The following is a 72,089-nucleotide window of genomic DNA, read 5'->3' as shown; positions in this document are numbered from 1 at the left end:
TGCTTAGAGGTCCTGGAATGTACACAACAAGCTTTGGGTCACACAGTGAGGTCATGAGGGGAGAGAAAAAGAAAGGGAGAGAGAGAGGGAGAGGGAGACAGAAAGGAAAGAAGGGAATGAAGGAGGGAGGGAAGTGTGTGGGAAGCAGGGAGGGAGGAAAAGTGAAAGGTGGGGGAAGAGAGAGGGAGAAAGAAAATGGGTCTGTAGTTCTGCTTTTATTGAAGTCAATGGTGGGTTGTCTATTATTTCACAGTTTCACTCTTTACTAGCAAATTTAAACCATAGGAACAGGAGTTAAAGCACAGGAAGGGAAAAACAAGCAAACATTCAGCTGTTATCTAAGTCAATCAGAGATCTATAACACAAAGAAAATGTCAGGGGTAGGGCTACCTGGCTCTTTATCTGGTCTTGTGGCTGGCAACATGTCTATTTAGGACAGCTGTCTTTAGAATGGATGCCTCTGCAATCAAAAACTAAATGTCATGAATTTGCACTACCATGAAAAATGTCAACTGTCAGACACACCACACATACACAAATCAATAAATGTGATATATCACATTAACAGAATGAAAAAAATCATATGATCACCTCAATGGGTACAGAAAAAGCATTTGAAAAAATTTAACATTCATTCATGATAAAAATTCTCAACAAGTAAGGTAAAGAAGAAATATACCTCAAAATAATAAAAACTGTGTATGACAAGCCCACCACTAACATCGTACTCAATGGCGAAAGAGTGAAAACTTTCCTCTAAGATCAGGGACAAGACAAGGCTCCCACCCTCACCACTACTATTCAGCATAATACTGGAAGTCCTAGCCACAGCCATTTGGCAAGAAAAAGAAATAAAAGGCATCATAATTGGAAAAGAAGTGGAATTTTCTCTATCTGCACATGACATGATTTTTTTTAAGATTTTATTTATTTATTTTTAGAGAGGGAAGGGAGGGAGAAAGAGAGAGAGAGAGAAACATCAATGTGCCGTAGCTGGGGGCCGTGGCCTGCAACACAGGCATGTGCCCTGACTAGGAATCGAACCTGCGACACTTTGGTTCACAGCCCGCGCTAAATCCACTGAGCTATGCCAGTCAGGGCATGACATGATTTTTATATACAGAAAATCCTAAAGATTCCACTGGAAACTTTTCCTACTAAATAATAAAGCTTTCAAAATTTCAGTGAAAGATCATTCCTGCACTGTTTAATATGTGCCAGGTCATAAGAAATAACAGAAAGTTACTTGGTGATTTATTTCACCAAGTTCTACTTATTCTCTCTGACATCTGAGCACTTAAAAACACAGCTGAAATATCATCTCTTTGATAAAATAGACAAGAAAAATCTGAAATAAAGTAGTAGTAAATGGATCTACCAATTATCAGAAAAAATACATTTTTTTGTTAATTTTTACCCAAGGATATATTTATTGATTTGCGAGAGAGAGGGTGGAAGAGAGGGAGAAAGAAAGAGAGAGAGAAACATCAATGTGAAAAAAGAAACATCAGCAGGTTGCCTGCCATACATTCCATGACCAGGGATCCAACCACAACCTAGGTATGTGCCCTGACTGGGAATCAAACCTACAGGGTGATGTTCCAACCAACTGAGCCACCCATCCAGGACCTAAAGGATACTTTTGTAATAAAATATATTTTGTTCCAGGAAATCAAGAATTATAATAATATTTAAAATCTATTAAAAGAATGTAGACTATTAATGAGAAAACTAGAGTCTCTGACAGTGGTTTTGATTTGAGTACCCAAATAAGGCCCTTACTCTAAGAGGAAAAGAGAATGCAAAGATGTTAGATGGCATAGAATAAAATAAAAAATAGTAACCTGATAAATATCCCAGAGGGGGTATAAGGAAGAAGGTATCTTAAACATTAATAATGTACTCTCCACCTAGGTTAGGTTTGTAAGCCAGGCCCTTCATTCTTACTATTCCAATTCCATCAGTCACCACCTCCCCTACCCCATCTTTCTCCCCATACTCAAGCCAGGCTAAACTACTTGGAATGCCCTGAAAATGCCATGTTCTTTATATGACACTCTGAATTTCCCTTTTCAGAAACCCTCCTTTCCTTGGAAACTTTATGATTATCTTTACCACTCACTTGAGATATCACTTTTTCTGGGAAACCTTCCCCATCCAACCTCCAAAAGTATGACAGATGTTCTTTGTAATGGACAATTGTCTCACATGGATCCCTTAATAACTTATCATGTAAATTAGAAATGTCCATTTCCTTTCCTTCAACTCTTTTTTTTTAATTGAATCTATTGGGGTGACATTGGTTAATAAAATTATATAGGTTTCAGGTATACAATTCTACAATATATCATCTGTATGTTGTACTCCTTATTTACCATCCCAAGTCAAGTCTCCTTCCATCACCATGTGTCCCCCATTTATCCACTTCTACCTCCCCACACCCCCTTTCCCTCTGCCAGTCATCATACTACTGTCTGATTCCACTGAGTCTTTCTTTTTTGTTCTTTGCTTAATCCCTTCACCCATCTCACCCAACTCCCACTCCCCTCCCCTCTGACAACTGTCATTCTGTTCTCTGTAGCCATCAGTCTGTCTCAAATTTGTTAGTTTATTTTGTTATATAGATTCCACATACAAATGAGGGTTCTGATCAAGATGGATGCATATATAGAAATGTTTTGCTTCCTCACACAACCAAAAGAATGATAACAACAAATTTTAAAACAATAAACAACCAGAAGGGCAGAAAATCAAACTGCATGGAACTCTGACAACCAAAGAGTTAAAGAAACATTCATCCATTCTGGTAAAAGGGGTGGAGACCAGGCAGCTGAGCAGAGAGTATGTGTAGCAAGGCAGTGGACCGCATGGGCAAGGGGGAGCTGGCTGAATGAGAAACTAAAGACTCAAAACCTCTAGCTGTAAAATACTGTGAGGGTTGCAAAAGTGGGAGAAACTCCCAGTCTCACAGGAGAGTTCATTGGAAAGTGGGATTAGCACAGAGAATGAGTGGCATTGTTCCCAATCCTTTCCCCACAGACAGCACCACAATGCAGTGATGTGGTTTGCCCCATCCTGGTGAATACCCAAGGCTCCCCCACCTTACAACATAACAGGTGCACTAAGACAAAGAAATATGGCCCAAAAGAAGGAACAGATCAAAACTCCAGAAAAAAAAAAAGCCAAGTGATGAGAAGATTGACAACATTGCTGATGCAGAATTCAAACACTGATAATCAGGATGCTGACAGAATGGATTGAGCTTGGTGGCAAAATGAAGGAAGAAATGAAGACTACACAAAATGAAATAAAGCATGATATACAGGGAACCAACAATGAAGGGAAGGAAATCAGGACTCAAGTCTATAATTTGGAACAAAAAGAAGAAATAAACATTGAACCTGAACAGAATGAAGAAACAAGAATTCCAAAAAATGAGGAGAGGCTTAGGAAACTATGGAACAACTTCAAGCACTCCAGCATCCAAATCATAGGGGTGCCAGAAGGAGAAGAACAAGAGCAAGAAATTGAAAACTTATTTGAACAAATAATGAAGGACAACTTCCCCAGCCTGACAAAGGAAATAAACTTCCAGGAAGTCCAAGAAGCCCAGACAGTCCCAAAGAAATTGGATCCAAGGAGAAAATAACCAAGGCACACCATAATTGTTAAGTAAATCAAGATTAAATATAAAGAGCAAATCTTAAAAGCAGCAAGAGCAAAGAAGACATTATCTACAAAGGAGTGCCCATAAGGCTATCAGCTGATTTCTCCAAAGAAACCTTGCAGGCAAGAAGGGGCTGGAAAGAAGTATTTGAAGTCATGAAAGGCAAGGACCCACATCCAAGATTACTCTCCAGCAAAGCTATCATTTAGAATGGAAGGGCAGACAAAGTGCTTCCCAGATAAGTCATGTTAAAGGAATTCATCATTACCAAGCTCTTATTATATGAAAAGTTAAAGGGACTTATCTAAGAAATACAAGAAGATGAAAAATATGAACAGTAAAATGAAAACAAACTCATAACAATCAACAACTTAACCTAAAAAAACAAAAACGAAGCAAACAACTTAAACAGGAACAGAATAAGAGAAATGGAGATCACATGGAGGGTTATTGTTGGGAACTGCCCTGCCTGGTTTCAGAAGGTGTAATCCCTCATGGCTAAGGCTGAGTAAAGAACCCTAGGACCATAAGCCACTTAGGAGACAAAGCTTATCTTCCTTGTAGAGGAACAACCTCTGCCCCCTTTCTCTTCACCCTGCTTGACCCTGGGCAGATGACTGATTAGCCAATGATGAGTAAGGTTCCTTAAAAGAGGGATGACCTAAGACAGGCACAGTCGAGAAGGGGCCCTGAGGGAAGAACTTTGGGGAGGGGGGGTTATAGAAAAAGGGGGCGATGAATCCTCACCCCCTGGCTTTGACATAGCCTGAGTCCTCATTCTGTCTGCAGGAAGTCTCCTAATCTCTTGCCTGCCTTACTTTCCCTGCCTGACTTAAACCTGAAACAATGCCTTAAACCAGAAACAATGCTGGAGGTGGGTGTGGCCCTGTGCTGGAAAGGGTGGGTTCCCTAGGGTGATCAGGCCTAAGAAAGAATGCATAAAATCCTATGAGACATACCTTGCTAATACCCTCAATTTAAATGATAAGGGTCCCAGTAGGAAGTGAGTTTGTCCCCCAAAGTTTTATGGACCTTTAACTATCTGACCCTGACTCAGAATAAGCCCTCAGAGTTCTTTGGATGTTATCTATCATTTAATCATTTCTGCCTCACAATGATTGATGAGCTTTATGTCTACACCCTGTATTCCTGTGTAAATTGAACCCAATAAAAGTTCATCAAGGCAAGAGTCAAGGCGCTCTCCCCTTAAGAGAGTGGCCGAGGTGCTCCAAGGCTTTTTCTCCTCTTGAGAGAGAAGCTGCACCATCCCTTTTCCTCCACAGGACTTGGTAGTCTGTGTGAATTTATCTCAACTCATCCATAACACTGAGGACCCCAGGAGTCAGGATCCGCATCAGGTTATCAGTTGGAAGGGGGAGGGGGAGAATGGGGGGAATAAGAAGCATAATTGGTAGGCATAAAATAGACAGGGGGGCAGTTAAGAATAATATAGGAAACAGAGAAGCCAAAGAACTTATTTGTACAACCCATGGACATGAACTAGGGGTGGGGGGGATACTGGAGGGATGAGTGCAGGTTGGAGGGGGGGAAAAAAGGGAAACAAATATTAAAGGGGACAACTGTAATAGCGTAATCCATAAAGTATACTTAAAAATATTCCATGTATAATTGGAATCATATGGTTCTTGTCTTTCTCTAACTGACTTATTTCACTTAGCATAATAATCTCCAGGTCCATCCATGCTGTCCCAAAAGATAAGATTTCCTTATTTTTTACAGTTGAGTAGTATTCCATTGCACACAATGCTGTATGTAAATGGACCACAGCTTTTTTACCCACTCATCTATTGATGAACACTTGGACTGCTTCCAAATCTTGGATATTGTAAATAATGCTGCTGTGAATATAGGGGTGCATATATTCTTTTGAATTAGTGTTGTGGGTTTCTTCAGATGTACTCCCAGAAGTAGAATTGTAAGGTCATAAGGCAGTTCCATTTTTAATTTTTTGAGCTATCTCCATACTGTGTTCCACAGTGGCTCACCAATCTGCTTTCCCACCAAAAGTGCAAAAGTGTTCCCTTATCTCCACATCCTCGTCAGCACTTGTTTGTTAATTTACTGATGGTAGCCATTCTGACAAGTGGGAGGTGATATACAATTGTGGTTTTAAATTGCGTCTCTCTGATGATTGAACATCTTTTCATATGTCCATTGACCATCTCTGTGTCCTCTTTGGAGAAGCGTCTATTCAGGTCCTTTGCCCATTTTTTAGTTGCAGTGTTTGGGTTTTTTTTGGTGTTGAGTTATATAAGTTCTTTATAAATTTTGGATAGTAACCTCTTGTCAGATGTATCATTGGTGAATATGTTCTTCCATTCAGTGGCTTAAGGGTGGATACCTACTGACTTTCATGGTTCCCATTCAATGTAGTATCCCCGGCAGCTAGCACTGTGTATGGCATATAAGAACGTATGAAATGAATAAAGTGTTTGTGATTTCAAATAAGACAAGGACCCTTTCCTCAAAGAATTCAGTCTGGTATTTACAAAAAAAAACCAAAAAAAAAAAAAACAAAAAAAAAACATATAATCTGACAATTAGAGTGCAATATGAGAAATAAATAGACCCATAAAAAATGCCACGGCAGCCCAAGGTGTGATGCTAGATGATGGATATAAGACTTGAGACCATCCAAGATGATTGAGAATGTCCTTCTTGAGGGTCTCCTAAATAAGAGTAGAATTCCCTCCAGGTATCCTCAAACCTTGAACTGATCAGCAGGAGTCAGTGTCAGCCCACATGGGAACCTGAGAAACAAAGAGATCCACTCTGCATGGAGAAGCCCAGCACTCTACAAGCCAGACCGTGGCAGCAGCCCAGGGAGCCAGACCGTCAGCATGAGCTCCCTTGATGCATCAAGCTCCCTCTTCTCTCCCTTTTCCTCTCACTCTGTTTTTTAGTAAATCTCTTATCTTCTGAATCTGTTTCTCCTCCTTTCTTGATTTCTATCCTGGGGTGGGGGCATTAGTAAGAACCCCTTCACTGGTGACAGAGGAATAGATCAATAAATACATAGGTAAATAGCTTGGCAATTACCACTGTTAGAAAAGAAAGAGAATCAGACACTAAATAAAGTTAAACCAACTGTTGGTACTTGAAGAAAAAAGAAATAGCCATGAGGTAGCCAATAAGTCATGATTTTATTCTTATTTTAGTTGAGGTCTATAGAATAACTGTTTTCCTTTCATAGTATGTTTTCCTGCCAAAATTCTCAAGACAACATTCACTCTGAGATATTAGGTATACAAATACAAATCTTTATTTCTGGCACATATGCCTGTCATCAACTCACATAGCTACCTAACAGTTTCTCACATTTTCCACTAATAAATAAATCTCTTTTAACTTCATATTAGTCTGTGTAAACCCATGATTGTCACTGTCAAAAGCGTTCACTGTTGCTGTGGCTCTACTTAAATTTAGTTACAAAAGCATGTTAGAAAACTCACCCACAACTTTTGTGAAGTTGGGCTTTGATCTCCTGAGGCTGGTCTCATAAAGAATCCTCACAGGGGACTGTGTCCTTCACTGCCTTACTTAGAGGATGGGGATTTAGTATTTTTAAGGTAGGCAATGACTATTGTAGGCTGCAAGATAAGAGATCTTTGGTAAGTCATGAAAAAATAAATAGAACTGAATTTCCTAAAATATAAAATGATGGGGAGTTCTGGCTAAGATGGAGGCATAAGTAGAAATCCTTCACTTCCTCGCACAACCTAAAGGAGGATAACAACCAATCTAAAATCAATAAACAACCAGAAGCACCAGAAAATCAAACTTCATGGAACTCCAACAACCAAGGAATTTTTAAAAAATCAACCAGAATAACCAGACCAGTAAGGCAGACCCCTCCAACAACAGGGGACTCAGAAAAACTGTGGGGAGGCAGTGGGGTGGGGCTGACTGCCAAGCTTGGCAGAGCTGCACAGGAGGGACTGACTTAAGGGGAAAACTGAAACTCAGAGCTGACTGTGGGCTTCAGCTGGGGTTGCCACAGTGGGAGATACTTCCAGTCTGATTCAAGAGTCTGTTGGAAAGTGCACTAGAGATGAGCAGGCAAGCCGCATTTTTTCCTCCCCCACAGGCAGCGCAGCATAGAGGATCACCCTGCCTGGGTGAATACCTAAGGTCCCTCCCCCTTACAACTTATCAGGTGTGCCAAGACAAAGAAATATGGCCCAAATGAAAGAACAGAGCATAACCTCAAAACTAAGCAATGAGGAGATTACCAACCTATCTGATGGAGAATTTAAAGCCCTGGTAATCAAAATGCTCATAGAACTGATTGAGCTTGGTCAAAAAATGAAAGAACAAATGAAAGATACCCAAAATGAAATAAAGCAAAATTTTCAGGGAACCAACAGTGACAAGAAGGAAACCAGGATTCAAAACAACAATTTGGAACAAAAGGAAGAAATAAACATCCAACTGGATCAGAACAAAGAAACAAGAATCCAAAAAAATGAAGAGAGGCTGAGGACTCTCTGGGACAATCTGAATGTTCCAATATCTGAATTATAGGGGTGCCAGAAGGAGAACAGCAGTAAGAAACTGAAAACTTATTTGAACAAATAATGAAGGAAAACTTCCCCAATCTGGCAAAGGAAATAGACTTCCAGGAAGTCCAGGAAGCCCAGAGAGCCCCAAAGAAGTTAGACCCAAAGAGGAACACACCAAGGCACATCATCATTAAGTTACCCAAGTTAAAGACAAAGAGAAAATCCTAAGAGCAGTAAGAGATAAGAAGACAGTTACCTAAAAAGGAGTTCCCATAAGGCTATCAGTTGGTTTCTCCAAAGAAATCTTACAGGCAAGAAGGGGCTGGGAAAAAGTATTCCAAATCATGAAAGGCAAGGACCCACATCCAAGATTACTCTCTCCAGCAAAGCTTTCATTTAGAATGGAAGAGCAGATAAAGTGCTTCCCAGATAAGGTCAAGTTAAAGGAGTTCATCATCACCAAGCCATTATTATATGAAATGTTAAAGGGACTTATCTAAGAAAAAGAAGATAGAAATATGAACAATAAAATGACCACAAACTCATAACTATTAACAAATGAACCTAAAAGAAAAGAAAAACAATGAAAACAAAAACTAAGCAAACAGCGAGAACAGGAACAGAATCAGAGAAATGGACATCACACAGAGGGAGTTCAATGGGGAGGGGGAGGGAGGAATAGGGGGGAAAAGGTACAGAGAAGAAGAAGCATAATTATTAGGCATAAAATAGATGGGGGAAGATAAAAAATGGAATAGGAAACAGAGGACTCAAAGAACTTATATGTACAACCCATAGGCATGAACTCAGGAGGTGTGGGATGCTGGAGGGTTTGGGGACAGGGTGGAGGGGGAATGGGGAGAAAATTATAATAGCATAATAAATAAAAAACACTTTAAAAACATGTAAAATGATGATATAACCAGATTAATGTTGCCAACGCAATACTGTGAAGAGTAAAAAGGAGAATGAAATTGAGGCCCACCAAGCTCACCTGAGCACCAGGTGAGGGTGAAAGTGGGTATGGAGGGATAAAAAATGGCTTCACCAACAAAGATCCACGTACAGTCATGATAAGTTTTTATATTAATTAAATCTTTGTCAAATTAGACCTATACAAAAGGGAAATGTGGATTAACAGAAGAATGTTCCCTGCATTTTGCTATTCTTTTATTTCTCTTCTTAAGAACTGCTGTGGTCTGAATGCTTGTGTCCCCTCAAAATTCAAATATTGAAATCCTAATGTTGAAAGTGATGGTATTAGTAGGTGGGGCTTTTAGGAGATGCATAATTTCTCATGAATGGAATTAGTGCTTCATTAAAGAGGTACCAGAGAGACCTATGGCCCCTTCCATCAGGTGAGGACACAATGAGAAGGGGCTGGCTCTGAACAAGAAAGAGGGACCTTACAAGAGCATAACCATGCTGACACCTTGGTCTTGAACTTCCAAACTCCAAAGCTGTAAGAAATAAGTTTATGTTTTTAATAAGCCATCCTATCTGTGGAATTTTGTTAGAGCAGCCCAAACAGACTAGGACAAATGCTTCATGGTTTGGATTCTAAGTAAGCCTCTTCATGAACATTCAGCTGGCCCCATGTGAAGCTCCACTATTATGTTATGGTGCAGAAAACTAGGCAATGATACCATCTACAGATTCATTGTTGAATGTTGGAAGAACTTACATTCACCTTTGATCCTGCCATGGATCACACCAGCATTTTTACTAGTCTGGAGATAATGCTTTACCCCACCATTTCTCAAAGTTGCATAATGCACAAGTCCTCTGTAAAGCACAGGAGAAAGGGAACAAAATCCCAAGTGGTGAAAGGCCAAGGTGTGGGGTGGGCTGCCTGGCAATGGCTACAGATAAACATGGCCCACAGGCACATGGAGCAAAGCACTGTACCCAACTGCATCAGGATGACCCTATTCCTTCAGGGACATGAGTTATTCCAGGCCCTAAACCTTCTAGCATCCACTAAACCCTCAGGTCTGAAGTCATAAAAATGTAACAGTAACAGTAGCAATAGTTAGAGAAAATTATGTCACTGACATCATTAACATCAAAGAGAAGAAACTTGCCCCCTCAAACAATATTTCTACACCTTCAGTTCTTATACAATGGTCTACCATTATCTTTTTTATGCACCATGTTCTGTGGGGGTACAGAGGGTTCTAGAAAGCAAATTCCCACAAAGGAATGGGGTATGACACTCTAGCCCTCTTTCCTCAATATTTCCATAATGCTGACAACCAGGTTCTTACATTTCTTGGATAAATATGAAGGTGAGGAAGCCCTGGGGCCCAGACCTGGGAGGTGAGTGTGTAGGTACCTCAGTTACAATGTCTGCTCCTGAGCTGACCAGGTAGCTACAGGTAAACTCAGAGTACCTAGAAAGCCAATGGGTCCAAATCCCACTGAAAGAGTGGGAAAGAGTGTGAAGGTACATAGGCTGTTTCCCAGGGATCCATGTGAGATTACAGATAAAAGGAATACACCAGCTGTACTGCATGTATCTGGTGACCACATCACTGCTGTCCAGAAAGAAAAGTTGGAAGTCCTGGCAAGAAAACCAAATGACAGCAATCTCATCATATGAGAAATACAAAATAAAAATCACCCACAAACTCCAAGTGCCACATGAGCTAAAAAGGATTTTGTATTATTTATTCATTTTGCAAGGTGGAGTGATTACAGTATGATGAATAGCATTTGTTATTGTCTGTGGATTTCTTTTTAATTTTGCAAGTGTGATATTGCTAGATTAAAAGGGTACCATCTATATCATCACAGGAAGTTGTTAAAAATTGGTTGAAAATGAGAACCATACCTGTATTTTATCTAAAGGCTTTCTCTTTTTTAAATTTTATTCTATTGTGGTAAGAATAAATGCAATGTTTGCCCTGGCTGTGTAGCTCAGTTGGTTAGAGCATTGTCTCATGTGCCAAGGTTGTGGAGGTTGCAGGCGGGTTTGATCCCCAGTTGGGGGCATACAAGAATCAACCAATGAATGCATGAATGAGTGGAACAACACATCAATATTTCTTGCTCTATCTCTAAAATTAAATGCATAGGTAGATAGATAGGTAAATAAATAAATTAGATAGATAGATAGATAGATAGATAGATAGATAGATAGATAGATAGATAGAGAAATTAAGATCACTACATCCAGGGGTGGCAGGTGAGGAATAAATGTAATATAAGATCTACCCTCAATAAAATTTAAATTGTATAATACACTATTGTCAGCTTTAGGTATAATTCTGTTCATCAGATTGCTAGAACTTATTCAACTTGTTTAACTGAAAGTTTATGCAAGTTTTGGCAGGATATGGAGAAATCAGGACACTTGTACACTCTTAGTGTGAATGCAAAATGGTGCAGTTGCCTTTGAAAACAGTGTGAAGTTCCTCAAAACATTAAAAATTGATCCAGCAATCCTACTTCTGGGTATTTATCCAAAAGAATTGAAATCAGCATCTCAAAGAGACATTAGCAGTCCCATGCTCACTGCAACACTATTCACAATACCCAAAATGTAAAAACCATCTAAAGATTCACTGGCAGATGAATGAAGAAAGAAAATGTGGTAGATACATACAACGGAGTATTATTTAGCCAAAGGTCTTCCTATACACAAATAACTACCAATTAGAAAAAAATGTAGAAAAAAATGATCCATATGAAAAATAATACAGCAAAGATGTACCTGTATGTGAATACAATGAGAAATGTGCCACTGAACAATGCAAAAGAATGCTTAACTAAATAAAACGGCCATATGCATTCTTGAAGAGAATGACATCACAAAGATAACCCTTCTTGCTAAATTTGTAAACTCAATGAATAACAATGGAAATTTCCAACAATACAAGTTGATATGGAAAATAATCAAAAAGAACTATTACAACTGTGAAAAAGAAGGTTAGTGAGGAGGAAATACCTTTACCATATATTAAAATCCATTATAAAGTTAAAATTAAACAGTAATGTTCATATATGAACAGATAGTCTAGTGTAATAAACTAGAAAGACAAAAAATATCTTTGAGTGTTAAAATACAATAAATTATGAGTCATTTCAAGTTAGTGGTTAAAAATTAAGGAGTGTATAAATAAATGGTTTGAGGACAACCATCTTGAGGGAAAATGAAATTGGCTCTATATTTCATAGCATACATCATAAAAATAAATCTTAGATCAGAGATTAAAATCTTTAAAAATTAAAACCATAAATAGTACGAGAAAAAATATGGGAGAATTTTTTATAGTAACCTCCGAATGGAGCCAGTTCTCCTAAATATAATACCAAGTTGAGGAGTCGTAAATAACAAGACTAAGAGAAACTCTACTTCAGGCCGTGATGGTGTAACTGGTACTACATTAGTCTCTTTACCATTGCAACTGTAACATGGGACAGAATATACAAACCAATTCTTTTAAGGCCTTGGATAACGAGTAGGACAAGTCTGCAATTTCTGGGAAAAGGGAAATTCAGGAGGTAAGAAGAATCTGGCATCCCGCTGAGTTGAGACAACAGAAATCTGACTTCAGAGTGGTTGAATTGATGGATTCTACAGGGAAAGTAACAAGAGAGAATTAAAGATGCACTGAGTTGGGGGGCTGCTCCAAAAATCTGTGTTGGGTACTTCCATGAGGGCTAGGCTGTAACTGAACAAGACAATTCCATTCCGGTCTCACCAGATAGCAAGTCCTTCAGGTTTAGAGTAGAACTGAGAGTCCAGAGGCTGGGTTCTGCTGAGGTAAGAGCAGTGCCAAGGAGTTCTGACTCTGCTGGAGTGAAGAAATCTCATCAACACCCCACCATCAGGCTGCATTACCAGACCAGCTTTCCTTAAGAATAAGGATGATGCCCTAGTGTAAGACATATTCCAGACTTTCCTGGAACCAACAATGCCTTTAACCAAACCCTGGCAATATCTTTTTGGAAGAGAGACTTTGGACATTGAAATACATCTTGTTATAGGGGACTACCAAAATTTCTTGAGGCTTGGGAAATATCCACCCAATTAAAGCACAAAATCAAGATTACACAAATTCAAAACAATCAGCCGGGAATTTCACTGCCACAATAATAATAATAAAACATTCCTCAATAATCTTCAGAGAAAGATAATAGAATACAGAGTCACTACAATGTGTTATTCCAAATGTCTAATATTCAATTACAAACTATTAAGCACACAAGGAAAGAAGAAAATGTAACATATCACCAAGGAAAAAGGTAATGTGTAGAAACCAAAACCAAGATGGCCCAGATGGTATAATTAGCAGACAAAGACTAAAGAAGTTGTGACGGACTATTTTGTAAAGATGGCTGCACCAATATCTTCCTTCATAGTGACTGTACCACTCTCTCATGGTCTGAACATAGAACATTTTGACAAATAGAATGCAGCAGAAGTGACATTATGGGACTCCTTAGGCAAGACTATAAGAAGCCCTAGTAGGGGTGTCCAACCTGTGGCCTGCAAGCAACCTGCAGCCCACGATGGCCATGAATGTGGCCCAATGTAAAACTGTAATCTACTTAAAACCTTTCTTTTTCTCATCAGTTTTCATAGTGTTTCTGGATTTAATGTGTAGCCCAAGGCAACTCTTCTTCAAGTGTGGCCCAGGGATGCCAAAATGTTGGACACCCCTGTTCGCAGCTTCTGTCTTAGAATACTCACACAGTTGGCATGCTATGCAAGTTCAAGCTACACAGAGAGGCCACATGTAAGTGTATTTGACAACTTTAATCAAGCTCCATCTGGCAGCCAGCATCAACAACTAGTCATGTGAATTTGTCATCTTGAATATTTAACCTAGTTAGTCTAAAGACAGAGTATCAATAATTATTTAATCTATGGGATAGAGGGAGGAAAAGGTTGGAGAAAAAGGAACACATCTTTAGGGACCTATGGGAAAACAGAAAATGGTGTACCATGTGTAATAAGAATTTCAGGAAGAGAATAGAGCCAAATGGGGCAGAAAAATTATTTGAAGAAATAAAGGCTGAAATTTCCCAATTTGATGAAAACACTGACTTGCAAATCCAAGAAGCTCAGCAAACTCTAAGCAGGATGAATATAAAAAGAACCATTCTTATGCAACAAAGACAGTGTCTTGAAATCATTCCTAGTTAAGGAACACAGTTAAGAATGACTACTAACTTATCATTAAAAAGCAAGGAGGCCAAATTTAATGAGATGACATCTTTGAAATGCTTAATGGGAAAAAAATTATCCAGAATTTTATATCCAAAAAACATTTATCAAATATTCTATCTGTTGTTCTCCAGGGTGTTAAATAGGAAAAAAAGCATTGAACAATATATATACTATGCTGCCACATGGGGTAGGGAGAAAGGGGAGATAGCTCTAGAAGGATACACAAGACATTGATTACATCAGTTGTTTGTAGGGAGAAAGGGAGAGCTGGAAATTGAATGGGAGAGAAAGAGAAGTTTTTCACCAAATAACTCACTGTGCCTTTTACATTTTCAGTCATGTTAATGTTTTTATAAATCAAAACAAAGATGTAAAACTTGAAATTTAAAAAAAAATTCCAGATCTCTAAAATAAATAGGAAAACCAAAATCTTCCAAAAATTGTTTTTTAAAAATAGCTGACCATCAATGCAATAAAAATTAAACAGGCATCAAAATTACCACCTGCAACACAAGATGTTAAAAAGTAGTAAAAAAGCAATTGCCATGATCTATAGGAAAATGACTTTGAATAAGAGTTCTATATCTGAGCAAGCTATACTAAATGTGGAAAAATAAAGATGTTCTGGGCACATAAGAATTTAGGTAATGTACCAGAGAATCTCTCTGAAAGAATAACTTAATGACTTACTATGTTCAAAACAAACAAGCAAATTATTACGTGCCTAAAAAGAGGAAGATATGGAATATATAAATAGCAGTTACTGGAAAATCTAATAAAAACCTATAGTTAAAGCTAATAAGTATTGACCTGTAGCTTTAAAATATTAATATAAATCTGGATCTAAAATTCCAGGTGACAATTTGGGATATGATAAAATTGGAAAAAGCAAAAGATGTAGCATGCTAATTAATATTCTTTTTTAAAGCTTTTATTTATTTATTTTTACAGAAAGGGGAAGGGAAGGAGAAAGAGAGGGAGGGAAACATCAAGGTGTGGTTGCCTATTGGGGACCTGGCCTGCAATCCAAGTCATGTCCCCTGACTGGGAATCGAACTGATGACCTTTTGGTTCACAGTCTGTGCTCAATCCACTGAGCTACACCAGCCAGGCTAATTAATATTATTGAAGAAGAATATTAATGTTAGCCATCACTAGAAAAAACATGTCAAAATATGTTTAAAAATATTAGTGCCACCATTAGAAAACTAGAATTGATCTAAATAATTATTCATTTTTTAAAGGGACTTCAAAATAAAATTACAAATTAATGGGAAAAAATGATACATCTGTGTACCAGATAACTAAATTTTTGCAACGTGGCCAAAATAGCTTTCAGGGAAATATATTTAATGCATTATATAACCAGAGATTTTTCAAATAAATTAAATATCTAATCAAAAAGACTATAAAACTAACAGCAAAATAAGCATCTTCAAAGCAGAAAGAATAAATTGGTAAAGATAACAAATTAGTAATCTAGAATAAAAAACTAGAAGAATCAATAAAACAAAAAATAGTGCTTTGAAAACAATAATGAGCAAATTTTTACCAAGTCTGATTAACCAATAACAGAAAGAAGATAAAAATAAGCAATATTAAAAGCCAGCAATCCCTGGTTGGTGTGGCTCACTGGATTGAGTGTAGGCCTGCAAAGCAAAGGGTCACCAGTTCTATTCCCAATCAGGGAACATTCCTGGGTTGCAGGCCAGGTCCTCAGTAGGGGGCACATGAGAGGCAACCACATCTTGATGTTTTTCTCCCTCTCTTTCTCCTTACCTTGTCCTCTCTCTAAAATAAATAAATAACCTTTTAAAAATAAATAAAAGCTAACAGATGGTCTTAATCTTAGGCACAGGGGAAAATTTACAAATCAGAAGGTAATACAAGGGAGAAATTTATACCAACATAATGAAAATATAGATGACTAATTTTTCTAGGAAAAATAAATTGCTAATTTGCACTCAAAGTAGAAAATCCAAATAAAGCAAAAGATAAAAATATAATAAAGACGCCCTGGAGACTTCCAGCCAAGATGGAGGTGTAGGTAGACACAATGTGCCTCCACTCACAACCAAAAAAGGTCAGCAATAATTTAGAAACAAAAAAACAACCAGTACTGACAGAAAATTGAACTGTATGGAAGTCTGACAACCAAGGAGTTAAAATGACACATTCATCTAAACCGGTAGAGGGGGCAGAGTCAGGCAGCTGGGCAGAGTGGGTTCGCGGCAAAAAAAAGCGGTAGCTGGCGAACCCCGGACACCGGGTGGCAGCAGGTGGACCCAGCAAGGAGGCGGATTGTGGAATGGGGTGCAGCGAGCAAGGTGGCTGGTGGACCAGGTGGTCCCACATTTGTGTGCAGATAAACCAGGTAAAACTGGGGAGTGAGACAGACCACGCAACTCAGGGCTCCAGTGAGGGAAAATAAAGCCTCAAAACACCAATTGAAACAGCTGTGGGGGGTTGAGGTTCTAGGAGAGACTCCCAGCCTCCCATGAGAGTTCGTTGGAGAGACCCACAGGGTCCTAGAATGTACACAAACCCACCCACATGGGAACCAGCACTAGAAGGGCCCAGTTTGCTTAGGGGAAGCGGCAGAAGGGACTGAAATCCGACAGAGAGCAGAGCAAGCGCCATTGTTCCCTCTCGGACCCCTCCTGCACATACTGCTCACAACCCAGCAACTGGGCTTCCCCACCCAGGTGAACACCTAAGGCTCTGCCTCTCACAACATAACAGGCCCATCAAGACAAAAAAAAAAAAGGCCCAAATGAAAGAACAGATCAGAGCTCCACAGCAAATACAACTAAGCAACCAAGAGATAGCCAATCTATCAGATGCACAGTTCAAACCACTGGTGATCAGGATGCTCACAGAATTGGTTGAATTTGGTCACAAATTAGATGAAAAAATGAAGGCTACACTAAGTGAAATAAAGGAAAATGTATAGGAAACTAATAATGATGGGAAGGAAACTGGGACTCAAATCAATGGAGTGGACAAGAAGGAAGAAAAGAAACAATCAAACAGTAAAGAATGAGGAAACAAGAATTCAAAAAAATGAGGAGAGGCTTAGGAACCTCCAGGACATCTTTAAATGTTCCAACATCCAAACTATAGGGGTACCAGAAGGGGAAGAGGAAGACCAACAAGAGGAAAATTTATTTGAACAAATAATAAAAGAGAAGTTCCCCAATCTGGCAAAGGAAATAGAGTTCCAGGAAGTCCAGGAAGTTCAGAGAGTCCCAAAGAAGGTGGACCCAAGAAGGAACACATTGAGGCACATCATAATTATATCACCCAAGATTAGAAACAGCAAGAGAAAAGGAAACAGTTACCTACAAAGGAGTTCCCATCAGACTATCAGCTATCAGCTGATTGCTCAAAAGAGACCTTGCAGGTAAGAAGGGGCTGGACAGAAATATTCCAAGTCATGAAAGGCAAGGATCTATATCCAAGATTACTCTATCCAGCAAAGCTTTCATTTAGGATGGAAGGGCAGATAAAGTGCTTCTCAGATAAGGTCAAGTTAAAGGAGTTCATCATCACCAAGCCCTAATTATATGAAATGTTAAACAGATTTATCTAAGAAAAAGAAGATTAAAACTATGAACAGTAAAGTGACAGCAAACTCACAATTATTAACAACCACACCTAAGACAAAACCAAAAGAAACTAAGCAAACAACTAGAACAGGACAGAACCACAGAAATAGAGATCACCTGGAGGGTTATCAACAGGGGAGTGGGAGGAGGAGAGAGGGGAAAAAGGTACAGAGAATAAGTAGCACAGATGGTAGGTAGAAAATAGACAGGGGGAGGGCAAGAATAGTATGGGAAATATAGAAGCCAAAGAACTTAAATGTATGACACATGGACATGAACTAAAGGGGGGAAATATGGGTGGGAGATGGTGTGCAGGGTGGAGGGGAGTGAAGGGGGCAAAATGGGACAACTGTAATAGCATAATCAATAAAATATATTTAAAAAAAAAAAAAAAACAGAAGCCCTGGCCAGTGTGGCTTGGTTGATTGGTATGTTGTCTCATTCACTGAAAGGTTTCAGGTTTGATTCCTGGTTAGGGCACATACCTACATTTCAGGTTTGATCCCTGCTCAGGGCACATGCAGGAGGAAACCAATAGATATTTCTCTCTCACATCTATGTCTCTCTCTCTCTCTCTCCCTCCTCTCTCTCTCTCTCTCGTGCGCTCTCTCTCTCTCTCTCCACGCCCCTCTTCCTCTCTCACTAAAAATAATGAAAATACGTCCTGGGGTAAAGAGAAAAAAAAATTTTAAATAGAGGGAAAGATTCATTCTGAAAGACATAATGGTGCTCTAGAAAATAAATTGAAATGACAATTTGATTTTGCCAAATATTTTCTAATTGCTGGTGTTTTCAGCATTGGTCAGTACATGGATGAAATACTCTCACAGACTGTTCAAAGAGGTCATGTAAAAAAGGATGCTATGTCAGCCTCCATAAAATTTTATGTGCTTACCTCTGGCCCAGAAATTTCACCTTGAGAAACATTCTGCAAAAAGAGTTTGACTTCCAGCCAAGATGGAGAGGTAGGTAGATACACTTTGCCTCCTCGCACAACCAAAAGGACAACAACAAACATAAAAACAAAAAAATAACCAGAACTGCCAGAAAATCGAACTGTATGGGAGTCTGACAACTGAGGAGTTAAAGAAGAAACATTCATCCAGACTGGCACACCAAGGCAAAAACATATGGCCCTAATGAAAGAACAGATCAAAACCCCAAAAATAGAACTAAGGGATGAAGAGATAGCCAACCTATCAGGTGCAGAGTTCAAAACACTGGTAATCAAGATGCTCACAGAAATAGTTGAGTGTGGTTGCAAAATAAAGGAAGAAGGGAAGGCTATGCAAAGTGAAATAAAGGAAAATGTACAGGGAACCAACAGTGAAGGGAAGGAACTGGTACTCAAATCAATGTTTTGGAACAAAAAGAAGAAATAAACATAGAACCGGAACAGAATGAAGAGACAAGAATTCCAAAACAATGAGGAGAGGCTTAGGTACATATGGGGCAACTTTAAGCACTCCAACTTCTGAATCATAGGGTGCCAGGAGGAGAACAAGAGCAAGAAATTGAAAACTTATTTGAACAAATAATGAAGAAAAACTTCCCCAACCTGGCAAAGAAAATAGACTTCCAGGAAGTCCAGGAAGCTCAGAGAGGCCCAAAGAAGTTGGACCCAAAGAAGCACACACTAAGGCACATCATAATTACATTACCCAAGATTAAAGATAAGGACTCTTAAAATTAGCAAGAGAAAAGGAGACAGTTACTTACCAAGGAGTTCCCATAAGACTATCAGCTAATTTCTCAAAAGAAACCTTGGAAGTAAGAAGGGGCTGAAAGAAGTATTCAAAGACATGAAAGGTAAAGACCCACATCCAAGATTGCTTTATCCAGCAAAGCTATCATTTAGAATGGAAAGGCAGATGAACTGCTTCCCAGATAAGGTCAAATTAAAGGAGTTCATCATCACCAAGCTCTTATTATGTGAAATATTAAAGGAATTTATCTAAGAAAAAGAAGATCAAAACTATGAACAGTAAAATGACAACAAACACAATTATCAACAACTGAAACTGTAAAATGAAATCAAACTAAGCAAACAACTCAAACAGGAAAAGAATAAGAGAGGTGGAGATCACATGGAGGGTTATCAGTAGGAAGGGTGACAGGGGAGAATGGGGGAAAAGGTAAAAAGAAAATAAGAAGCATAAATGGTAGGTACAAAATAGACAAGGGGGATGTTAAGAATAGTATGGGAAATGGAGAAGCCAAAGAACTTATATGTATGACCCATGGACCCAAACTAAGGGGGTGGGTGGTAATACTAGTGGAAGATGTGGTGCAGGGATGAGGGGGATAAAGGGGAGAAATAAAGGGACAAGTGTAATAGCATAATCAATAAAATATATTCTAAAAAATAAATAATAATAATAATAATAAAAGAAAGGGTTAGATGTGCCCAAAAAGGCATTGAAAATGATATAGATTAGTTTGTAATATTGAAAAAATTGAAACAAGCTAAATATCCTCTCATTAGGGAATTCATTACAAATTATGGACATTAATTATATGAAACAGCTTTAAAATAATGTCCATCTCTATATAATTACATTAATGTGTTTACAAAATGTTTCTGGAGGAAAAAAAGCAAATTATGGAGTAATATGTGCAATGTAATCCCACTTAAATTTTAAAACAATGAGATCATTGTGTAGAACATTCACCAAACTATAGAAAACAATCTCTGGGATGCCAATGTGAGAAACAAAGAAGGACTTTTAATTTTTATTTTCTAATCTGGCACTCTTCAAATTTTTCACAATTGAAAATGATTATCTTATATAAAGTAATTTAATGCTTTAAAAAGAATCATTAAAACTGTTATGAATGAAGAGGTACTTTCTTTAATTGGGTATCTAAACCTGATCTATTTCTTCCTTTCCATTTTTTAATAACCAATAGAAGACCTATAAAAAAAAGAACAAAGAAATCCAGTGAAGAATTTTCTACACTGTTCTAGTGTAGAACAGAAGAGAGAACACATGAGTAGTCAATAACAGCAATGAGGTGACGTCATTGCAGATACTACAAAAGGTGAAAGGAAAGACAGAACAGCTGTGGACAACTTCATACCAATGAATGAGACAACTGAGATGAAAGGGATAAATTCCTCAGAAGACACAAAAAGTGATTGCCTGAGGACTGGACAAGGAGGGAGGGCTAGGATGCAGAGAAGCAAGGGGGATAATTACAAAGGGTCATGAGAAAACCTCCATGGTATGGGTGAGTTCTTCATCCTGATTATGGTCATGGTTAGCTATATGCCATGTAATGTAGGTCAATTATATCTCAATAAGTATGTGCACTCTATGTTCATTGCAGTGTTATTTACAATAGCCAAGATTTGGAAGAAGCCCAAGTACCCATCAGACGATGGATGGATAAAACAGCTGTGGTACATTTACACAATGGAATACTACTCAGCTGTAAAAGAGAAGAAAATTTTACCTTTGGCAATGGCATGAATGGACCTGGAGAACATTATGCCAAGTGAAATAGACAGTCAGAGAAAGACAAATACTATATGATCTCACTCATATGTGGGATCTAATGAACAAACAGAACTAACAAGTAAAATAGAGACAGACTCTTAGAGAGAAGGCTGACAGCTCTAGGGAGGGTGGGGATGGGTGGAAGAATCAGGATCAAGCAAAAAAGAAAAATAACTCATGAACATAGACAACATTGTGGTGATTGCTGTGAATTGTGTTTGGGGGGTGTGGAGGTGGAAAAGAGTATAGGACAGATAACTTATAAAAGAAAAAAATACAATAAAAATGAACTATTTTTGAGTGTGTGTAAATATTTAAAATTCCAATGTACAATTCTCAGCCCTTGCTTATGTTAATATAGTGGACATTGTGGTTGCTCAACCTACATCTATTCTTTTCTTCATCATTCCCAAAAGAACTACAGTTTTGTGCCTCAAGAGATGTTACCTCCATCCCTATTTTCTGAAATGAGCCTTATTGGGCTATTTATCTTCACCCCCTTAGCAGTAATCGTTTTAGGAAATCACACTGATGTCATTAAATGCAAGGCATTTTCCTGGTCAGAGTTTGGTTCAGGAATAAGCATGTGCCTCCAAGTCCAGGAAGCCAGGAGTGTTCCAAGGGCTCCTGTAATGTGTTTTCTCACTCTCATCAGTGAGCCAGCAGAAGAGACAAACTCTCCCTCTGGACACCAGCAGGTACAAATATGACACCAGAAGGACTACAACTACTGTGTCTCCCTAAGGGAAATAGCTAAGGGATAAAACCAACCCACAGAGGAGGGTTACACCTAAGGGAATACAGAATAATGAAAGCAGAGCCATTAGAATAAGGTGAACCTGAAGCCTTAGATGTTTCTTAAATTCTAGTTAGAAGAGTAAGTACATATCCTGTTGTTTAAAGCAAGTTTGAATCAGATTCTGTTACATCCAGCGGAAGATAGCCTACATTATACCCTTGATCTCTCAACTGCACTTACCTATTTCCTGAAACAGGTAACCCTCTTCTTCCTGAAACCCTCTCTTCCCTGCCTTATGTTGACTGCACCCTCTCATCTCTCTGGATTCACCTTTTAAATCTCCTTTGTAACCACCTCTTCCTCTACCCAACCATTTAATGTGTGATTTCCACTCTTTATCTTTAAATAATCTCAAACACTTCCATGGTTTCTACACCTGACAAGGGCCAAATTTGTAACTCCAGCTCAGATTTCCCTTCTGATGGCTAGATCCATATAACCAACCACCTACTCAAAATCTCCCATTAGACATCTTAGTATCTTGATTCAATTCAAAACAGAGGTCATCATTTTGCATTCACACACAAAAAAACCTCTCTCCCACTAGTATTCCTCAGTAAATGTCACCCCTGTCCACCCAGTTTAAGACAGAAACCCAGAAATTATCTCTGAATCTTCCCCCCCCTCCTCATTATGCACCTACCCCCAAACATTCATCACCTGGCCCTATTGACCCAACATCTTGCATGTCTCCTGGATCCATTCCTTTTTTGCCAACTGTACCGTTACTGTAGTCCAAACATCATATTATCACTCATCTGCAATTAGTGTACACTGTCTATCTTAGTTCTCAACCAGTCTATTCTTTATATTGTAGTATGAAATATGTACTTTTAAAATGTAAATCTTACAACACTTGCTTTCTTAAACCCCTTTAAGGTCTCTCATTGCCTTAGGAAAGAGTTGAAAAATCTTAACATAGACCACAAAGTCATGCTTGATCTAGCTCCATCCAACCTCTGTGGTCTCATCTAATATCACTCTTCTTTTCCCTAAGTTTCACCACATTGGACACTTTTCAGTTCCCTGGACCTATCATACTGCATTGCTGGATGGTCTTGCATGTGGCTCCTTCTTACTAGAAACCGCTCCCACTTCATACACTTCACAGCAGGGTTGAGTAACTAGAGGGCCTCAAACACAGAGCACATAGGCCATGACTGGTGATCCCTAGAGTTGTGCAACCTCACCCTCAGCCCCCACTGGCCCCACAATTGCCAGACTGACTTCTTGGCTATTGTTCAGATTTCAGCTTAAACGCCTCCTCATGTAGGAAAACTTCTCTGACCACCCTTCCAAGTTCATTCTGATCATGTCTTGAATTTTTGAATTGCAACACTTGGCATGTTGGTCACTACTTGTTTATGCTAGCCTGTAACTGCCACTCAAGCAAACTAGTGATGTCAACATAGGATGGAACATAGTGTTATACATGAGAGTGTGGTTGGATCTTTTTCCTCCTAACACATCAAATGTCTATTTAATATTTAATGTCATTTCTCCCTATCCCAAATGATGTTCTTGACTTAGACACAGTGTAAAGGGAAAAAATAAAACAACACAAATAATTGTTTCAATTTTAATAACTTGGCTTTTAAATTTGCCATTTCATACACTTGAAAGTCCTAAAGAGTATATATGTGCAAATTTCTGTTCCCTCCCTAACTCTCCCAAAAAAGATACATGGGAAGGCCATAACTATGCATAGCCTTATAATCCAGACCAAACACCTCACTAATGGAGAAACAACTATTCAGGAGCACATAGATGCCCTTCAATTTAAGTGGTGCTTTACAGAGTTAGGTCTTGTAATGTTTACCAAGTGTACATCCACTACATTACATACTGATGGGGAAAGGCATAAGCTTAGAATTTCCCCAGAAGTTTTGAAGAGTCCTCCAGTGAGCAGCAGTAATAGTTGTAACTCTAAAGATCTTTTCTTTAAGTAGAGAGAAAGCCAAGAAAGCCATTGCACCCTCCCAGACTCATCAAAGCAGCCATTGTGCTCCTCCTCCCTTTTTTCAAGGCAAGAAATTAACCTTCAGTCAGAGGCTGAGCCATGCCCTAGTGAGAAACAAGGCTCAGCAGGAGCAATTTCAATGAGACAACGAAAGGGACACAGACAAGGGCAGCCTAGGCGGTGCTGTTTAGTTGTAGTATTTCAGGTAGCCAGAGCAAACTGAAGGAGCCAGCAGTGATTACAAGAAGCAGAGAAATTCCCAAATCCCAGCCCTCCTAAATATCTGGGTGAAGCCTGGCCTAACAACCCCAAATCACTGGTAACAATAGGGACAACCAAGCTGGAAGAGAAATGTCATTCAGGAGAGCCTGGGCTCCTCCTCCCTCAACCCCCAACTCTGCTCCAATGATCAGTTTGGAAAAGTTTTGATCAGCTGAAAGCAGAGTCTTCAGGAACCTGAAGAGAGACACACACTTTATACTGTTTTCCTAAATATACTTATATCTGAATAAAGTGTTTTAGTTTTCTTCTACAGAGCACCCCTTGTTAGAATCGTGTTCTCAAGAGTCAGACAGACTCAATATTGAATCAAGACACAACTTCTTAATGATGGGGCTTCCTTGAATGTCACTCTCTTTGTAGGTACAGCATGAATAATAATAGCTGTGTTACATCCTGTTATGAAAATTAAATGAGATATATCCAACCCAGAAAGTCATGTAGATACTCACATAATGGTGGGTATAGCTACGAGTCCAGCTGTAAAGAAGGGAGCATGAGGTTGTGGGGGTAATAAAGCTGGTTCACAGCAGCACCCAGTGAAATATAGAGAAGGCCAGTGACAGTTAATGGGTTTAGAAGCAGCATTTTCCAAAGTTTGTTCCAAGGAACACTAGTCCTATAGGACATTAAAAAGTAGTACTCATTTTTTAAAACACTGTCTGAATAATATACTTGAGAAACATTAAATTATACAATTTAAAAGCTTTCCTATTGTAGGATTTCTGAGTGACTTTAATATGCTGATGATCCTCATGGAAAACCAGCCCTGCGAAAATGCATTGGAGCACGGGGTCCTTTTTTCTTGGTGCATTTTATAGGACAGTTGCCTCTTGGAACTGCTGGTTTAAATGAATGGATCTCAGGGTCCTGTCTGATAGCTCCTTCTTAAACCAAAAGCTCAGAAGCAAATTGTTCGTTCAGCACTATAGGACTGTCAATGTAAGGAGCATCCAAACACGTAGAGAATATATCAACGTTTATTTGAGTCAAACTGACAATTTCTGGGGAGCAAAATCTCAGCAGATTGAGGAAATGGAAGTTTTGCAGCTGATTTTATACATTAGAATAAAAGGAAGAGAAATAAAGAGTATTGACAATGAAATCCATTAGTGGAAGATTAAGGACATGGGAGGAAGCAAAGTGGGGAAATCTCTGGGATTGGGTAACTAGACAATGTAGAGGAACACACAGGTCTTTTACACTGGCCAGTTTAGGATAGTGAACAACTAACATTTACAGCATGAATGTGGGCGATGAACAACAACGAGGAGATCTGTGGCCTCGGCTCCAGTGCCCGGCAGTATCAAGAGGTCTGGAAAAGGACATTTCTCTGACATTTCAAAGGTATGTTCTCTTTGATGCAAAAAGACAATAGACAAGCTCATATGAGGTCAAGACCGACCTTTGCTGAGGCAGCTATAGGTCTAGAATGCTACTAGCCACCACAACCTACTTTCACTTAGGAATTTTGTGTTCAGACCATCCTATGTGGTTACTTTCCACCTTGGTTTACAGAGCCTGCCATGTTGGTCTTCCCAGGCTTGTCAGCATTGGAGGGTGCCCAGCAACTCTGACTTCTGCAACCTCCTAAAGATGATTGAGAACTGGGGAGAAAATTTGCTGGTTCCAAAAGAAAAAAATGCAATAAGAAATTTGAAACAGATATTTAAGTAAATACCTACAAAATCTAACATTATGCCAATAGTCAACTGCTGTTCAACACATCATATATCATTACATAAAAATATATTTTTTGTGGACTGTGGGTACACTGTGACATGTTTGTTACACTGTGATTTGGGGCCTCTGTTAGAATGAGAGCCTAGCAGTTTCTAAGGCTGCTGGTGACCTTGATAAGGGCCCTACCTTTAAACCACATGCACACACTGTGTGATGTGCACACAAACGCACACACAACCTGGGGCTGAAGACATTTCAACTAAGAACCATGAATGCAGCAGTCAGATTCAGTCACTTAACAGTAAGGTTGTTGGGGTCCCCCAGACCTTACACAAGCCCACAGTGCCCAAGGAGTCCGTGGGTTTAGATCCTTAACCATGCGCCAAATCCTATTTGGTAATAGCCACAGAACCCTGCAGCAAAAGCAGCTCCTTCTCAGCAAATCTGCTGCCACCCTGTGAAAAGCCATTCTAGGCCCCTATTTTACAGTGGATGACTTTGCATTCATGGCTTCTAAAAGAATCTGTGGGCTTCAGTGGTTCTTTCCAATTCATGGCAAAAGGCAACATTTCAAGGAGTGTGGGGGGAGGGGTATGAGAAGGACTAAAGATCTTCTAAAAAGATTTCATTTGTTTGGAAGAAAACAGGCTAGGAGAGGTACAAATCCTCAGAGCTGTGTGGACAGAGACTGGGGGATAGAAGGCAGCTCCTCACATCCTGTTCAGGTCCCTCACTCCAGCTTGGAGGTAGCCAGGCTGAGAGGAGGAGCTTGTGCGTGAAGACAACTGAGTCATAAGCAAAGTGATTCTGTATCTCTGTGCCTTTCTCTAGGGTCTGGAAAGACATCAAGACTCAGAATAAGTCTAAACAATCAGTCCATTTCTCTACTTCTTAGAGAAAATAGAAAGAGAGAAGTTATTACTAAAAAATACCAAAACATTGACCATTCCTTCAAATCAATCTGTTTTTCAAGGTCTTCTTAACATCATAATGAGAAATACTCTTTTCTCACTTATAATGTTTGAGTTGAACAGTGTGGCTCATTTCTCATTGTTTTCTGCATTTCCCAAGTCTGCTGTGTGTGATCTAAACATCAAATGAAGAATAAGTGCCCCCCCAACAGGCACACAACATGTCACACACACACACACATACACAGGAAACTGCCCTTCCTTTGTTAATCTAACAAGAGAAACAGTTACAATGAATTACAACAATGCAAAAAAATTATAAATACAAATATGAAAAGAACCAATGAGATATTATTAAAATTTGTCTCTGAAAACAATAATGTTCCCCAGCTCTACATCTTTTGAGCTAAATGTCCCTGTCATAGAACAACTACTCCCCTGATGACACTTTTGTCCTTAAGGATTTCCTCACTTCCTCTGAAGCTCTGGCTTTTTCTCTCCCTCTTCCTCCACCTTCCTATTATTGTCACTAGAGAATGCAAAATGACATGTGCAAGAAAATGCATGCCTGACAGCCAGAGAGTGTTTCCTTTGCACTTGGATTTCCATTTATTCCACTAAACTTTCTTACAATTAATTTTTAAAAGGGCTGAGAGAGCTCATTTCCCAAACAGCTGACAAAAACCATGTTCCATGAAAGCAAACAAAATGGCATTTGGTGACCATTTCAGCTACCATTATAAAACCCTTACAGTTTACATTCTGACTTTGCATTCTGCATTTTATTACTCTGATAGAGTCATTGGAATATGTTGATACTCCCATGATACTCATCCAGAACTGGGAACTGGTTTATCTTAATTGCACTTTAGCCTAAAGCATATTAAATGCAACTTGATTATAAAATGCATTTGGATTGCCATAATAAATTTCTTGGCAATATTTCCAAACATCAAGTAAAGAAATCTATAATCTCCTAGTATGGCCCCTTTGCTGACTTGCCAGTCAACTCTGTATAAAAGCTGCTCCCTCTCCACATCCCTCATTCTCAGCCAATAAACTAGTAATAGATTCGTGTAGCACTCAGGAATGGCTGCAAGATACTTCTTCATACTTGGACAGCATTTTGCACATGACAAGTTGGCTTTAGGTTAAATATGTCAGATTGATGCCTCAGCACGATTGTTGGGGTGGATTTTGTTTTTATTTCTATTTCACAAACTCATTGGCATCATCCACCAGTCTTATTCACTACAAGTCACAGTTCAGCCCTGTGTATTTGCTGCCTCAGGTTCAGGGGCATGCTGCCATGCCTTGCCCCGCATGCACCCATGGATGATGGGTCGGTTGGCTGAGAGTGCTGAGCCCTGACCTCTAACTGGAGAGGGTTGCATTAAGCGCTGGGTGAAAGGCTTTCTCATGTGTCTACAGGGTGACAGGCCTGCCCCACTCCAATTCTTGCATCTAACAGAGTGCAGAGGACTTCTTCACAAAGGTGTTTAAGGCAGAACCAAGAAGCCAGAGAGCAGTCATGCTCCAGTATGCCGCCTACCCCCCAACTCCCACGCTCCCTTGGAAGACTTCCAAGCAATAGAATAGGCACCCAAAAGTGTAAGAAATAGACAACAGTTCTGATTTGGTCTCAACCTCTGTCAGCAGACCACCGGGAGAAAGAATGCTAAGTGGAAAAATGGGTCACAGACATTTCATTTTCTTCACTAAAGAGGAGTAGTGCTCACTATCACTGGGATATAGAATCCCTTTGTTAAACCAAGGATCTCCCTGCGTGTTATCTGATGTACGATCTTATCTGTCCTGAAGTTAGGTACAGATGCTACTTTCCTCTCAGCACTGGGGCAGAATACTTAAGAAACTGTCTGCAGCTTGTTTCCCCTTAAGCAGTAACAGCGTGGGATATAGAACAGCATATGCTGCAAAACTTCCAAACGTGCTGACAGGCTGGTCTGTGAGCTCACCAGCTAAGTTACCGGTGAGTGACCTAGACGACAAACACAAGTTATCTCCCTAAAAAGCATCCTGAAACAATGGTCAATCTAACAGAGCCAGGATTCACAACTTTTCTTTTTTAATGTAAAAGAAACCTCTTGTTGTTGGTTGATTCGAGCGCCCTCGTGTGTCCCCCGCAGCATAACGTCCTTTCAGGTCTGCCAAAGGGTTATCGCTAATGGCAGAGTCAATGACACACAGATCACATCCTCTTCATACTTGTTTCAGGAGCCTTGTGTGAAACTGAAGACTTGTGGGCTGCCCTAGGACTATGAATTTGTCCTCCCTGAGATAAAGTGACATCATAACTTATACCTGAAAAAAAAAAAGAGAGAAAAGCCGGTGTTCTCAGGAGTAGAGGCTAATTTCAACTTGCCTGCTCTGGTTTAAACATGTTAGATCAGCCCACCTATTTCTTATTCCTCCTGCCCCTCCCCCACCCCGAGAGGCAGTGCCGTGGGCACAGCTACTCCCTCCTCCACTGCTGTGCTCACACACCTGAAGGACCCCAGCTACTTCTGAAATAGCAAATCTCAGGAGACCTAGCTCCCCCCTCCTCGCTTGCCCAAGAGCAAGCCATTCTTCTCCCTGGATTCCAGCTCTTCCTGTGGAAAGATAGAGTAGCATTTCTTCTCGCAGGATGAGAAACATCTGCAGTAATGCCTGGACTAGAGTAGATAGACACCCTGTAAATGTTAATTGAATCCAAACCTGTAAACTCGATTCCAACCCACTTGCTGTATTATATTTCCAGAAAACAGACATTCTTCTTCAAATGTAATGTTCATGCATTAAGAAACAGCTTGGGAATTCATGGAGCACAGGGAAAGGTCAAACATTTCCCTGCATTTCCCACAACACCTGCCCTCTTGCCAGGCACTCAGTAACCCTCCACAAACCCTGGAGAAGGGGGGAGAGGGAGTTTGCCCTCCTGCTCTGTTCTCTCTCTTTAGCAGAGTTTAAAGCAATTTAAGGCAAGTAAAGGGGCAAGGATTCACACAAATAGTTGAGACTACACACAAAAAACCTGGTACCTTCTTCATATAAAATGGAAATGAAATTTTCCCCTCATCTTCCTCCTCTCCCTTCCTCCTTTTTTTTTTGAGGTTAGGAAGGCATGACTCAATAATCCAATAGTACAGTCAGGCCAGAATTCCTGAAAAAGAGTGACAATGTCACTCCAACCTGGGTCTCTATATCAGACCAACCTAGATGGGTCTTGTGCTCTGTTAATAGCAAAAGAAATATTTAGACACCACGCTCCTGGTTTCCTCTAAGCAAAAAAGGCATAGAGCTGTTTGCTGCTTAGCCTTAAGCTAGCCAAATGCAACAAAGCCTTGGAGATTTTTGGCTTAATCTTCTCATTGAACTCGTACCAGCCTTGCATGGGCACAGCCAGGGCATCACCCTCCCCACCCCACCCCAGCTTCAGGTGTTGGCAGCTTCTCCCACTCACTTCTTTGCACTTTCCTTACTCCAGGGCAGTGACAAGCTCTGCTCCCCTCCCACCATACACCTGGGGGCACCTCCAACTCACAGAACCAGGGTTGGAAGGGTTCTTCATCTATCTAAAGCCCCTTCAAGTTTTTTGTTTGATCAGTCCAGTCTGCTACTTAACAGAAGGCCAAACAGTGTCTGCCTAATGGAGGTGCTAGAGAGTCCTGTCAACTAAAAGTCGGAACCAATACATGAAGAAGGAATGTACATCATCTCTGTTGTCATGAAGCTGGGAAAAAGGTTTTTCCAATTGAGTCCTTAGGTTAATTAAGAATTTCCATTTCATTTAAAATAACTCTCTTATTTTTCCTCATTTCCTTTCTTACTGCTACCATAGTTACCCAATATCAACACATACTGATATTACTGACTATTCCTATAACTTTCATTTTTTTCTTCTTCCAAACTATCCTAAAAAGATTTCAAAAGATTTCTCTAAACAATAATCTCAACACATCATTTAACAATTTCTACTCAAGAACCCCTACTGGTCCCTGTTGCTTGCAGGATAAAATCTGAACTCTGAAATCTGATATTCAAACTCCTTGGTATTCCCTCACACCCACCCCACCCCTAGGAGAAGTTACAAAGGAACTGGACATCCCCTTCAGAGTTCCCAAGACTCTTCTATCATTGCTATATTAAAATTCAAGACAAAACTCAATGACTGTGGACATTCAAATATCCATGAACTCCTGGGAAGAAACCTGACATTGGGTGTCTCTGCTTAGACTCCAGCTATGTCCTTTGATATTCTCAAACACACTGACGTTAGTTATATGCAAACCAATATAGCTGACCACTATTGGATTTCCTCAGATGACAGCTTATCTGTTTGTCACTGGGAGGCACTTTGCACACCCAGTAATGAACGTCCAGGCGTACGACTGAAAGGTAAAGAAATAAGGAAGAATGATAAATTAACATCAGAGAAAGTACAACGCACATCCTGACACTTGTGGGACCATGTGCTCTCTGTGAACATGAGAGAAAGAGAATGTGGATGGCGGGAGGAAGTCTCCATCACTCCACTAAGCCAGTAGGCCAACATGGAGCAAGTCCAATGAGAGAAACCAACAGCACGGCATTTAATGGTGAAGAACTGTGAAGGAGGCAGAGAATGCTGAGGAACAGAAACCACGATCCTTGGGGGGAAATGCATGCATCCGTCCTCTTCTTCTTTTTCTAGAAGAGAACATTCAGCTCTTGTATTCTTTAAAACGAAAGTATTGTGGCTTTTCCCGAAATTCTTAAAAAGCAATAAACAACACCAGTTCACATCGTTCCCTTGCTGATCATTCCTTGCAGACCCTTCCCCACATCCTTGCACGAAGCCTTCCCCACATCTCTGACCAATGTGGACCATGCCCTTCCCTTACCACGCAAGGTTTTAACATCCTGAACATCCAGGAGGTAGGACTGAGGTTGACCATCTTCCAAACTTGACTGCAAGCACCTCAATGACAAGAACCATTACTTTTTCTTCCTTTGTATCTTTTCTCTTTTACTCTCCCAACTGACCTCATATGGTCTACTCACTCGGCCTAGACCATACTTGAAAAATAGTGATCAGGTTAATTAATAAAAATTGAAATGTACTGACTGTATCATGGAAACTGGAAATTTCTTTCTTTTTCTTAGATATTTTCTTTACCTATTTTTTCTATCTCTTTATGCTTTCCAAACAGTCCCTTTATTTGCAAGGGTGGCTACACACTCAGCAAGACCACTCCCCACACACATATAGAGCTGATTCTTGGTTTGTAGTTAATAGAGTTGGCACTCTTTCTTCAACCTTTGTGGGAGGTTTTAGCACTTAACCTGAAACTGCTGGCTGGCTCTGTTTCTTTGGAAGATCATCCTGCCTGTGTCTGTGTGAATCTCCAATGGTCCTTTCTCATTTACCTCCTGAAAATTTTTAAGGTTTTTTGTTTTGTTTTGTTTTGTTCTGTTTTGTTTTTGTTTTGCTTAATACCCTCACTTCGCCCAGCACTTAAGGTCCACCTCTCCACCCTGGTAAATCCTGCCCTGAATTATTCACCTCCTTCACAAGTTAGGGACAAGCTTCACTGTTGCCTACAGCCCACATGTAAGAATATAGGAGCTTCTATGCTAGGCATGCCTCATGATGCCGCTGTAATTTCCCCATTAAGTTTAGAACTTATCAGTTTTCTCTCCTACACATTCTGGGCTTTTCGTACCCATTCCTCCCAGTCCTACTGCCCCCATCCCCACCCCTACCCCCAAGAAATGAACTGGTTTCCCCAGTGGTTTTAGGCTTGCATTGACCAGCTTATTGTTTCAATGTGACTATGAAGTTGCTGGGTTTGAACGCACCATTTATTCGCCTTCCAGGCCAGGTCTCCCTGCTGAGTGCAGTATATGTAGGTGTGCATGTGGGTACCTATGATGACTAACAGTCCTGGAGTTTGCAATCCTGCTGGTGACTAAAGAGATGGAGTTGTGTTTCATTGTGTTACTAGAGAATCATAGTGTTAGAGGCCCAAGGAATGCTAGACCCCAACCTTGACTTTTCACAGTTTTGGAAACAAAGGCAGAGCAAGGTAAAAGGAACCAGGGTCATAGAGCTAAGCAAGAGGGAAGCTGGGGTCACAGCTTAGAGCTGTCCCTGTTCATCTGGGCCCTTTCACTCATGTATGTCCCTTGAGGGCTCCTGGATGTGGGTGAGAACTCAGGACTCTCACACACAGCCAAAATGCATCACAGACCTGCGAACATATATATGCTGAGAAGATGGGGAGGTAACATGTATGTAGATTACAACACAGAGAATGTGCTATTAAAATTAGAGTAAAACCACTATAACGGGGTTGAATGAAAACGCAGAGAGCACACTCCCCATCCTGCCCTCGCTGCCCATTCCCACCCCCCAGCTCATTTTTTTAAAAAGATGGATAGATTTCCAAAGCACCTTGCTGAGATTGTCCTATGATTTTCCTTTAGTTCAAGCAATACAAACTTATCCTTTAATTCTGTGAAAATAGCTTTTTCACACATCTATGCACACACAGTCACATACACATATGAAACATTGGCAGCAGGTACTTTTAATTTGCTGGAAAATATTTCTAAGAAGTCAAATAGCTCCAGCCCAATGAGCGTGCCCTCCGATTGGCTAGCCAGACCAGTTGAGGGACCTGATTGGTCGTTGATCCTAAGGACCGATAAGAACGGCTTATAAAACCCCTGGGTGCAGCTCCTGGGTCCCCAGTTTGCAAAAGCCAGAGGTGCAAGAAGCAGCGACTGCAGCCACAGCAGCAGCGGAAGCGTCAGCAGGAGCAGCATCAGCAGCAACCAAAAATCCTCATCAAATCCTCACCTAGGCTTTCAGCATATCCAGATCCACATCTTCCCTCAAGCCGGGAGAGGAAAAGAGGAAAGGGGGGGAGAAAAAAAAAAACCCAACAACTTAGCGGAAACTTCTCAGAGAATGCTCCAAAACTCAGCAGTGCTTCTGGTGCTGGTGATCAGTGCTTCTGCAACCCGTGAGGCGGAGCAGAATGATTCTGTGAGCTCCAGGAAATCCCGAGTGGCAGCTCAGAACTCAGGTAAGCGGCAAACCCAGGACCGGTTTCTCCCCCAAAGAGCTGTCCTCATTTGCCTCTCGCTTTTGCAACTGTGTCTGTGACTGCTGATCTTGATAATAAATGTGCTTCATGCCTGATGGCAATAAACTGCCGGTGTAATCCAATAGCCTTAGGAAGTGGAGCTCCTTTGTTTAATAAATTGCACGCAACTAACTAACGAAGAAGCTGGGCGCTGTGCTGAGGGTATTTCATTGCATAAGCCTAGCCTGATTGCCTGAAATCTGGCACGTACCCTCTTGGGGGGGAGGGGGCGGGGAAAGGCTTGAATGTTGGCATGCTTCAAAGCGCTCTCTATACTTTCCAGAAGCTGAAGCTGATCTTAAGGTGAGACATGATTTGGCTCATGCCCCTCTTTCTTCACCCATGAGACCCTATAACTTGACTTCCCCACCCCTTCAGAGAACACACCGAAAGCTCCCCCTGCAGGCTGATTTATGGAACCAGAGCCTCAAGTCTGACAAGCCCAGAGCATATTCAGAGAAAATCCTACACATCCCACCCCCAACATTGCTCCTTCTCTTCCTCCCGGTTCTCCCTTGGGCTCCATTCAGTCGTTCATTCAGCCCATGGCCAGCGAGCCTCTTGAAAAGGGCTATTTGTGAAATGTAGCAGCTGTTTCTTCAAGGGGAAGGTCTCACTCTGCCCCAACTCCTGAAGCAGTCAATTGTGTGTAAGGTTGGCCTTGCAAGGAAAAGAGTCCTTAGGACGCCGGCATTGACACTTCCGCCTTGTGACTTTGCTCCTCCGCCTTGCTGCTCATCTATTGCTGCCTTCGCTCCCCCAACTGTCAGCAAATATGGGATCGCAGGTGTCCAAACGCTGCAGACGACGCTCCCCTCGCTCCCCTCGCAAGAGCAGGTCCCTGCCGAGAGAAGGGCTTTGCTTCACTTCCTTTTGTACTTAGTTGCTATAGAGATGCAGTGATTCACAATTTGAGCTTGCCTAAAACAATAGGAACCCCAATGCATATTAAAACTGCTTAAAGCGAAGTTATAATTTGAACCCGTAGAAATATATAATTAGGGAAATGACTTGTAACATCCCAGAGGCTGCGGGTGGTGGGAGGGGGAGGGGGAACCTAACTGAACCATGCTTTTGATCTCGGAGGAGAATCCTACGGTACGAAGGCCGCAGATCATTTCTTGCAGAGCTGCCTGCCAGAACACCCCCCTTCTGTAGGAGAGAAATTACTTTTATGGGATCTTATCCAGAATGTAGAAAGCCTCATGCAAGTTCTTTGCGGTTTTCTTCCAGTCTTGCACAAGGGGTGCCTTGGCCTTTTTATTCCACACCTGTGTTTCTCTTTTCTTTAAAAAAAAAAAAAAACGGCTTTTACCATGAGAGACATTATATATACCTCTAAGCACTGTCCTGTGGTGGGGGGTTGGGGTGAAACAAGAACGGATCAGATTCCTTTCTGCCAATATGAAGGTAAGTTAAAAGCCCTAATTCGGAAGGGACTCCTGGCAAATTCTTCTCTGCTATTTAGACTAAAATTCCATCCTTATTACTCTGGAGTGCCTTTTCAGGAGCCAAATGGACTCCCTGGCCTTTCCACCTCCTCACCCTGAACCACCAGCCACCGCTCCTGCCTCCCGCGCGTTCAGGCTCTAAGTGGTGCCCCCTGGCTCTGCAGAGCTGCTCCCAGCTCTGTGCGTGCCCAGTCCAGCCTTCCTCTCCAGCCACCCAAACCGGGTGGCCGTGGTGAGACAAGAGTGTGTGTCTCAGAGGGAAAGCATAGTCCCTCTCCCACATGTGCCCTGGCTCTTCCAAGCCAGAGGCATCTGCCTGCCCCACCCTTTCTCATCCCACCCACCTCCCTGCTCTGAATGGGTCTATTTCCTGGCCCCATCACCGACATCTACAATAAGTTCTCCTGACCCCGAGTCCTTGAGTTTTTCCAGCAGACCAGCTTGACCCCTTGGGACCACCTCACTGTCTGACCCAGATCGGATGGCCTTGTCTCTTTCAGCTGAAGTGGTCCGCTGCCTCAACAGTGCGCTGCAGGTTGGCTGTGGGGCTTTCGCATGCCTGGAAAACTCCACCTGTGACACAGATGGGATGTATGACATCTGTAAATCCTTCTTGTACAGCGCTGCTAAATTCGACACTCAGGTAATAAGACCTTGAACTTTTACTCCCACTGGCTCCTGGTCTTTAACAGTGTGTTAGACTATTGTTCTTAGGAACCAGTCTTTTAGGGAACCAGCCCTCCCTCTTAGCCTCTCCACTCCAAATCCTCATCTCCAGTGTGTATACACACACACACACACACACACACACACACACACACACTTTAGGCCTGGATACATGTTGTGTATAAGACCCCCACCCAACCACCCTAAGACCCAGTTGTAACGTGCTGACAGAGGCTGTCTGACAAGGGAGGGATGATGAGCAGAAAACCTTTGCCTCTTCAAGAGGAAATAAAAATGTTCTTCTAACAAAGAAGTTATATGACCTAGCATACCAGCTTATGGTTTGAGTTATCAAAGTCTCAATCCCAAGAATACAAAGACATATCATGGCTATTTTTAAGCTGCAGGGTGGTTGTTTATGGTTTCTTTCTTTTTTTCTCTCTTGTCTCATTTCATTGCAATGGAGCTCCACTCTCAAGGTAGTCTCAGGGAGTAGGGACATTTTTCATCCTGGCCATGCATACAGTTTTCTCATTGCAAGGACATGCAGATGGCCATAGTACAGTGCCAAGAGCCCCCTTAAGTTCCACACATTGTATGCCCTGTCCTCTCTCGTCAGCTTGAGCTAAAGCTTTTCCTCCTACCCCTTTCCTTGGCAGGGAAAAGCATTTGTCAAAGAGAGCTTGAAGTGCATCGCCAATGGGGTCACCGCCAAGGTCTTCCTTGCCATCCGGAGGTGCTCCATTTTCCAGAGGATGATTGCTGAGGTGCAGGAGGAGTGCTATACCAAGCTGAACGTGTGCAGCATCGCCAAGCAGAACCCCGAGGCCATCACGGAAGTCGTCCAGCTGCCCAATCACTTCTCCAACAGGTATGAAATGAGTCCACTTTTTGCAGTGAAGGTGGAGGAGGGAGTGGCTGGCTGGCAGAGCCAGACACAGGAGGGGGGTTCAATTGCCACAGTCATGCTCTTATTTTAGCTTGCAGCCTTCCCAGCTTTTGCAGGAAAAATGTGTTTGTGATTGGTTGTGACAGCTCAAGCAGGCTGGGTTTATTTTTTTCTCTGTTATAGGAAAAGTCTTCCCGTGCAGCTAATAGAAAGCTTCATCTGCAGCATCCCTGCATACATTTTCATGGTCAGTTTCTTGTCATGAGCCTGAAGGGAATTATGAAGTTTATGGAAACAAGCTTTTGAGACATCAAATTTGGCTGAATGACTGTGCACAGTACAATTGGCCATTATAAAAACCCTGGTCAAATGTCATAATGCAGTCTTTTAAAGCTGCACACATTTTGAGTCTGCCCCAAGCTCAGTCAGGCATTTCATTAGGTGGCCCAGAGCAAGCCACCCCTTCTTGGGACTGCTGCTTCCTGGGTGAAGTGGCTGAACTGGACAACAACCATGTTCCCTTCCAGGCCAGGGTTACATCCCATTCCTCTAGACCGAGATTTCCTATAATGACATTCTGCTGACTGCCCTGATCACATGCTCATCCTAGTATTCTAATGCCACCCAAAGCCACTGTGCTGGTATTACCCCAGCATCATGTTTTTCTGTGGCCCTAACCCACTGTCCTCACCAGCTCAGAGTAAACACCTAGCACAGGTGATGGCTGACAACCTCATTGCATCACCTCGAAAGGCTCCCAGCAATACCTGGGCTTCCCCATCTGTGACCAAGTTAACAGAAGTGGTGATGGGGCTAGTGTGAAGGTATAGCAAGGGCAGTGCCAGCCCGCAGTCAAGTTCAGCTTACGGTGATGCTCCTGACCCTGAATTGAAATTTGACTCCCAGTCCCGAAGCACTATGATTCTTTGACTTTCCAACCAAATCCACACGTATTCACAAAGACCAGTCTTGTTTGTGTTACTCCGACCACCTGAGAGCTAATGCAGACTGACCCTGATTAATTTCCTAGCCATATTCTGCCACCCTTGTTCAGAAAGTGGCCACAGCCTGGTCCTTCAGGGGCTTCCTAGTGGTTTAGGCACGTCCGGAAAGGCACCTACAAGATGAGAAAAGCAGCTCTTCCTTGGGGAAAGTTTAAGCCCCCGACACTAAAACTTTGTAAAATGTCTGATTCACTTTGTCAGTACTCTTTAGAATCTGGTGTCCGTTTACAAACATTGTTTGTTCAGTCCTTGGAAGCCACTCTGTCATGGGTCCTAACTGATTTCCTCAAAACAAAAACTAGCATTTATCTCAAGTGGTCTGTCTCTCTATATCGACCTTGGTCTTAAAATTCTCCTAAGAAGATTCTTATTACATCTGGGGAGAAAAAAGAACCTGGTTAATTGCTGGAGACACCTTTCACCATAAAGAAGAGAAATACAGAATTCTTAGTCTGATGTGGGGCTACAAAGAAAGGATGTTATTTGTGTAGTAGCTGGGGGATAGGGGTATGTTAGCAGAGCCATTATTACAAGCTTAGATCATTAAGGATCTGGTGACAGTTCATGATCTATAATATGGCATGAAAGCCATTTTGAGGTGGTACTAACCTCTCTGTTTTAACTGAGACGGCATCTTCCATCATGAAGGGAGAGGTCTTTTAGAAAGGATGACTCAGACTCTGGACTGGTGATCCTGCCTGTCTAAGAAGAGGCTAGTACTCATTTTAGTCAGGCCATTATTACTTTCAATAAGTGTCTTCTCATCACCTTTAGAAAATGGTCACAAGGAGTCTTGTTATCTCTTACTGTAATCTTAGGGGAATCACAAATATTAGGAAAGTGGGAAAAAGTGGCCACCCCCTGGGAAACCAGAACCTTCCATGCAACTTTTACCTTTCTCCAATTATTTCACTTCCATGGGCTAATATTCCTGCTGAGAACTGGAGAGATTTCCGGTTCCATTCTGGGCTTGATTTGCTCTATTTAAGCTCCTCGCCCTCCTGAAACATCCTGCTTTCCCAGCCTCTGTCCCACCACAGATATACGCCAATGCACGCCAACTGGCACTGAACTGCAAAAGGAAGTAGTTACAGGTTCATTCCACTTTCCTGTGACTTATCTAGCCTGAGACTTGGGCCTGGGAGAATCCAAAAGCCTGTGACTGGACCAGAAGCCAGAACAGGGAAGTTTTCCATGAGCAAAATGTACTGAGAAGAGAAAGCATAGCTGGAGTGTCCCCTGGCTGAATTTGCAAACGACACTTCCAACCAGGAGGAAAGCAGGCAAAATTGATCAGGCAGGTTGAACAGTGGGAGACTTGGGAAGAGTTAGACCAATCCACATCCAGAGTGGGAAAACAGACAAAGCTTCCAGCTCTCTAGGGCACGGATAGGGAACAGGAAACAGAAGAATAATATTGATCAAGGGAAACAAAGGACTATTTATAAACCTCACACAGAACGTTCCTAGGCAGTATGTGTGTATTTGGGTAAGCATGGCTGAAACAGTAGCTATGGAGAATATCTGATCTTATTCTTTCACAAGAAAAAAAGTTAGCGATGGAATTTTTAAAGTAGGAAGGAAGAAATATGCTTTTAAAAGTCCCTCTAGGCAGGGTGGCCCAAACACTTAGCCTGCCAGGTCTTTGCAGCAGACCCCACCCCACCACCCCATAAAGATGAGGAAAGAAATCTTAAATAGTTCTAACTCTTCCTGCAAAGGATGGGCCGAAGACAGAGCTTCACTGTTTGTTTGTTTGTTGGTTTGTTTTTTAATTGTTTGGTTTATTGCTTATTTGTCTTTTTTGTTAAATTGAGAAGGAGCATATATGTCAAATCACTAGAAACATAGGATGTCACAGCTAAAGACGGCCATAGAGGTTATCTAGACTAACTGCCTCATTTCACTGATTAAAGAACAGAGGCTCAGAGAGGGGAGTGACCTGCTGAAGGTCACACAGCTGGAAAGTGACAGAGTTGGGCCTAGAACTCACATGGCCTTGAGCCAAGCTATTTGATTTCTACTTCAAAAATGGCAGCCAGGCTACATCCACAATCCAAAAATAGAAAACCAAGCAGAATTGAATAAATGTGCCCGGGGTGAGCAACAATTAGATTTGTGTACATTCTCTCCTCAAAGAGAAAACACAGCTTACTTGGTACAAGACAGTGCTCACTAAATATGTGACAATTGCTAAGGCAACTTTTACTGCAGACACAATATCTTCACTACTCTCACTTAGTGTTTATAGATAGGAAAGGTCTATCTCATTTACTCACACAATCCCAGAGGTCAATGCTTGATGCTAGCTCTTAATAGAGATGCCCAGGGTAAACCTACAGCCCACTCTGGCAAATGGAAAGGCTGACAGATTATTCCCCACACTTGGAGGAACTGCTAATGGAGCCATGAGCATCTTCTACTCCAGGGAGCTTCCTTAACCTGCCCTCATTGTGTTAATAAAGCTCCATGAGAGGAGATAAGGGTAGATTTGGGGGGAGTCACTAAGGGCAATCAGGCCAGCAAAGGCCATTGTCAAAAAACACCAAGTGCAGATGTTCCACCTAGGCTGGCAGAGAAAGCAACAGGGAAGGCAAAACCCTCAGAGAGGGAGAGTAGGTTTGACAAAGTTGGGCCAGAGCAACTCAGCTGGCCTCCAACAGGCCAGTCCAGCTACAGAAGTTGCATTTTCTTCCTGAAGTCAGACTTCTTCAACCAGACAAAAGCTTGCCATGTTGATCTAAGGAAAGACCATCTGCTCCAGCCTATTTGGGAGGTCATCTGGTGTGAATAGTTCTTTTTCGAAGTGGAAGGTTTAACTCTGAGTCATAAAGTCCATACTGGGGGGCAGGAAAGCAAGGTTCAGAAACCTCATTCTCTAGGATCTAATCACCCTGTGAACTGGACACAGAGGTCCAGGGGACCCATGACCTAGCAGAGCCCACAAACAAAGAGATGCCTGGGGATCTATATGGGTATGCAGACTTCTGAAGTTATTGGTACAAAGTAGCTCATCCTCAGTTTTTCCAAAACCATTTTTCTACCCACTTCCCCATCCAAGTGAGATCTGCTTTGACTCATGTGCTCTATATAGTTCCAAAGGGCTGGAAAATGTGTTTCTGTGCCAGAGAATCCCGATTTGAAAAACAGCTGCATATAACCCCTCTGCATGGGAAGGATGGGGCCAGGACTCTGTCTGAGACCCAGACAGGACACTTCTCTTTTGATCCCCAAATTCATTCTGCTCACTCACAGAAAAGTGACCGCTTTGCTTCATTACCCATATTCCACACTATTTACTGCTCATCCTTGAAAGGGCCTCTCTGGGGGGTTAAGTTATTCTGGAAAGATGCTTGATTCTATGTTCCATGAGGTGACATAAAAATAAATAGCTTTCTCTTCACAGAAGATCTTATGGCCCCAGTGACCCTCAGTTTCCTCTGAGGAAAGGGTCTCTCCACAGACACTCTGCAAATACCTGTCATCAGGACAGTCTCTTATTAGTGGACATGGAGCTAATGGGTTTTGACAACCACCTCAAAATAGAGCAAACACATCCCAACTCAAATTTGAACATACCTGGACTGTCTTTCTAAAGCACAGGATGAATCATTTATATGTTGTAAATATTAGACAGTATAACTCTTTCTGAGCCACGACATGTAGCTGCAGTGGTTGGGATGCCTGAAGAACTTGCACCAAAGATGAAGGTAATTTATACCCAGCACAGGATTTGGGGTAAAACTTACCAGACCTACAGATAATTTTTCTTGTGGCAATCACGCCTTATGGGAGAGAGTTATATTTTTAAAGCTTCATTGCCTCTGTGGCCACAAAATTAAATCAACACATCAACAGTGAATGGGCAGTATTGCCCTATGATGCTGGCACAAGAGGAATACAAAGAACAAGGACCCAAGCCCTGCTTTCAATAAGGTTAGAGTCTGATCAGGAAAACAAATACATCAAACGCTGACCTGTGTGATCCTAACCAAATATCTAAAAAATGTCAAAAAAAAGGGAAGAGGCCAGTTAAAGCTAAACTGGTGAGAGAAGGCTTCCTGGAATTATTGAAGCACGAACCATTAACAACCACTGATCTTTCCATTTACATGTCCTCATTGCCTGGGATTTGGCCCTCTCACTACAATATACCTTTCAAGAATTTTGACACTAAAGACAGGAGATTCCTTTAAAGATAGAAGTTCAGTCTGACTATGTACTCATATGCCCATATACCTGAACACATGCCAAGAAATGGGAAAATTGCAAAGAGGCATCAAAATAACCACAAATTTATGTGTAATAACTTTTTTACTTTTATTTTATTTTTATTAGATTTATTGGAGTGACATTGGTTAATAAAACTACATAGGTTTGTGGTGTACAATTTTAGAATACATCACTTGTATACTGTATTGTGTGTTTCATCACCCCAAGTCCAGTCTCCTTCCATTACCACTTATCTTCCCTTTACCCTCTTCTATCTTCCCCCAACCCCCTTCTTCTCTGGTATCACCATGCTGTTATCTGTATCTATGATGCTATTTTGTTTGCTTAGTTGAGTTTTTTTTTCCTTAATTCCTTCACTTTTGCAACAGCATGGGTGGACCTAGAGACCATGATTCTAAGTAAAATAAGCCAGTCAAAGAAAGACAAATACCATATGATCTTACTCATATAGAACAAAATAAACTAACAAAATCGAAACAGACTCATAGATAAAGAGACTGACAGCTGTCGGAGGGGAGGGAGGCCACAGGGTTGAGTGAGAAAGGTGAAGGGGTGTTCCATGACTATTAATATGTGTTGAGTGTCGGGCTCAGTTCATGATAGTTGACTTAAGTCCTGCTTCTACCACTCACCCAGTGTGTGATCTTCGAAAGTCACTTCAGCTGTCCTGCCTACAAAATAAGATGATAAAATAGTCACCAAATGATCCCTCCACTCCCATCTAGCTTTATAATTGTTTCTAAAGCTTTTAAACATTGCTGAAAGCCTACTATCCAAAGTCAAGTCCCTGAACCCTAAACACGGAGATATACCTGTCTTGCACTGTGTGGTGAATCCAGGAAGCACTCACACTAAGAAGATGGCACAAAAATCGGAAGCCACCTACTATCTATTTGGGTCCACCAGGTCTAGCCATTCAGGATGGCGTCGGCTGGGGCCCCACGCAAGCCTGGTCCCACCTGTTCTCACTGATGATGTGTCCCTTTTTCTCTTCCCCGCTGCAGATACTACAACAGACTCGTGCGCAGCCTCCTAGAGTGCGACGGGGATACTGTCAGCACTATCAGAGACAGCCTGATGGAGAAGATCGGGCCCAACATGGCCAGCCTCTTTCAAATCCTGCAGACGGATCACTGTGCCCAAACACAACCGCGAGCTGACTTCAACAGGAGGCGCACCAGTGAGCCCCAGAAGCTGAAAGTCCTCCTCAGGAACCTCCGAGGTGAGGTGGCCTCTCCCTCCCACACCAAACGCACCTCTCATGAGAGTGCATAACCCGGGAGAGGTGTGCACAACCTCACCAAACTAGCATCATTGAAGGGTGTTCACACACCAACTTTGAGTGTACTGTGCCTGCTTTGATTTTTTTTAAAGTAGTTCCTATTTTCTAGCCCCCTTAAAGAAAATTGCATGAAACTAGGCTTCTGTCACCAATAACCCAACATTCCGCCACGGCAGCATTCCCACAAACAGAATTCTGTGTGATCTCTCTGCCTCTCCTCAGGAGGAAAGACCCTCTTTGATTCCTTTCCTCTACCATGTTTTTTCCCAGCTCCCCTCAAAACTACCCTCAAACACACAATATTCATGTAATTCCCCGGTCATTGTAATTTGAAGATGTGGAGCCCTTTAGAATGGTTGCCCCAGTAGAGTTAGCTGATAAGAAGCAACTTAATTTAAATGCATGTCTTAAATGCTCATAAAGATGTTAAATGGAATTCGTGTTATGAATCTGTGCTGGCCATGGACGAATATGAATGTCATGTTTGAATTCTTGATCTCTCATGAGCTAGTGTCTTAATGGTCTTGATCCTCCAATGTCTAATTTCCTTTCCGACACATTTACCAAATTGCTCAAGCCTGGCCCTCCCCACAGGCTTTGAGCCTGCCTCTTCTTGCATCTAATGAAAAACAAAAAGCTAACATCTTTATGTACTGTAACTGCTCAGAGCTTTAAAAGTATCTTTAACAATTGTCTTAAAACCAGAGAATCTTAAGGTCTAACTGTGGAATATAAATAGCTGAAAACTAATGTACTGTACATAAATTTCCAGAGGACTCTGCTTAAACAAAGCAGTATATAATAACTTTATTGCATATAGATTTAGTTTTGTAACTTAGCTTTATTTTTCTTTTCCTGGGAATGGAATAACTATCTCACTTCCAGATATCCACATAATAAATGCTCCTTGTGGCCTTTTTTATAACTAAGGGGGTAGAAGTAGTTTTAGTCAACATCAAAACTTAAGATGGGCCTGTATGAGATAGGAAAAACCCACAGGTTTATCTGAAGGACCCCAGGTAAGATGTTAATCTCCCAGCCCACCTCAACCCAGAGGCTACTCTTGACTTAGGCCTATCCTGAAACAGCTCTGTCACATCCAACTGGGAATGACAGGAACCAAAAAGAGCATCCCTTTGGCTTGGACCACTAAGAGTGCAATAAGGCCTACTATACCTTGGGACGTGGCAGTTCTTGACTCGCCACCTTTCATCAGTGCCTGGTACTCTGGCAAACTGATGACTGGGTGGGAGACTTTCCATGAAATCGAACAGGAATGAGTCAAGGAGCCTTTGGGTCTTTAGTTTGGGGGACTTGGGGCTGAGGGGGTGAAAATAACCCTGGGCTGTCCAGCCTTAATAGACTTCTCTTACATTTTTGTCCTGTAGCACGCTGCCTGCCAAAGTAGTCCTGGCAGCTGGGCCATCTCTATAGGATTACAAAAGGAAAAGAGAAAGAAAGAGGAAGGAAGGAAGGAAAGAAGGAAGGAAGGAAGGAAGGAAGGAAGGAAGGAAGGAAGGAAGGAAGGGAGGGAGGGAGGGAGGGAGGGAGGAAGGGAGGAAAGAAGGAGAGAGAGAGAGGAAGGAAGGAGGGAGGAAGGAGGAAGGAAGGAAGGAAGGAAGGAAGGAAGGAAGGAAGGAAGGAAGGAAGGAAGGAAGGAAGGAAGGAAGGAAGGGGGAAAAATGAGCTGGTGGTTGGATCATTTCTGCCGTGATGTTTACAAGATGGCGACCACCAAAGCCAAGTGATTAACCTATCTATGAACAACAGTAGTTTCTCAGGGTCACTGTCCTTGAACCCAACAGTCCATTATGAGCATCACTGCCCACCAAGGTCAATATTGACAGAGGAGGAGGGAGCAGGGGTAGGACTGTAGGGCCACTCCAAACTCGCTTAGGTAGAAACTATTGGTGCTTGACTCTCACTAGGCTAAACTCAAGATTTGATCAAATCGAGTAATAGGGATCCTGGTGGGAGGAAGGAGGGCACATATCCAGAAAAATGAAAAGCAATACAACTTTACCATAAAGCCTTTAAAACCAGTACCGTGCTGCTCAAGGACCAAGAGCGACTGCAGCAGACCCAGCAGCAGCAGCACAAGCATTGCTGCCTTTGTCCCCACACAGCCTCTAAGCGTGCTGACATCAGATTGTTAAGAGCATTTTTATACTCAGAACTGCCCTATCCCCAGGTCCCCAAACATATGGACACTGCCTTAGCCTCTTGGAAATCAGGTAGACCGTACTCTAAGTTGACTCTCCCCCTCCCTCCTTTCCTCCCCCACCCCCCAGCCCCAGGCAAGGCTGACTCCTCCCAACCAGAAAAGCTCTTCAAGTGTGTGTGCTGTGTCTATTTCGCAAACCCACGAAACCAGGACCCCAATGAGACAAGTAGTACATGAGTATTCCTAGCAAAATTCTCTCTTACTTCAGTCCCGAAGATTCTCTTTTTTGCTGTGACCTCTTCACACCGTGGTAATCCTCCTTTTCTCCCCACAGTGATATTTATATATGTATCTCTAATACATATGTCTACACATCCAAAAAGAAGCAGTTCTCACAATGTTGCTAGTTTTTTGCTTCTCTTTCCCCATCCCACCCCTCAAATGCCCCCAAACCTCCCAAGCTTCATCTTGTGTTCCCTGCACAGAGTGATTCGGGCTGACCTAGACCAGTTTGCATGATTCTTCTCTCGTGATTTGGTTGCACTTTAGACATTTTTGTGCCATTATATTTGCATTATGTATTTATAATTTAAATGATATTTAGGTTTTTGGCTGAGTACTGGAATAAACAGTGAGCATATCTGGTATATGTCATTATTTATTGTTAAATTACATTTTTAAGCTCCATGTGCATATAAAGGTTATGAACATATCATGGTAATGACAGATGCAAGTTATTTTATTTGCTTATTTTTATAATTAAAGATGCCATAGCATAATATGAAACCTTTGGTGAATTCCTTCTGAGATAAAAATGCTAATAAAGTGTTACATTTTATTGTTTTTCCCCCAATGTCTTTGATTGTTATTCTTTAAAAACTTCTTGAATGAGACTTTCTGAACATGAAGTTAATGGCCAATTTGTTTCTTAGAAGTCATTCATTGACCCTAATCTAAAGCATAAATATGTAAATGAATATTATTTAAAATCACTGTTTTCCCAATTTACTTAAAATCATTTAGTGGCTCCCATTACCTTCAGAGTAAAACTGCAACCCAGATTCTTTCTGCTCTCAGAAAAAGCTGTATGGCCTAAACTCTGCTCAGCTCCCCACCTCAGGATTTGCCTTCCCTCCCAGTTAATGAACTCTACCCTCCAGCTGTTGGTTCTGGAAAGGATTCACTCCCCCTCCTTACAGGCCTACATGGAGGTTGCTCTCACTCTCTAGAGGACCTTGTCCTGCACCCTTCACCAGACTGGAAGTGCCTTTGCTTGTTCACCAATGCATTCTTTGCACCAAAACAGCACCCAGTATGCAGCATACCCTGAATACTTTAAAGGAATGATTCAGAAAGAGTTGAAAGAGGGGACAATTGAATCACTGTGACAAAGGATGCAGATAGCTCAGTGATGACGAAGGTCCAGCTCTAGGGTCAGACTTCTGGGATTTGAATTCTGGCTCTGCCACTGTTTACTGATGATGTCAGATATACTTAATCTCAAAATACATCAGTTCAGTTTCTTCCTCTGTAAAATGAGGATGATAATAACCTTCCAGAATGCTATTAGAAGGAGATAAAATAAGCAAAGTGCTTACAACATGTCCAATAAGCTATAATGCTCAATAAGTGTTGGCTGTTATCATCATCACAAGTAGAGGGGATGAGAACAAAAGAAGGGGAATGGAGAAAGATTTATGGATGAATGACATTTTGTTGGGTCTTAAAGGACAGTCACAAATTCAGTCTCAGCAAATCAGGGGAGGGGAATCCTCTGGTATAGTTTTTTCAGGTAGTATATTTTTTTTAATGAGTGGCTTTATTAGCAGATTAATTAGTGGCTCATAATTGGATGGATGGATTTCTCCATATTTTAAATTCAACTGGGGACATTTTTCTCAGTATCAATCATTTCTAGCTCCAAACTGCAATTTCCCAAGTTCAGGTATGCACAGGACAGGTAACGAACACTACAAGAGATGTCACTCTGAAGCCCAAAATGTGTTGCACTTGCTTTTGTCTGACCTAGCCAAGGAAAGAGACTACATTTATTTCATTAAGATCCTTCAGCCTCATCTTAATCTATGTCTCTTTATACACAAGATATTGACAGCAACACAATTATAGTGGGGGATTTTAACACACCACTATCAAAAATGGACAGGTCTTCCAAACAAAATATCAACAAAGATATTGTGGCATTGAACAATACCCTAGATGAAATGGATTTAACTGATATATACAGAACCCTCCATCCCAAAGAAGTTAAATACATAGTCTTTTCAAATGTACACGGAACATTTTCAAAGATAGACCACATGATAGGACACAAAACAAGCCTCAACAATTTCAAGAAAATTGAAATTATACCAAGCATTGTCTCAGATCACAGGGACTGAAGCTAGAAACCAACCCCAAGGGAAAAAAAAAACACAAAACACTCAAAATCATGGGGATTGAATAGCTTGCTATTAAACAATGAATGGGTCAAGAATGAAATTAGGGAAGAAATCAAAAGATTTCTGGAAACAAATGAAAATGAACTCACAATAACTCAAAACTCATGGGACACAATGAAGACAGTCCTGAGAGGGAAGTTCATAGCAATACAGGCATACCTAAAAAAAATAGAAATTTTTCAAACAAACAACCTAACCCTATGTCTACAAGAACTCGAGGAACAACAACAAAGACAGCCCAGAGCAAGCAGAAGGAAGGAAATAACCAAGATCAGAGCAGAATTAAATGACATAGAGACTAAAAGCACAATTCTAAGGATCGATGAATCCAAGAGCTGGTTCTTTGAAAAGATAAACAAAATCAACAAGCCTTTAAGCAGACTCATCAAGAAAAAAAGAGAGAAGACCCAAATAAACACAATCAGAAATGAAAGAAGAGAGATTACAACAGATACCACAGAAATACAAAGGATTGTAAGAAATTACTATAGAGTAATTATGCCAAGAAATTTGAAAATCTAGGTGAGATGGACAAATTTCTAGAAAAATATAATTTTCCAAAACTCAATGAAGAAGAAGCAGAAAGCCTGAACAGACTAATAACAGCAAATGAAATTGAAGCAGTAATCAAAAAAATCCCAACACACAAAAGCCCTGGACCAGATGGTATCACAAGAGAATTCTACAAAGCATTTAAGGAAGAGCTAACCCCTATCCTTCACAGACTATTCCAAAAAAATCCAAAATGATGGAAGACTCCCAAACTCTTTTTATGAGGCCAAAATCATCCTAATTCCAAAACCGGATAAAGACACAATGAAGAAAGAAAACTTCAGGCCAATATCGCTGATGAACATTGATGCTAAAATCCTCAACAAAATACTGGCAAACCGCATCCAACAATACATTAAAAACGTCATACACCGTAACCAAGTGGGGTTCATTCCAGGGATACAAGGATGGTACAATATTCGCAAATCAGTAAATGTAATACATCACATAAACAAAAGCAAAGACAAAAACCGCATGATCATATCAATAGATGCAGAGAAAGCATTTGATAAGGTACAGCACCCATTTATGATAAAAACACTCTGCAAAGTGGGAATAGAGGGAGCATTCCTCAACATAATAAAGGCCATATATGAGAGACCTATAGCCAACATCATACTCAATGGGCAAAAACTAAAATCTTTTCCACTAAAATCAGGAAAAGACAAGGCTTTCCACTTTCACCACTTCTATTCAATATAGTACTGGAAGTTTTAGCCACAGCAATCAGACAAGAAAAAAACATAAAATGCATCCAAATTGGAAAGGAGGAAACAAAACTGTCACTGTTTGCAGATGACATGATAGTGGACATAGAAAATCCTATAGACTCCACCAAAATAACTGCTTGACCTAATAAATGAATTTGGCAAAACAGCGGAATACAAAGTCAATATCCAGAAATCAAAGTCATTTCTGTACACCACGAATGAACAGCAGAAGCAGAAATCAAGAAAAAAATCCCAGTTGAAATAGCAAAAAGAAAAATGAAATACCTAGGAATAAACCTAACCAAAGAGGTAAAAGACCTGTATTCAGAAAACCACATAACACTGAGGAAAGAAATCAAGGAAGACACAAACAAATGGAAACATATACTGTGTTCATGGGTTGGAAGAATTAATATCATCAACATGCCCATACTACCCAAAGCAATTTACACATTCAATGCAATACCTATTAAAGTACCAATGACTTATTTCACAGACATAGAACAAACACTTCAAAAATTTATATGGAACCATAAATGACCTAGAATAGCTGCTGCAATTTTGAGAAAGAAGAGTAAAGTAGGAGGGATCACAATACCTGACACTAAACTATACTACAAGGTCACTGTAATCAAAACAGCCTGGTACTGGCATAAAAACAGGCTCATGGACCAATGGAACAGAACAGAGAGTCCAGAAATAAACCCAAGTCTCTATGGCCAATTAATATTTAACAAAGGAGGCAGCATCATAAAATGGAGTAAAAATAGCCTCTTCAACAAATGGTGTTAGGAGAACTGGACAGCTACCTGCAACAAAATGAAACTTGAGCACCAATTTACACCTTATACAAAAATAAATTCAAGGTGGATAAAAGACTTAAATATAAAACATGACACCATTAAAGTCCTAGAGGAGAATGTAGGTAGGAAAATCTCAGATATTTCACGCAGAAACTTTTTTACTGACATGTCCCCTAGAGCAAGGAACATAAAGGAAAGAATAAACAAATAGGACCTCATCAAAATAAAAAGCTTCTGCACAGCTAAAGAAAACAGTATCAAAATAAAAAGAGAACCAACTGTATGGGAAAACATATTTGCCAATGATATCTCAGACAAGGGTTTAATCTCCAAAATATATAAAGAACTTACACGACTACACTCTAAGAAGACAAGCAACCAAATTAAAAAATGGGCCAAGGACTTGAACAGACACTTCTCCAAGGAGGACATACAGAGGATCCAAAGACACATGAAACGATGTTCAATATCGCTAGCTATCAGAGAGATGCAAATTAAAACCACGAGATACCACTTCACACCAGTCAGAATGGCCAACATAAACAAAGCAACAAACAACAAGTGTTGGAGAAGTTATGGAGAAAAGGGGACCCTAGTGCATTGTTGGTGGGACTGCAGACTGGTACAACCACCATGGAAAACAGTATGGAACTTCCTCAGAAAATTAAAAATGGATTTGCCTTTTGACCCAGCAATTCCACTGCTGGGACTATATCCTAAGAATACTAAAACACCAATCCAAAAGAACCTTTGCACCCCAATGTTCATAGCAGCAATAGCTAAGTGCTGGAAGCAACCTAGATGCCCATCAGTAAATGAATGGATCAAAAAACTATGGTACATTTACACAATGGAATTCTATGCAGCAGAAAGAAAGAAGGAGCTCCTACCCTTTGCAACAGCATGGATGGAGCTGGAAAGCATTATGCTAAGTGAAATAAGCCAGACAGTGAAAGACAAATACCATATGATCTCACCCTCAACAGGAACCTAAACAACAAAAGAAAGAAACAAGCAAAATATAACCAAAGACACTGAAATAAAGAACAGACTGACAGAGTTCAGAGGGGAGAGGAGAGGGATTTTCAGGGGAATTTCAGGGGAAAAGGGGAAGGGTTTACAGGAATGAGTATAAAGGACACATGGATAAAAACTAGGGGAAGGTGGAAATGGGAGGGAAGAGGGGAGGGCTGGGTGAGTGGGTTGGGAATGGGAGGAAAAGATAGAAAATTGTACTGCAACAACAATTTAAATAAAATTTAAAAATAAATTAAAATAAAAGTAAAGAAAATAAAGAAAAACACATTCATGGGAATGCTTTACTCAGGGCTCAAACCCTTAGTCCTTCCTCAGCCCCACCCCACATGGGCACCTGGAATCAGCAGGCACATACCAGCAGGGCTGTGTGTGGTTTACTCCACCAGCAATTTTTTTCCAGCTTCCAGTATCATTTATTTTTCCCAGAATCTAGATACAGTTAACTGTAGCAAGATAGTGCTCAATAGTATTTAAGCCTCATTTCAGGTTCTTTAAACTAGCTCAGCATTTATAAATGTGAATTTTATATCAGACCAGTTAAATATGTTGAATATTACTCTTTCCTGAAACTGGCACAATTCTGTAATCTTATATCCAAAATTCCTTCCAACTGCAATGTCCTTTCCCTTAGAGCTAGCTCTCAGGATCATTTATTTGCACTGCACCAGTTCTTTAACCTTACTCCAGCCTCCAAGCCTTTGACCCTTCTATATCCTCCTGATCTTTCAAACCCTTCCTATCACCATCCTCTCCCTGCCTAGCCTTGAACCCATGGTTAAGCACTTCAACCATGTAATTGCATTGCTCTCAAATAGCGTGCCCCATCAATCTTCTGTCATACTCAACTGGAAAAATCCCAACCCTGGAGTCTGCCTTCTCAGTCAGAGGAAATAAATCATAAAGCCATACACAGATCTGGTGTGACTTAAAATCTGTCAGCTTTAAGTTCATCAGGACCCCCAGTGCTGCCTGGGGATCTTCTTATCCATCCTTGTTCAGCTCCCTTTTCTGCTATCCATAGCAATGATTAAAACCTTCTCCAATGCATTCAAACTTCTCACCCTACCCCCTCTAATGCCCAGAAGAAAATCTTGCCTACCACCGTCAGAACAGAAACCATTCCATGGAAACTCCCTCGATACTCTATCCACACCTATTCTTTTTTATTTTTCTTGCCACAGAAGGTACAGAATTTCTTGTACTGCCTCAGAATAATGAATCCTCTTGAGTTCTGCATCCCAATCATTCCCCCATAGTGAAGGGTTTCAGGTCCTCAGGTGTGTTGCCACATCAGCATAGCTCTCTCCCTCTCTGCTTCCTCTCTGAGTCATCATCCCTGGTGTGTCAGCTGACACGCTATCTTTCCCATCCCTTCACAATCAATCTTCTTTAAAGAGACATCTGCATTTATTTCCTGCATTTCTTCACCTTCCATTCACTCTTTAATTCTTTAGACTCTGGCATCCACTTCACTGAAATGACTCTGCACTAGGTGAAAGCACCTCTTCTTGTTAAATCCAAAATTCTTATCTTATGTGATTGATCTGCACCATTTAGCACCAATGAACACCTGTCCTCCTTAAAAGACCTTCCATGACAATGCTTTTTCTTTTTATAAATGCTCCATCTCAGTCTCTATGTCCCTTCCCATCCCTTAAATACCAGAGTTCCTCAGCTTTCTGTCCTGGCCCCTCTTTCCTTCTCTCACTACCTATTCTTTGTTGGAAGTACCATCTACCCCAAGATTGCAATTCTTGTTTATGAGTTAATACAAGGTGGGGACTCCAAAAAAACCACAATTATCTTCTGGAGAGTGTGCCTCTTGTGGTACAGGCTTACCCCACTAGGTGAGTGTTCTAGGAATCGATCTGTATCAGTGTACCATCTGGCATTGTTGTGAGAGGTTGCATTCAGCTTCAGTGATTTTTTTTGCAGACTCTTTCAACACGTTTGGCCCACTTCATGAGGGGTGATTTACACCACACTGAGTGTTCAGCAGTTTTTGACCAAAAATGGCATGACCCCCAGGGCCCTACCCCTATTCACCTGATCTTACCACAAGTGACTTTTTTTGTTTGTTTTCCCAGATGAAAAAGTCCCCAAAGGGAAATGTTTTGCTGATGTGGAAGAGGTGAAACAAAAAAAACAGCAGACGCACAAAAAGGCATCAAAATCAACAAGTTCAAAAACTATTTTTGAGCAGTAGAAAAAACTTCTCAATAGTGTATTGCATCAAATGGAGAGTACTTTGAAGGAGCCTAAAGTTTAAATATGTAAGAATAGATTCGGCAGTGGTCACTGAGCAGGTTGGGTTCTTCTCTCATTTGTGTGCCTCCCTTGGCTTCCTCAGCAACCAAGTCTGATAAAGCTGATATGGCCAAGATTGAGAAATTCGATAAGTCAAAAATGAAGAAGACAGAAAAGCAAAAGAAAAATCCACTGCCTTCCAAAGAAATGGCTGAACAGGAGAAGCAAGCAGGCAAATCATAATGAGGCCCACACTGCCAATACGCACTGTACATTCCACAAGCATTGCCGACTTATTTTACTTCTTTTAGCTGTTTAACTTTGTAAGCTGCAAAGAGGTTGGATCAGTTTAAATGACTGCGCTGCCCCTTTTCACATCAGAACTACTGACAATGAAGCCCGAACCTGCCTCTCCCATCTGCCACTCTAGATAGCAAGGAAGGAAAAGAACTTTCATGTTGGTGAAGGAAGAAGCTGGTGGGACAACAATGAAATCTAGAGTAAAGTAAAGCTGGTCCAAGGTGCCCTGCAGGCTGCAAAATGCAGTTTAATCAAAGTGCCATTTTTTTGTTAAAATAAGTTTAATTTTTTTGCAGACTCTTTCAACACGTTTGCAATTTTTTAATGTGCAAATAAAGAGTTTTAAAACCTGAAAAAAATATATATATATATAAAAGAATAAATACACAAATTTTTATAGATAAATTCTGGGGGCTTGGGGCCCCCACTCATAACTCCAAACCTCTGTACTTTCCTTGAAAACTCTACTGAGCTGCCCCCATATCCAACTTACATCCAACTGGATACTCCCACTGTGATGTACTATAGCCACCGTAGATATCCAAATATAACATATCCAAAACTGAATTCTTGAAACTCTTTCATTCTTCTCAAAGACACAGGTTCCTCTCCTGTGTTCCCAAACTCATTGAATGGCATCTCCATCCACCCAAAATACAGGTGCCATCTCTGCCCCCTCTCTCTTTAGCCCTGTCAGCAAATAATAACCATTGATTCCCACTAATTATCTCTCTAATCTGTCTATTCATTCACATTCATATTACTACTACCTTGGTTTGAACCCCCTTTTGAAGAGCCCCTAAACTCTCAGATTCTGGGAATACCCTGCCTTTGCCTCAAAACCCATTCCCTACTTTGGGACCAGAAGACAATTTCCAGAGAGTAAATCTGATTCTGTCACTCCACTGCTTGCAGACCATCAAGGGCAACTCTGAGACATCAGGAAAAGATGCATGCTGCTTGGTAGGTAATATGAGATGGCTAGGTAATCTGGCCACCTCTTATTTTTCAGCCTCATCTCTTGCTAGCCTATTTAGCCCCTACCCTTCCCCTCACTGTGAACTCCAGTCATGCAGGTTGTACAATTTCACACATTTACCTTGCTTCCTTGGCCTTTGTTAATGTTGTTGTATTAATCCTGCAATAATACTTTCTTAGTACTATTCTATCACACACAGGCACACAATACATATTTCCATGTCTGGCTAACTGCTATTCATCCTTTGGGACACAGTGAAATTATCACTTCCTCCAAAAAGCCTTCTATGATTACCTAAGACTGAGTTAGGTATTCTCTCTACTGTTTTCAAAGCACCTGGTACCTACTTCTCTACTAGAGAATTTAAATTGCCTGTTGACATGGTCTCTTTCCCTCACTGGGCTACATGCTCTTTGAGAGTCAGGTCAGTGTCTGGTTTCAAAACTTATGATTACTGTACGGCACAGTGCCTGGCACATAATAGGCACTACATACTTGTTTGATTTAAGTGAATAAGAGCATGTCATAGTTAAATTAATTAAAATGTGGCCATTCTCTTTCCAGAAGGTTTTGTTTGGGACAACAGCAAAGCACATGGGAGACACACATTGCTCCTAGCATCTACCAGAATAAACACTCTGGGAGGAGAAGTGGCAGAGGGAATGAGAAAGCCAGTTCCAAAAGGGCAGACACAACAGATTATTGAAGATGAAAGAGGTTTAAGACATGTACATTTTCACTCATCTAACTGTAAAGATTTTGTAAATAATAGTTTCCAGTGCTGATCAGCATTTGAAAAAAAAACAAAACTGTCAAACACTATTGTTAGGAATACAAAGCAGAGTACCTGTGGGGAAATATTCTATCAATACCTGTATAATGCTTGAAAGTTTTGCAAAGCCTTTAAACTATGAATTCCACATACAGAAATGTAGTATAAGAAAATATTCATATATAATATTTTACTGCAGAGATATTTATCACCAAAACTTTTCTGTTACATAATAAACAGAAATTATATATACAATAGATTGATTCAAGAAATTGCAGCAAAATAATATTTAGTCATTAAAAAGGATAAAAAACAAAAAATAAAAAGGATACAAAGAAAAAGGTTTAAAATATGAGTGAAAAAAGTATAGCAAAATATATATACAGTAGGATCTCATTTTTATAAAAATATTTACATATATGTATATATACACATATATCTATGTTTATATGAAACTAAAAGGTTACACAGTTCCAGCCAAGATGGAGGCACAGGTAGAAATCCTTCACTTCCTCGCACAACCAAAAAGAGGATAACAACCAATCTAAAATCAATAAACAACCAGAAGCACCAGAAAATCAAACTTCATGGAACTCCACAACCAAGGAATTAAAGAAAAAAATCAACCAGAACAACCAGACCAGTAAGGCAGACCCCTCTGACAGCAGGGGACTCAGAAAAACTGTGGGGAGGCAGTGGGGTGGGGCTGACTGCCGAGCTTGGCAGAACTTTTGGAGGTGGGGGGACACTGACTTAAGGGGAAAACTGAGACTCAGAGCTGACTGTGGGCTACAGCTGGGGTTGCCACAGTGGGAGATACTTCTAGTCTGACTCGAGAGTCTGTTGGAAAGTGTGCTAAAGATGAGCAGGAGAGCTACATTGCTCCCTCTCTGGCCCCTCCCCCACAGGCAGGGCAGTAAAGAGGGTTACCCTGCCCCCATGAATACCTAAGCCCCACCCCTTACAACTTATCAGGTGTACCAAGACAAAGAAATACGGCCCAAATGAAAGAACACAGCAAAACCTCAGAACTAAGCAATGAGGACATTGCCAACCTAAATGATGGCGAATTTAAAGCCCTGGTAATCAAAGAACTGATTGAGCTTCATCAAAAAATGAAAGAACAAATGAAAGATACCCAAAATGAAATAAAACAAAATTTTCAGGGAACCAACAGTGACAAGAAGGAAACCAGGATTCAAAGCAACAATTTGGAACAAAAGGAAGAAATAAACATCCAATTGGATCAGAACAAAGAAACAAGAATCCAAAAAAACGAAGAGAGGCTGAGGACTCTCTGGGACAATCTGAATGTTCCAATATCTGGATTATAGGGGTGCCAGAAGGAGAAGAACAGCAGTAAGAAACTGAAAACTTATTTGAAGAAATAATGAAGGAAAACTTCCCCAATCTGGCAAAGGAAATAGACTTCCAGGAAGTCCAGGAAGCCCAGAGAGTCCCAAAGAAGTTGGACCCAAAGAGGAACACACCAAGGCACATCATCATTAAGTTACCCAAGTTAAAGACAAAGAGAAAATCCTAAGAGCAGCAAGAGAAAAGAAGACAGTTACCTACAAAGGAGTTCCCATAAGGCTATCAGCTGATTTCTCCAAAGAAATCTTACAGGCAAGAAGGGGCTGGAAAGAAATATTCCAAGTCATAAAAGGCAAGGACCTACATCCAAGATTGCTCTATCCAGCAAATCTTTCAATTAGAATCGAAGGGCAGATAAAGTGCTTCCCAGATAAAGTCAAGTTAAAGGAGTTCATCATCACCAAGCCCTTATTGTGTGAAATGTTAAAGGGACTTATCTAAGAAAAAGAAGATAAAAATATGGACAATAAAATGACCACAAGCTCATAACTATTAACAAATGAACCTAAAAGAAAAGAAAAACAATGAAAACAAAAACTAAGCAAACAGCCAGAACAGGCAAGAACCAGAGAAATGGACATCACATGGAGGGATTTCAGTGGGGAGGTGGAAGGGAGGAATAGGAGAGAAAAGGTACAGGGAAGAAGAAGCATAATTAGTAAGCATAAAATAGATGGGGAAAGACAAAAAATGGAATAGGAAACAGAGGACTCAAAGAACTTATATGTACAACCCATGGACATGAACTAAGGGGGGCGGGGGATGCTGGACAGTTGGGAGGGCAGAGTGGAGGGGGGATAAAGGGGGACAAATTGGAAAACTGTAATAGCATAATCAATAAAAAATACTTTTAAAAAAGAAACTAAAAAGTTAATAATAAAATGTTGATAGTGATTGCTTTTGTTTCACAGAGTTACTTGCCATTAGGCTTTGTTTTTGGGGGTGGGGGTGGGGGTTTAGAGTCTTCAGTATTTTTACAATGTATTATTTTTATAAGACAAAAATAAAAAATTAAAGAATCAAAATTAAAATGCAGGCCTTACGCAAATTAGTCACTTATTACTGTACAACTACTCTATGTTGACCTTAATGAATCCAAAATATTGATACCATGTTCCCATTACATATAGTTATATAAATGGCCCCATTAACATAGTCAACTCCCTTTAATTCCCAGCTGTTCATATATAAATCCAGTGATTTTAACATTTAAGAGATATGTGTGTTCTTCAGGAAATTCACCAAGTCACACAACCCAAGGTCAAGGCAATTTATGCATCATGCAACATCATTCTCCAGATTCTCCTAATACCAGGCGCTGCACTCACCACAGTCCAGGAATATTAACCCCCACCATCCCTACAAAATAGTAACAGTTCATAATTTTGTCTTAATCTTTCATGAGTGAAAAGCACTTCTTACCAGGGTGTATATTTGCTGTTCCTTTGCACAGGACGATGAAGCCACCAGGACGGCATATGATTTTAGCTGTTTTCCCAAATGGGAGAACCGATCCACACCTGATCGTTGCCCCCACCCCACTTTCTTCTTAACCCTATGACCAAAGGCAACCTTTTGCAAAGCCATCTTGCTTTAGGGGAGGTTCCATCTGCACTCTGGGAACAGAGCAAAACCAACTGTCCAGCTCTTGATTAAACCATTCCACAGGTATCATTATTCTGCTGAATAATAAACTATTCTATATTCTAATGACCTAAAATTACTTGGCTTATTAGACTCTAGAGGGGAAACAGCAGACCTGGAAGTGAAGTTTTATGGGACCCAAAGCCACTCTATCATAAACTGTCAGAGAAACAAGGCATGGGGGTCCCCAACCCCCAAATCAGCACTATGGCCTGACAGGCGGGGTGTGAAGTCAGTAAAGGACACTGGAAATCTGCATATTTCATATAATCTGGACTACAAGGTTGTCACACCCCAAAGGACTATCCATACCCCTTCCCCACACCATGCATCTTTCAGGAACATTCACAGAAGCAGAATTAGCATGAGTGCCAGCTCTTTGGCTGCTGCCAGCTGCCAGCTGCAGCAGCGCCCACGTTCCCAGCTCATAACCTTGCCTTTCCTGCAAAAGCCCTGCTTTGCCAGCCCATGCTCTGGGACTCAGGCTCAGGGGCTGTGGCCTTAGTGTCTATAATCCTCCAACCCCTCTTGAACCCTCTGACCCTTCTCAGCAAGTCCTGCTGGGCTCCAAAGGCCAGTCCTCATCATCTCCACCATCTGTTTCCTTTCCCAACTTACGAACTCCCTCCCTGTTCTCCTGGAAGAGCACCACGTTACGTAGCTTCACTGGGTTTTTGACTCTTGTTTGAACAATGGTAGATTCGGTCTACTCAGATAGTGGAAATGATCTCCCTGGAAGATAAACTCATGGGCTATTTACCAGAGTAGCTGTAGGGGCCTGGCTGAGAGCCGGTGTCTCCTGCTGCCAAAACCTCATTTCCCTTTATCTCTCCTTTCGTTCCACTTTCTTTTCTTTCTTTTCACTTTCCTGGGCTTCTTGAAACAGGTGACTCAAGCTGTGTTAATAAAGGCAGGTATGATAGCATCTTCCATGACTTCAGCTCTCAAACACCAGGGAGAAGAGGAAAAAGTACTTTTAAATGACCACATCCTCTTAATCACATTCCAAGGGAGAGACCGCTTATCTTGATTTTAATTTTTCAGTCTCCTTTCATCTCTCCCTCTAAAAATATGGCTCAGAGAAAGATCACCCATGAAGCACTTATCAAAAAATATTACTAACACTTAGTGGGAGCTGGCTGGAGTATGGGGCAGATTAAGGGCAAGGACTGGGGTGGGGGTGACAATAGTACCTGTGATTGCACTTTATACGCTATAAGCCTGGGTAATTCATAAACACAGAACTTGAGCAAATTCAAATTTTAAAGTTATTTGAACAAAGCATGGCCTGAAGTTCACCTCTCTTAGTGTCCTCTGGGGTAGGGGGAAAGTTAATTGAGCAAAATGCTTAGGCTAGACAAACTTTGGGAGAGTGTGTTAAACTTATTTAGGAAATTAAACTGCTTGCAGTCTCCAAAGAAGTTCTGATTTAAAACAAGTCACTCTTACCTGTCGCTTTCAACCTTGGTTGGTCAATACATTTCCCATGATATGAAAGTCAAACTTCTAGAGACTTGGCTATTGCTCAGTGTTGCTCAGGGTGACTGATCCATGAACTACCCGTGCCAGATGTACTTGGAGTCCCAGGCAGGTCTAGACTCCACTTCCCATTGGCTCTCCATCACCTCAGCCCCTTCTCTAACCAGCCTTCACAACCTCTGCTGGGGTTTAGAGTTTGGAATCTAGAAGCACTTCCATCAAGGCATTTCTGGACAGCTGGATACATAGGTCAGGTTGACTTTGACCTATAAAGCACTTGGATCCAGAGACTGAGCTAAACAAAAAAAGAACTGAAGAATCCTGGTCATCCAATATCAGAGACCCAAGTATTGCTACCTGGACAATGATCAGTAGCACTTTCAGTTACCAAAGAGGAAGGATGGGCCCAATGAGACTTCTAGATCAAAGGCTAGGAATTGAAGACAAGAACAATGACTACACTTTGTTAGCAGAGGTTCAAGTCCAAAGACAGAAATCCTAGAGCAAAATTAGAACCCAGCTACAGAGCAGGTGATCAGTAAATATAGAAAGACTTGTAGTTAGCAGCAAGATGGACATGATGGGGTGCTAAGGTATTCTGATGAAGGGGCTTATGACCAAACACCATGGTTCTTGAGCTCATACAAGATGTGTCCTCATAAGCACACAATCACTGTTAACAAGAGTGAAGGAATACTAATTAAGACCCCAGGCTACTCTCAACATCAGGTCACCCTGAACTCAATGTGAATCAGGAGTCTCCATAACTATGCCCTGCATTAAAGGCACAATGCCCTCAATGGCTAGAATTTATCAACATGGGGAGAGAGGACAGGGACACATGCACTTGGGAGAGAAAGGAGCTGACATCACTTTACACCCCCAAACTGAGTATTAAAAAGGTCAGGATAACACATATTCACCCAGTGATCAAGTTCCAGCTAACAGGACACTTGGACCCGGGCCTAGGGGAGCAAGCCCACCTGCACAGGAAGCATTCTCATTGCTCTGGGCAGAACAATGGCTGGGCAGGCAGTTGAAGCAAAAACAGGAGCTTTTCCCTCTCTCTGGTTTTCTCCACATTGTCTAAGTAAATCAGTATTTCAGGCAGCATGAAGTGACGCAGAATTCACATGTTTTGAGAACTGACTGGAGCACAGGGCTAGTTGCTTTCACACGTGCTATTCAATCATCCCAACAACACTTAGGAGTGAGTTTGTTTCACCCCATTTTAAAGATCAGAAAGCCAAGATCTGGAGAAGTTACGGGATCTTCCCAAGAATTTTCCTGACAATTTCTCATGCTCAAAGCACTAGTCATACACTTTTCAGAAACCACTTCTTTTACAGTAGAAAACAAATCATATAAAGAGTTCACTATTTTTTTATGAAAAAATGGGCTACAGAGTGAAATACGCACATGTACATGCAAACATGGAAAGCCACAGCCTCAATCTTGTATTTAGTTTGGGGAAAGAGAAAAGAATTTCCTGTGGACGTTTTTTTTGGTGCACCCAAACTTGTATGACTCAAAATCTGAAAGGAAACTACTGTGATGAAAACATACATCAGATCTGCATGCATGCTCCCTAAGTACCAGAGCCCACTCACTTAGAACCCAGTTCTGTCCCAAACCAGCTCATGCTTTTGCTCTGACACCCACTGCATCACTTCACTCATGCTTCTTCTGCTGGAGGACACCTTCCCAGCACCCTCCACTTGTTGGGATGTCACTCAAACTTCAAGACCCAGTTCAATTCCTACCTCATACTGGGAATCTCAAGTGAATCATTAGCCTATACTACCCTCTTCCTTTTAACCTTAGAGTAAGGAGGGGCAAAACTAAGCAGTCAACACTGTAAGAGGTGCCTGAGGCCAAAATCAGAGCTGGTACAAGTCTAAACTACCAGGAAACTAGAAGAAGGGAATACAAACACAAGTTACAGCAGGCAAAATAAACCTAGGACTGGTCCTAAGTCTAATTAGCAGGCCAGGCAACAAAAGACAATAGAGCTTTGCAGAACACACTGAGGAGGAAGAGCCCCTGAGTTGACCCCAGGGTTGGAGATGGCCAGCACTAACAGAAAGGCCTAGTGTGGGAGCAGGTGGTGGCCTGATCATTCCTGGTCAACCCTGAGGCTGCCCACGAGAACCAAGCATCTTCTGCCACAGGGGAGCTTTGTCAACCCTCAGAGGGAAGCAACCATGAGTTTGACCAACACCCCTCACCCAGAGGCAGAAAGGTCCTAAACATGATTTTTTTTTACAATCTGATTTTAGGATGGGGAATGGAACTGCTGGTCCCCAAGTCTCTGCCACTACCTCCACACCCATGCCTGAAACACCTTTGGTTATGGAGTAGAACATAATGGCTTAATTTAAAGATGATTCTTAAGACTATCAACAGAGAAAAAGAAATAGAGAGTGTGTTCCCCAGAAACAGAGTATGAGAGGCAGGAGAGCAAGACTTCAGAAGGGTCAGAAAACATGGCGATCATGGCAGGTGAAGGGGTGTGGAAGGTGCAAGTGAAGAAAGTTGGATGTTTCACAGACTCCGTGTTCTCTTCACCAGCACTGCTCCAGACAGTCCCCTCTGTCTCATGCAGTCAGAGCCAGCCTGGGGCGGGGTGGTGAGCAGGGCCGTATTTGGTAGAGGCTGAATGTGCCCTCTCACACCCTGGGGGTCACCACCCCTGGGGGTCACCACATGGGATCTAAGAAACACACAAGTGCAGGAGAAAAGACACGCTCTCGACCAAGTTAGTAGCAAGCTGGCACTGAGTTTGCAACCTGGACACATCAACGACAGTCCTGGCTGTCATGGATATTTTTTCTGTGATGTGGGACAAGTGCCAAAACCTCTCTGTACTTTCATTAATTCATGCTATTATGAATTAAGATGCAAGATGCCTAATCTCTGTCTCAAGAATGCCGTGAAAATTAATGACCTTATTAAAAAAAACTTAACAAAACTGATGTAAAATTTCTCTCTATACCCTAGAGATACTATAAAGACCAGGTGATCTTATTTAAAATACAGATGTGTATTTCCATTTATATGAGCCAGTATAAGGCCATTCACCTTTACAAAGCAGTGGCTATTTGGTTATTTAAAAAAAAAAAAAAAGGAGGGGCCAGGGCAGGGAAGTTTCTACACTGAAAACAGCATTTTCTATAAGTGGTCAAAAATTAATGTTAAGTACTCAGTTCTAGATTTAAATATCAGTGACCTTTATTGAGGGCTTAGTATGTGTGGGCTAGGTGCCATACTAAACGTGTATTATCCCACTGAATCCTCACAGCAACCCATTGAAAAGGTTTTACTATCAACCATTTCCCAGATAAGAGAACAAAAATGCTGAGAAATTAAGTAACTAGCCAGAAATCTAGCAGCAGAGACAAGATTGGAACCCCAGGACTGCTCTGCCCCTCACCTGTTTCTCTCCCCATTAAGCCATACTGCCTCCCCAGCGACTCTGTAGACCCCATAGCACATGTAGCATTTGCAGAGTATTAAATGGCAGACAAACCAAACTGGGAGAGCAGCTACAGGAAAAGGATTAGAAATCTAAATGCCTATTAATGTTAAAAACAATAAGTGAGATGAATTATCTGTAAAATTAACAAATCCACAGGAAAATAACATGTGATGTGTGAAATTCTTACTTGCATTTGCCCTTCCACTCAGTTCACTCTGTAGAGAAGGGAATCTCTGCCTGAGACCCCTCTCCTCAAACTCTAATATGCTGCCCACACTTGGACAGGTCACTTCCCTTCTTCATAAAATTATGGTTCAGCCCTGATAAGGTAGCTCTGTTGGTTAGAGCATTGTCCTAATACATGAAGGTTGTGGGTTCGGTCCCCAATTGGGACACATACAAGAATCAACCAATGAATGCATAAATCAGTGGGACAATAATTTGGTCTCTCTCTCTCTCTCTCTCTCTCTCTCTCTCTCTCTCTCTCTCTCCCCCCCTCTATCTCTCCCCCCCCTCCTTTCCTGCCCCTCTCTTTCTAAAATCAATCAATAAAAAAATTATGATTCAATAAACTCTGACAGAGAGCTACTCAGCATGGGACACCAAGCAAGCGGTCTCTTCCAGCTGTCAAGTTCTATGGCTCTAGGAAAGCACCTTGGAAGCATAGAGTACAGTGCAATTTACCTAGTATAAATTACAATGTTCAGTTCTTTTCAACATCTGTCTTATTGCCGAGGACAAGAAGAACTGAAAGTGACTCTGGCCTGTGCTAAATTTGTTCCTCATTGCAAACCTTAACAAGCCCTGACTCTAGCTTTCCTCTCTCTGACATCTCAGAGACCTGATGATTAACACACCATGTTCCAAAGGGAGCAATCACCTCTGGCCCCAGGGGGAGCTGGTGACCTTGAGCTTCCTCCAACCCACGTGGTATCCACCTGTTTCCTCTGTCTCAGCCATGAGGTTCCCAATACACTGCCGAAAGCCCAAAAGCAGAGAACATTGCAACCCCGAGCCCTATAAGTGGAGCTGAGTGCAGTCAGCAATTCAGAGCAGAGCCAGAATCCTGTTCCAACCTCCAGAGCCAAACCGGAGACCACGGGGGCTCCTCCAGACCATCTGTGGACTCCATCCCACATCTCAGCCAGGAAGTATATAATGTCAGGGAAGGAAAGGGAGGCATATTGTGCTCCCTAGACAGGGACTATAGAGGAAGTCAGAAAACCAAAATGTGACCATCCCCAGAGCCAATATCACCCCCACGACTTTGTCTGAGGCCAGCCTCAGGCTTTTGGAAAATAAGCAGCTGCCCATTCAGTGGTCAGATTTTGGGGATACTAAGAAGGGCCCCCCCACACACAATGAAAAAAACTGTCTTCTCTACCAACTTGCTAATGTCTAAAATGCCAGGATGCCAGCTCTGCTTGTGGACTTAGAGTCAGTGTTCCCATTTTGTCCTGTCCTACCACACTATCCTGAGGGCTGCCACTGAGCCAGGGGAAGTGGTCATTATAAGAACAGCTCCAGGAGTGAGAGTTAAGCATGACTGTGAGTTCCCACACTGCCCTCTGCCTCCACACCAGGCCACCCTCCCCACAAACCATGGGACCCAAAGGTGTAAAGTATCAGGCCCTCTGCCTCATTCACTGTGATTGTCTTAGACTTTCTAGTTCTATCCTTGCCGTGGCTGGTTTTCCCTGACTGCTCCATTTAACATCCACTCAACTTCTATCTATTTCACTTTTCTTTTTCATTTCTGGCCCTTGCCACCTTGGACTAGACAATGGGATTCTGCTTCCATGGTAACAGGGCAGGGGAAATATCACATATAGGCTTTGCAGTCAGATAGTGGAGTTTCAGTTCTGCCATTCATTAACTATGTTAGCTTCAACAACTATCTTAAACTCTCTAATCTTCAGTTTCCTCATCTGTAAGATCAGGTCACTAATACTGGCCACATAGGGTTATTGGGAAGATAAGATAAAGTATGTGAAGTCCATTGGGCATTAGACCTATCAGGGAATCACTTCACAAGTTTTATAAATGTCTAATCACTATGCTGTATACCTGAAACTAATATAACATTGTATGTCAACTATAATTGAAAAATTAAAAATTATGTTTAAAAAAAGTATGTAAAGTCCAGAGGCTGGCCAGACCTCAGTAATGGTCAAACACATCCCTAGCTGCTCCCAATCCCAAGCATTTTAGGAAGCATCCCTGGCATGAGTCAGCCCAGCCCAGTCCCCAATCCCAGCCAGGCTCCTCCAGACACAGCGGGAGGAAGGGGAAGGGGGACAAGGACAGCAGCCAGGCAGTGCCAGGGAAGAGATGGATGCTGTCATCAGATCCAAGGGGAGTGCAGGCATAGAAAGAAGAGGTGAGGCCAGTCACGGGGGGGAGGGGGGCACCCATGGCTTGGGTTGAGAACGAGGCAGGGGTGTTTGTGGCTTAGTCATAGTGGTACTAACCACACAGTCCTTTAGGGAAGCACAGGAGTTCAAAATGAAGAGCTGGACAGAACATGCTTAAAATAATATCTGGGAAGAATAATAGTTTATGTTCCCTCAGCTCCATGCATCTCAAGGTTTCCCTTCCTTTTCTGAGAGCAAAATGTTTGACAGAGAAGAAGCAAAGGTGAGGGCATTGGACCTTGGAGGAAAGAAAAGAGAAAGGCATCCAGAGGCAGGAAAGGCTCAGAAAGGGGAGGATGTAGCCCCAGAGAGAAACTGTCAGAATCTCAGTTTTCTATTCCTTTGGAAAGAACTGCAAGTTTTGTTTTCTTTTGCTTTTTAGCACCAAACAGTAGATGCATCTTCTGTGCCTGCTACCAAGCACAGGACCTACATGGATGAATAACTAAATACCACTTGCTTTCAGACTCTCAAAAGACACTGTCCACCCATCACTGCCCTTAACCCCTGGCCAGCATCCTGACACCACGTCACATGAAACCTGACGTGGGCCACAGCACCTGATGGAGGTGCCTGCCAGGCACCCCCACATCATCCGCCATTAGACCAGCCACTTAAACCGACACTTGCTTGCTTTTTCATTCCCTGGTTCCACACCCCAGCCCAAGAGGCAGTAGCTGGTGTCATAGTTGGAAGAGAAAACGCTAGAACCAGACTATTCCAGCTCCAATCCTAGTGTTCCTAGTTGTATGAATTTGGGCAAATTACATACACTTTCTAAGCCTCAGGTCCTCCATCTGTAAGAGGGAAGATGGCAGCTCCTACCTCATAAGGTTATCATAAAGGTTAAATAGTTTAATATAATAAGTAATACATAAGTGATTAATATCTGCTTTCAACCCCTTCCATGGCCTGACAAGCCATTTGAGACTCTTTGTGCTGGGTTTCTGAATGCATCTCCCCAGTACGCTGTGTAGTCTACACACCACTTCAGTGCAAGCATCACCTATTGCTTTAGCTAAGAAGTAGAGCCTCCACCAGCACTTGGACTGCACACAGCAAACATCTCCCTGAACACCGATGCACTCAGAGCACTTATGCTGAGCCTCGCTCAGCTGTAGGTTTTGATCTGAAAACAGGAGTGTTGGAGCAGACCTGTGGTTCCCAACCTTTTCTACATTATGCATACCTTAGAAAGTCTGAAGAAAGCAGTCAATTCCCTTTGAGTCTATAGTACAACTCTATGCTAAGAACCTCTCTGGATTGGATGATTTCTGAAATAAAATTTTAGTTCTAAAACTATATAAAACATACACAGACAAAGCAGGTTAAGAAAATCAGGTAACATGTGAAGAATGACATTCATCTGTTATACACTGTTAAGTCTATGCTGACTATTAAAAAAATTTTTTTTGCCTGTATCTGTCCAATTTTCCCAACACCATTTATTGAATAGACTGCCTTTACCCCATTGTATGTTCTTGGCTTTTTGTCAAATATTAATTGACTATAAAGGCATGGGTTTATTTCTGGGCTCCTTATTCTGTTCCATTGACCTATATGCCTGTTTCTATGCTAGTACCATGCTGATTTGATTACTATGGCTTTGTTATACAGCCAATTATTATAATCTTGAAATACCTCTACTCTATTAAATTTTATCTATCCCAAAGCCCTAATACCTCTCTGCTCCTGTTATTCTGGCCACTCTGGGCTATTCCCCACATCCTAAAGACTTCCACATCACCTCACAAAAAGGGTAAGTATCTGACACAAAAGGAGGGCATTTGAAACCCTGGGATGGCATCACTTTGATCAATCAGTGCTTACTATTTTGAGTATCATTCCTGGTATATAGTAAACCTTCAAAGAATGATATAGACAAAAATGTCCTAGGAGATTAGAAGATGTCAGAAAAGTTTCCTAGAGAAGGTGACTTCTGAGCTAGGCACTGAGTCATGTAGAATCTAGAGAGCATGGGGAGAGGAGCCCACTTCAGACACAGTGGTAGACACAGAGGAGGCAAGGCATGAAGAGCACTCAATGGGAAGCAAGGGAGTCCATCTAGGTGAGCACACAATATTCATCAGGAGTTAAGGTGGAACAGCAGGTAGAGGTCAATCTCTGGATGAACTTTAATGACCAAGCCAAGGAGTTTGAAATTTGTCCATAGTGCAAAATCAAGCCTATCCTAAAGGGAGGAAGAACCAGACTCTTAGCTGGGATTTTCCCCCTAATCTAGCCCTACCACATTATTCTGAAACTCTTTAACCTCACAGAGTGAAATTAAAGATTCAGAAAATACAAGAAAGTATACAGTAATAGCAGATTGTCAGAAAACCCAGGGACTTTGAATGTATCCTGACTCTATCTCATTTAGCATCTCAGAGTGTCCAACACCTTTTCCACCTCCAGAGTTACTTGGTACTAAGAGAATTTGGGCTTCTATATTTGATTTTCTCCTAAAATGTTTAGACTTGAGGGTAAACACAGGAGTTTCTTTGACTAGCATACAAATGATCACCTACCTCATAGCTCTCACTTGTTATTTTTTCTTAGTATTAGGGTCAGTAAAAATGTCCAGTACAAGCAGCCACTTTGCTCTACCTTTAGCTCAAAGCAGTTGATAAGAATGCATAGCTAGCAGAGACATCTCCAGGTTTGGCTTGGTACTGAATTTTGGGCATGATGGATATGAAGTGGGAACAATAAAAAATATTACTGGATGGAGCTGTACCTTCCATACCATAGTATGCTCCTTATTTTCATCCAAGTACTCAAGATTGAAGAGAGAGGAGCAAAAAGAAGGGCAGGGCAAAGAGGCAGAGAGAGAAAGGAGGGTAAAGAGAGGGCAAAAAAAAAAAAGAGGACAGGAGCAAAAGAAAAGGAAACAAATTAATAAAATTAAAGGGTTGAATAAACATTTGCTGGCAGCTTAAGAAGTAGACATGGGGTCTTACATCTATGACCCCAGGTTAACTAAACACTTCAAACCATGAAGGCTCCTGCCTTTAGGGATGTGGGCTGTGGGCTGTGTCCCAGCACCCTGGGCTGGCAGGTGGAGGGACACAGGCCTCAGAAATGGCCAACAGACCAGCCTACAGAGGATCTCTATCGCACTGGCTGCTGCCAAGACACCCCTTCACAGATCAAGATTCCTATCCACCTGCTTCTTTCAAAAGCCCTGCCCTGGCTAGTGTGCCAGCTCACCAAGTCAACAGCAGGCTGGGTTCCCATCTAGCACACTGGAGCTCAGTCAGGACAGCAGAAACAGAAGTACCAGAGGGTAAGAGCAAGTCTAGCTGTATCTAGAGGATGATGGAAATGAATCCCTAGGACCTGGAATCTGTCTTCAGATCCAAATATGGGAGATAAATCCAAGAGCTGGGAGGCAAGGTAAGGCAATAACAGTGGGGGAAGTAACACAAGAAGCGAAGTGAGCATGACAAAAAGAACTGCCTTCACTGGAACAGCCTTTAATTCTACGTTTAGCTATGAAATCGGGAGTGGGGAAGGTGGCCTGGTCTACACTCACAGGATTGGGCACATATCAGGGAGATTAACCTCACCCTGCCTTGCTAGGAATGTCAACACAGTCACAGTTATTTGTCCATGTACACACACACAAGCACACACTTTTGTGTGAATACGTATGCATACACACATAGTCTGAACCTTGGCACCTCTATTTTTAGACTGTTAACTCATCCAGAGATGACTACAGGCTACCAACTGGAAAAATAAATATCTTGTGTCTTGATTTAATACCCACCATTTGGGTCTCTTTTCTCTAGACCTTGGATTTTTTCCACTGTCAAACTATGCCTGATATGAGCTAAACTTTCGGTGGTTTGGAGGATAACATGAGAGAATGCATTGTAAAAGTGCTTTGGAAAAGCATATGTATTATATCAATGTAAGAGACTGTATTATTAAAACAACTCTGTGTGCTACTTAGTGATCAGTTCTTTCAAATACAAACTAATCCCAAGACCTAAACCAATGACAACACATTTATGATTATAGTCAAGGTATAAATTTTGATTCCCAGATCAGCTCACACTGACTTGCTTCAGGTTCTTCTCCACCTTCAAGGAATAGGTTTACCCTGGAGGTGTCCAGGGGGAAAAATGCAAAACACCCAGTCATGTTTGAATTTCACATGAACACCAAATAATCTTTTCATGTATATATATGTTCCAAACCATGCATGGGACATATTTATGCTAAAAATGTATCCCATTTACCTTAAATTCAAACTTAAATGTGCCCTGCATTTTTATCTGCTGAATCTGGCAACCTTATTTGATTCATATATTGGCTTCTTATCTCCTTCTGAACACAACTGTTTTCAGTATAGCAATAATCTTGGCCAACATTAAAACAGAAAGGGAGACATGAGCTACCAATTTCATTCTTGAAAACATAGAATGTCTTTTTATTTATGTGTTGATTTTATAAATATAGTCCAGTATTTTTCTCAAAATGATACTTCAAAAGCAAAAAGTTCAGAGCCTAGAAAGCCTCGCTCTCCAACTCCCTTCTTATCCTCACTTCCAGGCTCATCCTTTCCAAATAACAAACACTAATCTCAAAACAAAAAGAGAACATGGATGCAACTGGAAAGCATTATGCTAAGTGAAATAAGCTAGGCAGTGAAAGACAAATACCATATTATCTCACCTTTAACAGGAACCTAAACAACAAAACCAAGAAACAAGCAAAAAATAACCAAAGACACTGAAATAAAGAACAGACTGACAGAGTTCAGAGGGGAGAGGAGAGGGAATTTCAGGGGAATTTCAGGGGAAAGGGGGAAGGGTTTACAGGAATGAATATAAAGAGCACATGGATAAAAACTAGGGGCGGGTGGAAATGGGAGGGAGGACGGGAGGGCTGGGTGGGTGGGTTGGGATGGGAGTAAAAGATAGAAAATTGTACTGCAACAACAATTAAAATAAAATTAAAAGCAAACAAACAAAAAAAAAGCAAAAAGGGAACAAACAGAGCTCTTACCTGTCCCAGCACCAATTTTAATCTTGGCTTCCCAGATGCACCTTAGAAGCATGGAATCATTAGAATATGCAAATGATCAGACCACACCCCAGCCCAATTACATAACAGTCACTTGGGGTGATTCTCATCCATTGGTAGTTCTCAAAGCTCTGCATGTGATGATCTTAATATGCATCCAGAGTTGAAAACCACTCTTAGCCTTTACATCTCATTTTCAGAGCAAGCCTGAGCCCCTGAGGAAGTGTTAGGGAGATTCAGGAATCAGGTGGTTGGGAAGGGAAGGAAGGCAGCAAAAAGAAATAAGATCTGTTGCACTCTGTCTGTCCTCCAGTTCTGAATTTTGATTTGTTCTTTCTCCTCCTGCTTTTACTTTGGCTGCAACCACCTTTGCCATGGGGTAGATATATATGATCCAAAGCTTGTCATCAAATCTCCCCAGTATTAGCAAATAGATTTAAAAGGTGGAATGAAACTATGAATAATAACTAACACTTTAAGAATGTATGATATGTTTTATCTTCATAATCAGAGATCACACCCACAGTACAAACAAGGAATCTGAAGGTCATAACATTTAAGTGAATTGACTAAGGTCCCCTGTTGTATATATAAGTGGTCCAGCTAGAGCCAAGACCAGGTGTTCCTATGACACAGCAATGTGTCACCATGTACATCTGCTTAGAGTGTGATCTGTCCAATTCCGGAGAGCATCATACACTGTACTATAACATGAATGGTGACTCTAGAGGACAGCCATACCCAATCTTCACAATCTAGTCTGCCAGTCGTAGATGGCTTCCCCAGAGACTGTTAATAGAAGTACCAAAGATCAGAGTTCTACAACAAGGAACCTAATTTTGAGACAAAATTGCCCCCTGAACCGGGTGGTAAATC

General features: G+C 41.3%; 2 protein-coding genes across 2 annotated transcripts; both read left to right on the top strand.

Moving 5' to 3' along the window:
• Positions 1-33,859: 33,859 nt before the first annotated feature.
• Positions 33,860-45,261, top strand: STC1 (stanniocalcin 1). Its single transcript, XM_045853252.1, has 4 exons — positions 33,860-34,181; positions 36,193-36,335; positions 37,018-37,229; positions 43,489-45,261. The coding sequence occupies exons 1-4, from the start codon at positions 34,064-34,066 to the stop codon at positions 43,757-43,759; spliced, it is 744 nt and encodes a 247-aa protein (XP_045709208.1). The 5' UTR covers positions 33,860-34,063; the 3' UTR covers positions 43,760-45,261.
• A 229-nt stretch (positions 45,262-45,490) lies between these two features.
• On the top strand, positions 45,491-53,982 carry LOC123828590 (thymosin beta-4-like). Its single transcript, XM_045853637.1, has 2 exons — positions 45,491-45,510; positions 53,799-53,982. The coding sequence occupies exons 1-2, from the start codon at positions 45,491-45,493 to the stop codon at positions 53,980-53,982; spliced, it is 204 nt and encodes a 67-aa protein (XP_045709593.1).
• The last annotated feature ends 18,107 nt before the right edge of the window (positions 53,983-72,089 follow it).

Source organism: Phyllostomus hastatus, unplaced genomic scaffold (genome assembly GCF_019186645.2).
Source record: "Phyllostomus hastatus isolate PE091 unplaced genomic scaffold, TTU_PhHast_1.1 phas_contig_98, whole genome shotgun sequence".
NCBI lineage: Eukaryota > Metazoa > Chordata > Mammalia > Chiroptera > Phyllostomidae > Phyllostomus > Phyllostomus hastatus.
Note: the sequence above shows the minus strand (reverse complement) of the source record. Positions and strands in the feature narration are given on the sequence as shown.

Coding starts and splice junctions, on each gene's coding strand:
- LOC123828590 (XM_045853637.1), top strand. CDS start 45,491: ATGGCGACCACCAAAGCCAA. Junction 45,511..53,798: donor ATGGCGACCACCAAAGCCAA/GTGATTAACCTA, acceptor GTCACTGAGCAG/GTTGGGTTCTTCTCTCATTT.
- STC1 (XM_045853252.1), top strand. CDS start 34,064: ATGCTCCAAAACTCAGCAGTGCTTCTGGTGCTGGTGATCAGTGCTTCT. Junction 34,182..36,192: donor AGTGGCAGCTCAGAACTCAG/GTAAGCGGCAAA, acceptor TGTCTCTTTCAG/CTGAAGTGGTCCGCTGCCTC. Junction 36,336..37,017: donor CTGCTAAATTCGACACTCAG/GTAATAAGACCT, acceptor TTTCCTTGGCAG/GGAAAAGCATTTGTCAAAGA.